General features: G+C 37.5%; 5 protein-coding genes, 1 non-coding gene and 1 pseudogene across 11 annotated transcripts; 4 read left to right on the top strand and 3 right to left on the bottom strand.

Annotated features, from left to right (window-relative positions):
- Positions 1-12,961: 12,961 nt before the first annotated feature.
- Positions 12,962-20,168, bottom strand: LOC140821269 (uncharacterized). The gene is made up of 5 exons (XM_073181704.1): positions 20,070-20,168; positions 15,209-15,404; positions 15,055-15,125; positions 14,005-14,769; positions 12,962-13,921 (listed from the first exon to the last, which is right to left on the bottom strand). The coding sequence occupies exons 1-5, from the start codon at positions 20,166-20,168 to the stop codon at positions 13,088-13,090; spliced, it is 1,965 nt and encodes a 654-aa protein (XP_073037805.1). The 3' UTR covers positions 12,962-13,087.
- A 1,697-nt stretch (positions 20,169-21,865) lies between these two features.
- Positions 21,866-28,187, top strand: LOC140821273 (nuclear poly(A) polymerase 4-like). 5 transcript variants are annotated; one of them, XM_073181712.1, is made up of 12 exons: positions 21,866-22,632; positions 22,737-22,814; positions 23,533-23,640; positions 24,405-24,467; positions 24,549-24,710; positions 25,252-25,365; positions 25,467-25,529; positions 25,614-25,943; positions 26,038-26,202; positions 26,344-27,402; positions 27,593-27,669; positions 27,772-28,187. In XM_073181712.1, exons 1-12 carry the CDS (start codon positions 22,489-22,491, stop codon positions 27,794-27,796), a joined length of 2,388 nt encoding a protein of 795 aa, XP_073037813.1. In that variant the 5' UTR covers positions 21,866-22,488; the 3' UTR covers positions 27,797-28,187. The 5 variants fall into 5 exon arrangements, 3 of the variants coding, with proteins under 3 accessions (XP_073037813.1, XP_073037812.1, XP_073037811.1); XM_073181711.1 differs by having other exon boundaries at positions 27,769-28,187; XR_012115689.1 differs by having other exon boundaries at positions 26,344-27,669.
- Positions 28,188-28,493: 306 nt separating this feature from the next.
- Positions 28,494-31,320, bottom strand: LOC140821275 (auxin-responsive protein IAA26-like). 2 transcript variants are annotated; one of them, XM_073181715.1, is made up of 6 exons: positions 30,719-31,320; positions 30,160-30,597; positions 29,420-29,700; positions 29,065-29,215; positions 28,839-28,903; positions 28,494-28,747 (listed from the first exon to the last, which is right to left on the bottom strand). In XM_073181715.1, the coding sequence occupies exons 2-6, from the start codon at positions 30,579-30,581 to the stop codon at positions 28,695-28,697; spliced, it is 972 nt and encodes a 323-aa protein (XP_073037816.1). In that variant the 5' UTR covers positions 30,582-30,597; positions 30,719-31,320; the 3' UTR covers positions 28,494-28,694. The 2 variants fall into 2 exon arrangements, with proteins under 2 accessions (XP_073037816.1, XP_073037814.1); XM_073181713.1 differs by having other exon boundaries at positions 28,496-28,747; positions 30,160-31,316.
- A 2,430-nt stretch (positions 31,321-33,750) lies between these two features.
- On the top strand, positions 33,751-36,704 carry LOC140821274 (uncharacterized; annotated as a pseudogene).
- Positions 36,705-37,699: 995 nt separating this feature from the next.
- On the bottom strand, positions 37,700-43,137 carry LOC140821271 (NADP-dependent malic enzyme, chloroplastic-like). The gene is made up of 20 exons (XM_073181706.1): positions 42,977-43,137; positions 42,322-42,626; positions 41,417-41,537; positions 41,235-41,309; positions 40,869-41,020; positions 40,690-40,795; positions 40,490-40,555; positions 40,127-40,222; positions 39,975-40,046; positions 39,798-39,881; positions 39,587-39,685; positions 39,350-39,397; positions 39,215-39,268; positions 39,024-39,122; positions 38,855-38,944; positions 38,688-38,765; positions 38,530-38,604; positions 38,352-38,442; positions 38,065-38,193; positions 37,700-37,970 (listed from the first exon to the last, which is right to left on the bottom strand). Exons 1-20 carry the CDS (start codon positions 43,004-43,006, stop codon positions 37,882-37,884), a joined length of 1,959 nt encoding a protein of 652 aa, XP_073037807.1. The 5' UTR covers positions 43,007-43,137; the 3' UTR covers positions 37,700-37,881.
- Positions 43,138-44,461: 1,324 nt separating this feature from the next.
- LOC140821272 (protein SAWADEE HOMEODOMAIN HOMOLOG 1-like) lies at positions 44,462-48,408 on the top strand. The gene is made up of 9 exons (XM_073181709.1): positions 44,462-44,664; positions 46,135-46,220; positions 46,398-46,443; positions 46,531-46,642; positions 46,943-47,024; positions 47,221-47,272; positions 47,526-47,669; positions 47,748-47,867; positions 48,163-48,408. The coding sequence occupies exons 1-9, from the start codon at positions 44,596-44,598 to the stop codon at positions 48,250-48,252; spliced, it is 801 nt and encodes a 266-aa protein (XP_073037810.1). The 5' UTR covers positions 44,462-44,595; the 3' UTR covers positions 48,253-48,408.
- Positions 48,409-49,203: 795 nt separating this feature from the next.
- On the top strand, positions 49,204-49,276 carry TRNAK-CUU (transfer RNA lysine (anticodon CUU)). Its single transcript has one exon. It is a non-coding gene; the product is annotated as a tRNA-Lys (tRNA).
- The last annotated feature ends 21,612 nt before the right edge of the window (positions 49,277-70,888 follow it).

Below are 70,888 nucleotides of genomic sequence, written 5' to 3'. Positions count from 1 at the left end.
TCCACTCCTCCGCGTCGCGTCGTCGTTGTTTTATTCGTTTTTTCGTTCGAAACGAACCAGGCATGTATATACTTTTTCCTAAGCCTCAATCAAGTCATATTATCATTATTTTTAACATCACATGATCATCTTTATATGCAAAAACCGAAATACATCTAGGATTTTCAGAAAAATGCAACATGCAGATTTTTCGGCCCTTCATTACATGCTTCACGGGTTTGCTCTTGTTTTGATGTTTCAGGTGGATGGCTCGACTCCAGGCTCACTAGGCTACTTCTAGACACATACTAGGGTGTGTCAAGACCATGATGGTCCATTCAAACAAGCCCCATGCATGATAGAAATCGGAAATGACAGCAGCTTTCTTTCTTGTCATTTGAGTTTCGAAAATTCTGTTGTGGGCTGTCAAGGGGGTGGATCTGATCTGGGCTGCCACAAGGCATATAGCCATGGTTAGATCCCTCCCCTAGCATGTCTAAGACGTGACTAAGTCGCCCTTTTGGTGGCTTGGTCGGTGGTGCATCGGTTTTAAAATAAAATGCAAGAACAGCCCCTCCCCTCTCGGCCTTCAGTTTTTGACAGCAAGTGTGTTCGTTTTGTTGAGGCGTGGTGTGAATCTTGGTTGGCCTAGGGCCCTTAGCCACGGTTTACACCTTGCCCCTAGATGTCTAGATCGTGCCATGGTCAATGAAATGGCCATTGGAACGACACGAGACAACAAGCGAAGCCAAACTCCCTACGCGCGCAGAATTTCCTTCTCGGCTAGGCGTGTAATCTCGTTTCTGGTGTGGTGCGAATTGTGGCTGGTCTTGTGCCCTTAGCCATGGTTCAAATCATTCCATGGGATGTTGGTAAGAGTCTCTGGTCGGTGGTTCACGCCCCTAATGGCCGATAGTCTCGAAACCAACACAAGTCTTGTAGTTGTACAGCTGCTGTATTTTTAAAGCAAGTTGCTGTGTCGGTTCGGAGGCTCGTTCGAGTTCTCGGTCGGCTTTTAGCCTATGGCCTTGGACTGGACAGTGCTGCATTGAGTTAGGAAGGTCATTTTTTCGACCGTTCGTGATTCGGATCATTTTTGAGGTCGTACGAGAATTTAGGGTGCGAAGTGCCAAATTGACTCTCGAAAGAGCGTTTCACGTTTTGGTCTCCATTCACCTAGATTTCGACCCTCATCACTTTAGGAGCATAAGTTCATAATTTTAAGCGTATTTTAATCATGACTTTATGTCGGTTCAGTGTCGGTTCAGGTTGGTTTGGATTCATGATTAAATACGAAGTCATTAGGCGTCATAGTCGCATCTTTTGGACGTAAATTGCATAGTTGGTCAAGTTTAATCCATTGCATATTTTTCATGACACAGTTAGGCTGCAGCGAGCCTGGGGACGATCCAATCCAATCCAGTTGGTAAAATATACAGGAATTTTCATTATACCAGTTAATTATTTTACGTGCATTAAATAGAAAATGATTATTTTTGAGATTTATGCGATATGGCTTGTGGTTCATTCACTATGTGGGAGTATTATTTTATACGGTCGCCAGTGACCGCTCAGTTCAGTTTGGTACCACCCGGTCGCCAGTGACCGGCCAGCTCAGTTCAGTTTCAGACTCCCCGGTAGCCAGTTACCGATCAGTTCAGCTTAGTGCAGGGGCCACAGGCGTAGACCATAATCTCAACAGAAAATTTTACCAGTTATTTTCAGTGCAGGGCTCCAAGGAGCAAATATTTTTACTGTGATTTTCAGTTCAGTTATGCACGTAATATAATTGCTCAGTACAGATTATTTTCAGCATGCCTCATGACATGATATTTTATCCCATGCATATTTTACTTCAGATTTTACTCGTTACCTGCGATATTTGCATGCTGAGTCTTTAGGCTCACTAGACTTGATTGTTGTAGGTACTGATGAGGCTAGGGCCGAGGGCGGGGACCAGTGAGCCAGCTTGGGTCGGCAGTAGTGGCACCCGAGGACCTCAGTGCAGCAGTTGTTATTTTATTCCGCAAACATTTTATCAGTCGTTGGATATTTTTAAATTGTGATTTTGGCAAAATTTATTTTCTTCCGCTGCGATATTTTAAACTTTGAACTGGATTTATCAGTTGATTTTATGAATGAAGCCATTTAAGTTCTTTTAAAAAAAGAAAATTTTTAATTTTCCGCAAATTTTCAATTAAGGATTTTCGGGCCTTTCACAGATAATGATAGAGAATTTGATAAGATTCTCATAAAATTTGAATTTCTTCAACTGAGGAAAACTGGTGTCAAGTTCATTCACCTCTAACTAAATCGAAGCACATGTAGCTATCCATGTGAGAACCCGAATTTCCAGCAAAAGCATTTCAGTAAGCAATGCAAAATTTCCAGCAGAAGATAATATTCAGAAGCTGGTATTTTTCCAGCAAACATGTATTTTCCAGCAGCAGCAGTAGAAGAACGAAAAAATCAGCAGCAGCAGAAGAGCGAGAAAGAAGCAGCAGTCAGTTACTGATTCAGCTCAGACTTGTAACTGAAGCATTAACATGGAATAAAGGCTGTTAATGTCAGATTATGGCCATTAATTGGAAACGTAACAGTCAGATTGTGGCCTATAAATAACACCCTCAAGTCTCTGAAATCGGTTACACAAGCTTTGAGATTATCACTTAAATTTCGAGTTAAGAAAGAGTGCCTTTGTCAAGCAGCAAAATCCAGTAGCGAGAACAGCCAAATTCCAGTAGACTTCAACCGAAACTTTAAGCAAATTACGGTAAGTGGGCTTATATGTAAATATCTTGAAATCCGTTTGATAATTCTGTTTTAAAGTTCAGTTTCTGTATGATTTCTGTAATATGATTTTGAAGCACTGAAACTCCCTAGTGAACTAATGGTAGGAATATATATTCTGAACATTTCTGATTTCTGATTCTGATTCTGATTCTGATTCTGGCCTCACCCCTTAGAGGAGAGAACATATAGGGGACTGATATCAGTTTAGCCATGAAATTCACTAACGTGCTCAGTGCTTACTAATTCTGAATTTTGTTCTGTAATTCCTGAATTCTGATTACTGTTCTGAAAACAAGAGTTCTCTGTATATTATTGTATTTGTGTTTCTGTTGAAAACGATTTCGAAAACTGGGAGTTATTCCCGCCCCTGCTTACTGAGTGACAATCATATCACTCACCCACCAAACCCATCTCAGATAAGAACGAGGAAGAGTTGATAGAAGAAGAGGAGCAACGTCAGTTTTGGGGCTGGTGATGAAGATCGTTGTTCTTAGTTCTGATTTAGGTTTTATTTTCCGCTGCACATGTTCAGACAATGTAATTTTATGGTTTTACATTTCCGCTGTAAAACATTTGTCATTGAGTTGTAACAGACAATGATTATTATGAATAAAAGACGGGTTTCTGAAATTCTGTACTTCTGAGGCTTGTTGTTTTCGAATGAATATTTGAGAGCAACACCGGTGTCAACCAACCCCCGTCCCGGGGCGTGACATTGAAGTGGTATCAGAGCAAAATCGGGTTTCATAATCTGGGGAGGAGGAACTAGAAATAATAAGTTCTTATAGACTTCTGAGAATAAGTTCTGAAGGTTACTGAAATAGACTACTGAAAATAAGCTACTGTAATAGACTACTGAAACGAGTAAAAAATAAAAATAAAAATAAAAATAAAAATAAAAATAAAAAATAAAAAAAAAATTCAGTAGGCCAAAACCAGTAGACGAAACCAGAACCAGTAGATGGAAACCAGTAGCCGAACCCAGAACCAGTAGAAGGAAACCAGTAGGTCTGAATGCAGGAGACTGAGTCAGTAGACTCAGAATGTAGCAGACAATGCTGGAAAAGCAGCAGACTGATTGCATAAGCATCAGAATTGCAGTAGACAGTGTATTCCAGCAAGCAAATGCAGTAGACCTCGCAAAATGGCATAGAATTTGAGGTGTTTTTCGCGCAAACTTCAAACGGCCATAACTTTTGATCCAGGAGGAATTTTTACCATTAAAAGTAGGCATTGGAAAGCTCTCGACGAGGAGAACCTAACCTAGAACTATTCATCGTTCTAGCACCACCGACGAAGCCTAAAATCCATCGTTTAGATAGGGATATAATCATTTCCGTAAAATTTTCCAAAAATTTTAAACTTTGAGGAATTTTCATTTTCAAATGGCTTAGTATTTTTACACCAAACTTGGTACCATTCATGTTCTTGATGTCAAGGATTTTCAGTAAATTTTTCAGACCATTCTGAGACCGAAAATTTTGGAGCTATTTTCTACTATTGAATGTTATAGGCTTACTGATTCTATTCATTCCAGTACTTGACTATAACTTAATCCATATTCTTGATATCAATTCTGAACATTTACCCTCATGTGTTGGATGTAGGATATGGCTGACAAAAGTAGCTACGTTAAGAGCCTAGAAAGGAAGCTAGAGAAACTCAAGCAACATAACTATTGTCTAGAGTTGGACAAAGATGAATTGGAGCGTCGAGCAGAACACTTAGAGGGTGATGTTCAACGTTATGCTCACTATCTGTATGAAGCAGAAGAGAGACATAGGAAGACTCAAGAAGAGTTCGAGACCTCCCAAGAGACTGTGGTCGAATTCATCGAGTTACATGACACACTACTTGACAAGATCCAAATACTCAAGGATCAGAATCACCAACTCGTACACCAACATAATCAGTATAGAGAACATACTGATGCTCAGATTCAAGAGTTGCAAGATACTGTTGAAGTTCTTAGCGACCAGAATGCGGTTCTGCATGGGCATATTGAACATCTCGAAGCAGTGATAGCCAACCATGAAGATGAACCCGAGGAGGATCCCGAAGAAGAAGAAGAGGAAGTTGAAGAGGATCATATGGATTTAGATTTGGGAGAAGTGATAGATTAGAACATTATTAGTAGTCCTGTGATACTTGTTCCCTTTACATTTCTATTTCATTTTCAAAGTTCAATTTGTAATTGCACCTTCTTGAGGAATCAATAAAAGATTATTTTTATCCATTGGTTCATATTTAATTTTTGGAGCAATTACTCAATCCTTGTGATTCTTTTGTTTAGTCTCTATTCTGTTATCAACCTTAGAACTCTCTTAATTGTAGGAAATGGACGGACGCCCAGTTAGAAACAACCGCAATCCTCGTTACAACAACCGTAACAACAACCGCAACGATGAGAATGAACAACAACAACAGCCACCAGCAGTTGGCCTCAGCCAAGTGGATTTAATGGCGATAGCCACGATTGTGGCAACCACGTTACAAGGGTTGGTGAACCCCAATGCTAACCAGCCACCACCACCACCTCCAGCTCAAAATGGGACTAAGCAACATTATGAGGCTCTCCGAAGAGCAAGAGTCCCTAACTTCGATGGAAGCACCGATCCAGAGGTCGGACAGAATTGGATGAAAGAGGTGGAAAACCATCTTCGACTACTTGAGGTTCCCCAAAGGGTCAGAGTAGAGGTTATTACACCCTTCCTTGTGGATAAAGCTGCCAAATGGTGGGAAGGAGTCTCACCAGCTATGATAGAGACGGGACCTATCACTTGGCAAAGGTTCCGAGAGGCATTCCTGAGGCAGTACTTTCCGACAGCAGTTCGAGTGCAAAAGCTGTCAGAATTTGAAAGCTTGGTTCAAGAACCAAACATGACAGTGGTGGAGTATTCATCCAAGTTCCACTCATTGGGAACTTACTCCCCAACCATAATGGGAGACGAGGCCTTGAAGATGCATCGCTTCGAGAAGGGATTGAACAGCCGTATTCAATCTGCCCTTGCCGTTATCGAGCCCAATAGTTTTGATGAATTGATGGGAGCCGCCATCAGGGCTGAGAATGACATCAAGAGGCGTGAAGGTGAGAACAAACTCAAACGTCCTCAGCCAAGCCAGTACCAATCGGGCCAGCAATTCAAGAGGCCTAAGTTTTCGAGCAACCAATTTACCAGTACTCCATCCAAAGGAACCACTTCTTCTCAATCAAACAAAGAAGGAGTCAAGTGCCAAACTTGCGGATTCACACACACTGGTGAATGTCGTAGGAATTCTGGAGCTTGTTTCCGTTGTGGAAAGATGGACCATCGCATTGCTCAATGTCCTCTTCCAGATCCAAGGAACGGACCAACAGGAGGAACACCTCCAAACAAAACTAGGGAGAACAAGCCAAATGCTCGAGTCTATGCTATCACTCAAGAAGAGGCGGACAACTCAAATGATGTCGTAGCCGGTACCATTCTGATCAATAATATACCTGCCTATGTGTTATTTGATTGTGGTGCTACGCATTCATTCATGTCTAAAAGATTTGCCAAAAGGTTAGGAGCTAAACCTGATAACTTAGAAGAACCATATAGAGTAGCCACTCCTGCAAATCGAATTTTAGAAACTCGCACTCTATATCGGGATATTAATGTTCTCATAGAAGATCAGAAATTCAAGGCAAACCTGATTCAACTAAACATGGTGGAATTCGACGTAATTCTTGGAATGGATTGGTTAGCCAAGAATCATGCCTTAGTAGACTGTCATGGAAAGACGGTAACCATCCAAGCTCCACACCAAGAGAAAATTTTATTCCATGGCAAGACCAAAGAACGAAAGACTCTTCTTTCTGCTTCTCAAACTTGGAAAGCCATGAAAAGTGGAGAAGAAGTTTACCTAGCTATGTTAAGCGAGGTAAAGAAAGAAACCGCACTTACGCTAGAAGAGATTCCAGTTGTACAAGAATTCCCGGATGTCTTTCCTGAAGAACTCCCGGGCGAACTTCCCGATCGCGAAGTGGAATTTGAGATTAACTTAATGCCCAATGCTACACCAATCTCAAAAGCACCATACCGAATGGCCCCAGCAGAGTTGAAAGAACTCAAAGAGCAACTTCAAGAGTTGTTGGATAAGAAGCAGATTCGACCAAGCGCGTCTCCGTGGGGAGCTCCTGTCCTATTTGTAAAGAAGAAGGACGAAAGCATGAGGATGTGTATCGACTACCGAGAGCTGAACAAGATCACAATCAAAAACAAGTATCCGCTTCCAAGGATAGATGACTTGTTTGACCAACTCAAAGGAGCTTCAGTCTTTTCCAAGCTCGACTTAAGGTCAGGCTATCACCAACTCAAGGTCAAGACAGACGACATTCCGAAGACAGCCTTTAGAACAAGGTATGGACACTATGAGTTCACAGTGATGCCGTTTGGATTAACAAACGCTCCGGCAGTATTCATGGATCTCATGAACAGAGTGTTTAAACCATTTCTAGACAAGTTTGTTGTGGTATTCATCGACGATATTCTAGTATATTCGTCAAGTGAAGAAGACCACAAAGAACATCTTCATCTCACCCTACAAAAGGAACTATACGCCAAGTTCAAGAAATGCGAATTCTGGCTAGAGAGTGTCGCATTCTTGGGACACATAATATCAGCAGCAGGAGTATCTGTGGACCCTAAGAAAGTGGAGGCAATTTCGGATTGGCCTAGACCAAAGAATGTGACAGAGGTACGAAGCTTCTTGGGACTAGCAGGCTATTACCGAAAATTTGTTGAAGGATTTTCCTCAATATCCATACTTCTCACCAAGCTCACACAGAAGAACTCTAAGTTTCAATGGAGTGAAAAATGTGAGCAAAGCTTCGAGACTTTGAAGAAGAAGCTTACATCCACACCAGTGCTAGTATTACCTATGGAAGGTAAGGACTACACCGTCTATAGTGATGCATCCAAAGAAGGTTTAGGATGTGTACTCATGCAAGAGGGAAGGGTGATTGCATACGCGTCAAGACAGTTGAAGCCGTATGAACAGAATTACCCAACACATGACCTTGAATTAGCTGCAGTGGTGTTCGCACTAAAGATTTGGAGACACTATCTTTATGGAGCCAAGTATGAGATTTTCACCGATCACCAAAGTCTCAAATATTTGTTCACTCAAAAGGAACTAAATATGAGACAAAGACGATGGATCGAACTCATGAAGGATTACGACTTGACAATAAGCTACCATTCAGGCAAAGCCAACAAAGTAGCAGATGCTTTAAGTCGAAAAAATATGAGTAAGGTGATCCTGGCATCACTTTCAGCACAACCATGTCTTCGAGAGACAATCAAGATGAGTCAAGATAGAGACCCCGCTTTGGTGAAACTAAAAGAGCAAGTTAAAGAAGGGAAATCACCAGATTTCGAGACGGATAACAAAGGAACCTTGTGGATGAAAGGACGATTGTGCGTACCAGACATCGATAATCTTCGACAAGAAGTAATGTCTGAGGCACATAAGTCAAAATTTTCAGTCCATCCGGGCAGTACCAAGATGTACAGAGATTTGAAGAAAAATTTTTGGTGGAGTGGAATGAAGAAAGACGTGGCACTATTTGTTTCCAAGTGTCACGTGTGCCAGCAAGTCAAGGCAGAGCACCAAAGACCTGGTGGACTTCTTCAACCATTAGAAATCCCGGAATGGAAATGGGAACATATTTCCATGGATTTTGTAGTTGGTTTACCAAAGTCGAGACAAAGTCATGACGGAATATGGGTAATCGTGGATAGACTCACAAAATCTGCACATTTCTTACCTATCCGCATGAATTATAGTTTGGACAAGCTAGCCACATTGTACATGAATGAGATCGTACGATTGCATGGAGTTCCAGCTAGCATACTGTCGGACAGAGATCCGAGGTTTACATCCCGCTTTTGGAAGAGCTTTCAACATGCTATGGGGACCAAAATTACTCTTAGCACGGCCTATCATCCTCACACCGATGGCCAAACAGAGCGGACAATTCAAACTCTAGAAGATATGCTGAGAGCATGTGCCTTGGACTTCAGTGGTAATTGGAGCGAACATCTGCCCTTAATTGAGTTCGCATACAACAATAGTTATCACAGCAGCATTGGAATGGCACCATACGAAGCTTTGTATGGACGAAAATGTCGATCACCACTGTATTGGGATGAAGTAGGGAAAAAATCCATCGTCGGACCCGAACTGATCCAAGAAACAGTGGATAAAGTTGCTGTGATCAAGGAGAGACTAAAATCTGCACAAGATCGACAGAAAAGCTGGGCGGACATGAAAAGAAGGCCCGTGGAATTTGAAGCTGGAGAGAAGGCATATGTGAAAGTGTCACCCATTAAGGGTGTAATCCGATTCAACAAGGCTGAGAAACTAAATCCCAGATACGTCGGACCATTTGAAATTCTTGAGAAAGTGGGAACACTTGCTTATAGATTAGCACTTCCACCCGACATGTCAAGAATTCACAATGTATTCCATGTATCGCAGCTGAGGAGATATATTCCTGATCCAAGTCACATACTGGAAGCTGGACCATTTCTGGTTGAGAGCAATCTAAATGAAGAGCTGAAGTATGAAGAAATTCCGATTCGAATTGTGGATAGCAAAGACCAAGTACTGAGGCGACGAACTATTCCATATGTCAAGGTACAATGGTCCAACCACACCGAAAGAGAAGCTACTTGGGAGTTGGAAGAAAAGATGCGAACACAATATCCCTATCTCTTTGAAGATCAAGTATAGCCAAGTTTCGAGGACGAAACTTTTCATAAGGACGGAGGGATGTGAGAACCCGAATTTCCAGCAAAAGCATTTCAGTAAGCAATGCAAAATTTCCAGCAGAAGATAATATTCAGAAGCTGGTATTTTTCCAGCAAACATGTATTTTCCAGCAGCAGCAGTAGAAGAACGAAAAAATCAGCAGCAGCAGAAGAGCGAGAAAGAAGCAGCAGTCAGTTACTGATTCAGCTCAGACTTGTAACTGAAGCATTAACATGGAATAAAGGCTGTTAATGTCAGATTATGGCCATTAATTGGAAACGTAACAGTCAGATTGTGGCCTATAAATAACACCCTCAAGTCTCTGAAATGGGTTACACAAGCTTTGAGATTATCACTTAAATTTCGAGTTAAGAAAGAGTGCCTTTGTCAAGCAGCAAAATCCAGTAGCGAGAACAGCCAAATTCCAGTAGACTTCAACCGAAACTTTAAGCAAATTACGGTAAGTGGGCTTATATGTAAATATCTTGAAATCCGTTTGATAATTCTGTTTTAAAGTTCAGTTTCTGTATGATTTCTGATATATGATTTTGAAGCACTGAAACTCCCTAGTGAACTAATGGTAGAAATATATATTCTGAACATTTCTGATTTCTGATTCTGATTCTGATTCTGGCCTCACCCCTTAGAGGAGAGAACATATAGGGGACTGATATCAGTTTAGCCATGAAATTCACTAACGTGCTCAGTGCTTACTAATTCTGAATTCTGTTCTGTAATTCCTGAATTCTGATTACTGTTCTGAAAACAAGAGTTCTCTGTATATTATTGTATTTGTGTTTCTGTTGAAAACGATTTCGAAAACTGGGAGTTATTCCCGCCCCTGCTTACTGAGTGACAATCATATCACTCACCCACCAAACCCATCTCAGATAAGAACGAGGAAGAGTTGATAGAAGAAGAGGAGCAACGTCAGTTTTGGGGCTGGTGATGAAGATCGTTGTTCTTAGTTCTGATTTAGGTTTTATTTTCCGCTGCACATGTTCAGACAATGTAATTTTATGGTTTTACATTTCCGCTGTAAAACATTTGTCATTGAGTTGTAACAGACAATGATTATTATGAATAAAAGACGGGTTTCTGAAATTCTGTACTTCTGAGGCTTGTTGTTTTCGAATGAATATTTGAGAGCAACGCCGGTGTCAACCAACCCCCGTCCCGGGGCGTGACAATCCAAATGTAATCAATGTCAGCAAGTGATGGCAATGCTGTTTCAGCTATAAGATTTATGGGGTAAATCTTCTCTTTAAAGGCCAAAGGAATGTAGTAGGGTTGACCTGTCTCACATATAAAAATTCGAGACCGTCTCATAAGAGACCTACTCTTTTGAAAATTAGAAGCAGTTGTGTATTTGGTTAGAATTTTTTTAAAGAATCCCCGGGGTAGCATTTCATGTGCATACCGAGATGATTCCGGATCTGCATCATTTTTATCAGTACAAGTGATTGTTACAGATGAGATAGTATGCAACATTCCACAAAAAGACGTAATAGCTAGAGAGATTGCAACTAAAGAAAAAGAGAGAACATGATGTAATGGCCAGATCAGGCTTTTGAAAATATTCTCCGAAGTTCTCATCGATTTTGTTGAGATCCACTTAAGAAAAATGCTGGCATTACTACGTGCATCTTATATTGGCTTGATCAACAATCTCAAAACCAAACATGCGTCTCACCCTAAGAGTATGGAAAAGCGATTGGTAAAAGCAGCGGTAGCCTGTCTAATCATCAAATCAAACAATAAAGGGAAAGTTTACCTATTTGCAAGGTTAGAGACCAATAAATAATTCCAGTTCCACAGAAGAGATCCAAAACTACTTCTGTGTTCAACTGCATACCTGCTGTGTATTTGTCTGGAAGGAAGAGTTGGCTGAAATTGTGAAAAATCAGTCCTCTTAAGCACTTTGTAATCGTGGATTTACCAAGGAGTGTGTGCTCCTCCTCTCCAACAGATGTGTGGCTCACAGAAGTATTTACATTGTTCACGATACTTGCCTATAATCCAAATTTTATATATGACACAAACTACGACCCATTAAAAAAATTCTTTACACGGTAAACAAAAGATGGCTTAAAATGCGTCTATCAAGCTTAAGCAACTCATTAGGAACCGTGGAATCTTATGTTGCATAGATAATCAGCAAAAAACAATTTCATATCAAAAAGTATCAAATTCAAGTTTGGTAAAAATGTGAAACAGCATTGCTCAATTATCGCGCCAGGGTTGCTAACATCGGCCCCTTGTTACTTCTTCATCCTAGCTAACTTTGATGGTTGGTCTGGGCTGGTGTAGGGAAGCTAATGAAATGGAACCGGCCAGGTCATTTCCTGTTGATTTTTTCCTCGTACTTTCACTTCTTGGTATACCCACTTAACCCCAAATGTACGCATTTTTGACTGACTTATAAACATTGAATTTAGCCACGAGTTCTTTGCGGGGAAGACCAAGTATTTTCATGCCAACTAACTTTATAATCAAGTTATTGAATGCATATTATAAGTACACGACAATTGTCAATTAAAATTCGCATAAAAATTTAATCTAAAGAGTTGCTTAATTATATATGCATCCTAAAAATTTAATCTAAAGAAATTCATATATAGACAAAGGTTTCATGACTTATTCAGGTCTAATCTTTTAAGAAAGAAAATTTTATAAATGGTTACGATCACCATATTTGAGAATAATATGAATCTTAATGGAAAATACATCCGAGAACTTCTCCATGTTCATGATTTCCGAGAACTGGAATCCGTGTCAGGTCTACATCATGCTTCAGACGGACTTTTTCCTTAAAGAAGTACATATAGCATTGAGACAAGATTCATCGGGTTTTCGTGTTGAGTTTTTGTAATTAAAATATATTCAATTATCACAAATCGATTATGATTTTCGATATCGGCCTTTCGACCTCAAGAATTTGCCACACTGGTATATTTAACTCTCAAGGCATAAATTACATAACCATCTTACTAAATATTAGTTTCGATCACGAATACATAACTCATTATTTATTAATCAACATTTTCGATTATCATCTATCAAAGGATTTTCAACTTGGATAGCAATTCCATAATTAATATCACCTAAACATACATATCAATCAATCATAATCGAAGTTCGATTATCTATCATATATCATCGTTGCAATAACTCATTATAAGCAGTAATGATATAAAAAAAATATTGTTCTTTCCTTGAAAATGTAATATGTAATAAGGTATCAACTGATCGATTAAAATAACCTTCCCATTTAAAAGACAGTGGGTGGTTATTTAAATTCCTGGGATCAAACTAAAACAAGACAAAATTGTCATTTTGTTCCCCGCCGCACGATATTCTTGTAACTGATAAGAGAAGAAATCTTTGATAAAATCTATCATATTCAACTTCAAAAATATTCATAACCAACATAGGAAAATAGAGTAATCATGTGTATATGTATTATAAATTTGAAACTGACATACTGTCTATCTATATACTAACATTTTTTGACACAAGATGGATCCATAGAATGTCAAAAGGAATTAAACGGGGGTGCTGATCTACGATGAAATGATGATTTCATGTGCGAGTTCTTCAAAGCTTCGGCATATTTTATCAGTTTTTTTTTGGTTGCGTTTTGAGCATCCTGATTCTCTAGAGAAAAGTCGTTGATATCTTCTGTTATCAAGTTGATTTGTCTGAATATACTCAAGGAGCTATCCTCACTGGTTCTTCGAGAAGAGTCGTGGCTTTCCCCGGTAACAATACTATTTTCACCTCGTGAATAGGATCTTTGTAGCTCTAGTGAAAGGCGAGAAGACTCCTCCCATGGAGTCTGCAACATCTTTGAGAATCCATCGGAAATGACTGAATGAGAGTCACTAGAGTATCTATCTAAAACATAATCTACAGGTATAGATGTCTGACTATGATGATCACCGTCTTTTCCTCGCAATACTTTCATCAACTTGGCAAAAAATTTCATTTTGCTCAAAGGGGTTGTCGTTTTTGCTGACATAGAATCATTGTGCTCCCCAGAATCTGTAAGTGAAGCATGGAAAGTTGACCACTGCTCAGGATCGAACTCAGACAAATCAGAACATTCATTACTTGCATATTCAAGAATGAGCTGTTTGGCTTTCTCTTCTGATTTCGGGCTCAATGTTTTGCTGAGATCCCTTGCAACTGTTTTACCTGGGAAAGGCCGGTAATTTCTCAATTCATAGCGCAAGCAAGCATTTATCCATCTGAGATAGACAAGCTCTTCGATGTCTGTGCATCGATCAGCTCTCACATGCTCGATTTCCTCAGACAAACTTTTATTTCGTTTTTGTAGACGCTGGTTCTCTTCTTTAAGCTCTTGTGCCTGATACAACAAAGATCCCATAATTCTTGCACAAAATACTCATAATCCATTTTTTATGAAAAGAATAATATATGTAGATTTACCTCTTCATTGTCTAATGCAGATGTGGCAAGCATTTGCAAGTACTCCAATTTTCGAGCCAATTCGGAATTTGCCATCTTCAAATCGTGATTGGACATCTTCACCGCCTCTAACTCCTCCGATTCATTCTCTTTCTGCCGATGCATTTCCATATCATTACAATTTTCAATGGCCCTTTTTTCCTCATCCTGAAGTTTCATCACTCTTTCTCGAAGGGATAAAATTTGCTCCTTATTCTGTTCGGCTTCAAATCTAAGTTTCTTCCTTAGAATCTGTATCTTAGTTTTTGCAGCTTCAAGCTCAGTTACCACTTTAGCATAATCAGCCACCTGCGCTTCTAATCTTCTGTTATCTGATAGCAAAGACTCGATCTTCATATTATTAAGTTTAGCCTCCATGTTGCTTACTCTTAGCTGGTTTTGGAGCTCCACGACAACAGTTTCTTGCTCTTTAAGACCGTAATACTCGAGCAACTGAATCTCCAAGTATCTCTCTCTTTCCTCAAGAATTTCAACCTGGTTCCTTAGACTATTAATCTCACTATTGTGTTCATCAGGTTCAGAACATTTGAATTCCTGAGGCGATTCTACATCAAGAACTTGAGTTCCAAGATTTTTCTCTGGAGGAATCGAACAGGCTGTGACATCTAAATCACATTCTGTAACAAGTTTGGTAAACTCTGGCAAGAGAAAGCCATATCTATCTCCACTGTATTCAACGCTCGGAGATAGATCGGTCAAAAAATTAATCTCCGCGACAGACGACTCCTGAAAGAAAAAAATAAATCAATTTGGTCCACTAGTATGAAAACATTTTACTCCGTGAATGAAAATTCATATGTGTTCCATCATCTCGGCTCTGCACGTTCATGCAAAAATTTAGAAGTTCATCACTAACCGGGAAAGCTATCACTGTAGTTGTCTTTCAAAAGTACACTGATTTTATTGACAAGTTTTGAGTAAGCACTAACAAAACCCACCGATCAAACCAATTTCTTTTCCTCAATGGAAAAAAATCTATACTACCAATCAAAGTTACTTGAAAATGAATACCCTTTCCAAAGCACAATCATCGGCACCGAACCCCTCGCTTTCCCTAATTGAATCAGACAGAATGATCTTATCTGCAAATCAAATTAATATGCCCCATGAAGAAAGAATAAAATCAGGAAACGAAACAAAAACAGAAATTTGAAGAAAATCTAACCTGGAGAAGGCAGTGGAGGTTTTAATTTAGAAGGCTTGATTCCTCTACTTCTAAAAAGGTATAAAGAATCCCACCAAGCGAAATAGCAAGACCCACTCCAAATTTCACAAGTACGGGTCTCAGAGCAAAGTCCCTTTTCTCCCCCGCCGCCATTTTCAGCGAAAAAAATCAATCTTTTCTCTTCATCATCGCCACCCTACAACTACAAAAAGAAAAAATACCTGAGAAAACCCATTTGCGTAAGCAAGAAATCTCGATTCTTGAACAGATATAGGACTTACAACAGTAAAGGGAATCGTTCTTCATACGGTGAATTTGCAGCAATAATCCATAAGCCAGAGAAGAAAACGAATCGGGAATGTATTTGAGTTTGAAATTGATAATAGCTGTAGCTTCACATTCAAATCAGCTGGACTGGATTTCTAAATAGTTGCGTATGAGCAATCTTCATATTTGCTTTAACATGGGTGGACCGACTATTTGCTTTTGAATACATATTTTTGCCACTTGTCAATGTTGTCATATTAAGCTTCATTTCCACGATTACAACATGTGCAATTTGACAATATAATTTTAAATTTATTTTCTCATCATTTTCTACTTCTTCAAATATTTGTTTGAGGTGTTTGAGCTTCCTACTCATTTCAATTTTACGAAAATATCATCAATATTTATAATTATTTTATGTACTTAAATACATATAACCCAAATATATGCAACTACACAAAGTTTACAGCTTATATATCATGTTTCAGATGATTTTTATATGACTCATCATGTTTTACTCTAATATATTGAACATTTTACTTTTTTGATCAGAGTGTAGCCGGGTTGTATCTGTCGGTTTTAGAGATTGCTCATCACAGCTCAACTACACGGTCACAACAACACTTAGCACAACATTGTTTGATTTCTTACCTCAGAGTGTATAGTAAAGTGGTTCAATTTGAAAATAATACATGAGAGGGGCAGCAAGACTTGGTCTTTTTATTCAAACATACAATTTATTAATACATAGTAACCTCATGTATAGGATTATTTAGAGGATGTGGAACTTGTTTAGCTAGCTATAGTAGCCAGAATTTGAACACACATATAATAAAGAAAACTATTGCAAATGTTTATTTAGAGGAAAAAAATGAAAATGTTGAATGATGTATTCATTTTCCTTGTGCCTTGGTATTTATAGAAGTCTTATAGATTTGAAATCTGATATCAAATCTTGTAAATTATTCTGCTAGTTGTGGCTGACGGAATCTTGTGAGTGGTGGTCCATTCAACCACATGTTAGTGGCTTTTCTTTATGGTTGTTGAGTGGTCCATATTCACTAATTGATAGAGTCATCTTTTAGTTGTGGTCCATCCTCCGCTAATGGAGTGGTTGGATCACATGCTTGCTATATATGTATAGAGGAATATTTTTCTTTTGTATGGTCCTCCAGAAATTTTTTTTAAGTGATCTCTCACCATTTGGTCATGTCTCTGCAATATGCTTTCGGTCTGTTCTTGGTCGAAAGCCTTTATCAGTTCTGGCTCTTTTTGGTTCGATCATTCTGGACAGATGTTTTCTGACTATCTTCTCATATGAGCCATGTTGCAGAATTTCTAATTATTTTCTTTGCTGCCCGGCAGCTTACTATTCTACGTACCGAAGATTTCTTTTCTTTTCAAATAGGTCATCTGCAAAACTTGTTGTTTTTTTTCCTGTCATAGTGTTTAACAGAAAAGATTCAGTTATAGAATTCTGATAGAGCTTAAATGGAAACATGACTTTGTTCATCTCGGTTAAAAAGACTCATAGACCTCATTCTCTTTCTGATAGAGATGTCATCTTCAATTAATGAAATAATAAGGGTTGTTTCTTCTAATGGATGATCTTTGATGAATTTCTGATATTTGTATCCAACTTCCTTAATTTGATAAAATGAAATGCTTCGTCACCTATTTTGTGCTGGTTCTGGTGTTGTACTGAAGAAGTATAACTTCAAAATATCTCATCTGAACAAATAAACATTGTGTGTCAATGTCTCATGTACTACTTTTTGAATCCATTAAGGTAATCATGATATTTCTAGGAAGCTGAGTGATATAGTATGAACTGAAGAAAGAGTGCCACTATTAATCAGATTTCATGTAATTCAAGGCTATACAGAGCTTGAGTATATTTATTTTTCTTCTTTGTGTCTTGGCTGTTAAAATAATATACCCCTATAAATTGTGTTTTAAATAAGGTATTCATTATTCTGACTATCTCACTGAGAGATTCTCTGGCCATGAGCAACTCTTTGGTTTCTACCAAAGTCATGTCCCATGCAATTTTAACATATCTCATAAGACTCATTTCTAAAAATTTAACGAATCATTATATGTTGAGATCAAGTGTTCCTACTACTATTCTATAACCGATGTCCAATCATCTATGTGATCTTCTCTGTTTTTGAAGTTTAGTACATCAAGGTTAAGAATAACCCCAAAAGGATGTATATGTTTTAAAACCGATTTCTCATAGGTTGTTTGATGCAAGGGAATTTGACTTCTCTTTGACCTGGTTTCCGCTATGTGTGCTTCTCCACCAACATGAAAATCTGTTTGGGGTCATCTCGTATTTGTATTATGAGATCTCATACTCTCCCTTCGTGGTTCATGAGAAGATGCCATGTCATTGCGGGTGGTCCACTCCCAATTGTATTCATCTTTAGATCTACGACCTGATATTTGCAAAAATTCTGCAAGGTTTTGGAAATCATCGAGACTTATACTTTCTAAAGTTTTCACAATATTAATATCTTTTTTGAGACATTTTAATTAGATTGATCGTTTCTCTTTGTGGGTTAAAGGTTTTGACATTACCTTGGCCGTCCTTTTTTAGTGTAAAAAGATCGCGCCTGCTTATTGAAGTCCTTTTAATAGAATTTTCTTGTTGTTCTAGAGTTTGGATTTTTGTTTGAATATCTTTTAGTGTTACACGAATTTCTTTTTGATCTATATGACAAGATGAAACACGATGAACCGACACCAGATATTTTTACTTACAACGTCAAGATTTCTAGCTTTGGTAGGTATGGAAAAGTCGATGAAGCGCTTAGAATATTTGAAGATCTTGAGACCAGTGATTACAAGCTTGATATTGTCACCAACAATCTTTCATTAATTGCCTCACAAAGAATGGAGATCTTGATGAAGCCCACATGAGATTCAAATAAATGCAAGAAAGGGGACTAAATCCTGATGTAGTCACGTATAGTATATTAATAGAATGTTTTGGTAAGTTTGATAAAGTTGAGATGACATATAGCATGTTGAACAAAATGCTTGCTGAAGGTTGTTGTCCAGATATTGTGACCTACAATATCTTACTTGATTGTCTTGAAAAGAGTGGGAGAACAGCAGAAGCGGTTAATATTTATGCAACGATCAAGGAACATGGTTTGACTCCAGATTCGATCACATATGCGATTCTTGAAAGATTGGAGAGTGGCTCACATAGAGTACATAGAATTCGAAGACAAAATGCGATTGCTGGTTGGGTTGTTATCCATTAAGGTGAGGAATGCATCTGACATTCAATGCAAGAAAAGAAGATCGTAGGTTGTTCAACTTCATTAGCTGAAAATGAATACTTGATTCATCTTTGTAGATGCTAGAGCCTGATAACTCCGCCATATTTGGGTGATATTGGATCTCATCACTTTGTTAGCATAAGGGCAGATTGAGATTATCTATCTGTTTTTGTAGAGGATCAGAATAGTAAGACTTGCTCCATCTTTGGTGAGCAGAATTGCTTTTACCAATACTAAATGACATTCCAAATATTGTTATTTACATAAAATTGTGGAACCGTACGAAAATAATTAGTTTACAGGACCTTTTAAACTATAAAATATAATATACACATATACATGCACATAATCTATGTTATATATTTATATTTAATCTTTTAATAGGAGAAAAGATTCTGCTTATATCAAATATGTAATGACAAAAATTATTGAATATTTTTTAAAATACATAGTTTATATATATAGATATATATATATATATATAAAGTATATTATATATCACATCTTTTATTTGCATATGATAGCTTAGTGATCTTCATAGCTACGACAGAAGATTGCAAAAAGATAAGCCACTGCTTAAAAACTGAGGTCACAATATCGGTGGTTCAGGATCATGAAGTGTACTTGGGCTTCCAACTTTTTCTTTGTGGAGTAAAAGGGTTCAGTTTAGCTGTTTGACAGAGAAAGTGGTTGAAAAATTAAAAGTTGGGAGAATAATTTTTTCTTTGAAGGTGGGAATGAGTTTCTCATAAAATCAATTCTCCAAGTGATCCCGGTGTATGCTATGTCATGTTTGCAAATACCAAGGTTATATCATGCGATGAAATAAAGAATGAGTGTGTTGACTTTTGGTGGGGAGTTGAGAATGACAGAAACGAATTCATTTGAAAAAATGGGATGAATTGTGCAAACCGAAATGCATGGGGAAGCATGGGCTTTAGGAAGCTTGAAATTTTCAACAAAACTTTGCTTGCAAAGCAAATATGGTGTGTCTGTGTGATAACCAATCTGAATTCTCTAAGTGCGTACGTGAGTCCTCAAATCAAGATATTCCAGACATAACGATTTTATGGAGACTACGTACATTGGGTCATAATTCATCCTATATATGGAGATCACGATTGTGGAGTAGGAAACTATTGAAAGAAGGGGCTTACTTAGAAGATTGGGAACAAAAGTTTGGTAAATATATATGTGTACCAAGTCTCCAAATCAATCTTGGAAAAATACTCTCCCATGAAGTTGATCAAACTTTGGTACATGCTTTAATTTCGAATAGGATCGAGTTGGGATATAAGCACCATAAATGACAATTTTCCACCCTTTGTGTCATCTGAAATCCTAGCGATTCCTTTACCACAGCATGAGCTTGGGAGAACAGTATTCGAGAAGGTGGCCATTTGCACTTGGGCAATATGGAAAAAAAGAAACAATTATGCCCACTCTGATTATGACAGAAGCTACAACACTGATATTGAATGGTGCAGAGTCTTTCTTGAAGAATTCCAGATGACTAACAATTTAAATTGAAGTGCAAAGGCTGGAATGCAGTAGTGATGGGGCGGTTTCCATATGGCATCCAAACCACGCGTATGGACGTAGATGCCTCTGTCAACCAACATTTGAATTTACATGTCATTGGAGGTGCTCTATGGGACCATCAAGGAAAACTGATTCTAGCTTTTCTCAGTGACACATGGAGAACTACTAGCTCTATGGGAAGGACTACAGATTTTGATTGAAAAGGGATTTCAAAATGTCCAAGCAACAACATATTGCAGACAATCACATCGCCACACGATGATTCGTGATGTATCTGCGGTTTGAAGAACTTTCAAGGAGTCTGACAATTACGACGTTTTTCATACCAAGAGATCAGCTAATGAAATCGCACATGCTCTTTCACTTTTTTTTTGTGTATGGGAAGTACACGAGGATTTGAATTCTTAATAAAATTTATAATTTTTCCTTTAAAAAAATATTTTAACAATATTGAAACATATTTCCCTGCATTAAATTTCTCGACACACGTATATATAAAGATTAAAGTACTGCATATAAATAGGTGTAATATGCTACAACTTAACATGTTGTATTTGGTACTAATAGGTGTAATATGCTACAACTTAACATGTTGTAATAGATGACCATGTCAACCAGTATGTAAAAACCAATCAAAGAACCCGCGAGTCGTCAGTTGACCCACTAAATAATTATTACATCATGAATAAATAAATAACTTTAAATTTTTAGCACTCTAAATGATAGAATTAAGAATAAAAAATTTAAACATCAATTATTACAACTCAATATCCCACACATATGATAACTTACATTAAACTATTAGGCAAACATGTAGGATGAATTTCTTTATCTTACTCCATATCATGTAAAAGATTACATTAAAATTTAAAACTAAAATAAATTGTGAGTTTTTTCTTATATAATAAAAATAGAGTTTTGATATAATAAACATTCATCAGATATTCAGATATCAATGCGTAGCCTTATAAATCTAATTTATAGATGTCATATTAACAATACTCAAATAAATGTACACAATGTGTGCTCACAAAATCAAATTTCTAAAAATATATTAATGTTTTTATGATAAGAGTGTAAAATGATATGATCATTTTGTAATTTAAAAAAATTAAGAATCACTTAAAATAAGTTTTTGTAAATGCTATCTAATTTTATGTGTTACGTGATGATATTGAGATATAATTATATAAGGCAAAATTTTGTGTGAGACGGTCTCGTGGGTCGTCCCTTATGAGACATATTCTTATTTGGGTTATCCATGAAAAATTATTACTTTTTATACTAAGAGTATTATTTTTTATTATGAATATCGGTAGGAAGGATTGACCCGTCTCATAGATAAATATTCGTGAAAACGTCTTATAAGAGACTTGTTCATTATATTATAATGCAAAATTTTATGTAATAAACATGGAAATAAAAAAAATACATTTTTTAAATAATAAACTTTCCCGTGTGAAATCGAACGCAACAAACGCGTTTCTCAATTTAAATTCAAACATAATTATAAGATAAATATAAATGTATAAAAACATTTATATAAAAAAATATCTAGTCTCACATCGCTGCCTAACATTCTTCATCTCCTTTAAACCACCGTCCCACTTCCCCCGAAAATCTCCTCCTCTCTCCCTCTCTCGCCTGTCCGGATTGGAGAATTCTAGGATTTTGTCGATCGTAGATCGTTAAATTCAGTATCTTGATTTCTCTTTTTAGGTTTAATTTGTTCGATTTTTTTAGGGTTTCTGCTATTGGTTTCGTACTCGGTCGATTTTAAAGTCTATAGATTTCGGGTTGAATCCCCGTGTCATTAGATCTAGAAACTTCAATTACTTGATTTTCCTGGTTCGATATCTCGGGTGTTTTCTCTTATATCGTACGCGATCGACTCTGAATTCTCTTACTCCGGGTTGTGATGTTACCTTGGCGGTCATTCTTTTTCTTCCTGCGTGGACTGTGAGTTTTGATTCTTTTAAGCGGCTCGAGTTTGAGCAAGTGTTTTATTTTTTTGGTGGAAGAATATAGTGGTTTCTTGGATTTTGTTTCCCTTGTTAGGTTTCAGTTTTTAATCTCCTTGCTTTAGTGTGTCCTTTTTATGTTTCTTCTTTTTCTCGACTTAGATTCGGGATAGAATTATATAAGGTTGAGGGTTAGTCTTAGTTAGAGTTTAGAGATATGGTTGGATCATATGGTTTAAACGATTCACCACCTGCGTTGCTGGAGCAAAAGCAGCCGCCTAAACAATGGGGAGTGACGAGACCTTTGTCTCACGCGGGACCGATCGAAGCTGATATTCAGAGAAACAGGGGGTTGGAGAAGGTTTGGTAGTTGATGCAGTTGCTTCAATCTTTTGTATCGAAAGCTCGAGTATATGTTTGTTTTCCTGGAATTTTCTGTTAATTTTCTCTATTTGTGGGCTTCAGTTTTTGGTGGATTCGGGACTGTTTGAGAGTGCAGAAGAAGCTTCCAAGAGGGAAATAGTTCTTGGTCGGCTTAAACAGGTATCCAGAGGTCCTTTTTTTTTTTTCCTTGGGCCTTAATTTTGGGTTTTGTTCATGGAGTTGTGTCCTGATACTGAGCAGGTAGACTTTACTCAAATGCTATGTACTAATAAATTATCTGAGAGAGTGACCACCTCCGCTTCATCCCCTAGATTTTAGTCTTCAAAGAAATTTTACTGAAAGGAGGAAATAGGGTAGTTGGAGGCATTGCTTTTTTTTTTTCCTTTCTTTTTTTGGTTTTGTTTTCCATCAGTGGCTTGTTCTTTATGTAAGTCTGTGAACGAAAGGCAAACTTGTATGTATGAGTGAGATGAGTCCTAATTTATTAACCTATCATCAGATTACTCAGATCCATGAGTGGGCACAGAATGTGAAAAATTTATTTGTGAGTGGCAGCCATCCATTTGTTTTGTTTGGAGACTATCTGAAATTGTTGTAACTATTTGTATAGCTATTGATAACTTTTTGAAATGTCAATATAGAATCTTAGAGGTGATTTTTTAAAGTTGCAATGAAATTAGATATTTATGCATTTTGTTATAGAATTGTGGAATAGTATATAACTGGTGTTCTGTTTTTGTGAATGCATATTTTGGTGATGATGAATGCATGTTTTCTTGCATGCTTGACAATAATGTATATCATTCTATAGTTTTATGTAATATTCATGGATTTTTTTTGTCAAACTGATACCCTTTTGCTCTTGATTCTCATACAGATTGTGAAAGACTGGGTGAAAGAACTTACTCGCTTGAGAGGATACACGGATCAAATGGTGGAAGATGCCAATGCTTTAATTTTTACTTTTGGTTCTTACAGACTCGGGGTGAGGAGTTTTATTTCCCTATTTTGACATTCCTCATCGATTTCGGGGTAAATTGAACTATAATTTCATCTGATGCGAGCTTTTTTTGGTTGGGTTCATGTCAAGAAATGCTCCGATAGTATGCTCATTTATAGAAAACAAATTATACGCGAGGGTTGGATTATTTTAATTTTTTTGTTGAATTTGCAGTTTTTTATCCCAGTATGAAGTTAAACATGTGGGTGCATTGATTTTGAGAGAATTTCTTCCAACACTGCTTCAATAGAACATATGAGAGACGAATATTTGCATTGTTATTTAATTTTTTTTTGTAAGAATCAAGCGTACCTTCGTGCTTTGTTTTCATCAATGTTATGTGACGGTTGTCTCAGAGGCTTTGTGAGTGTTCTTAGAGTTGGAAGATAGTATTCGTTGGATTCTTGTGCATGTTTTCCACTGTTTGTTTGTTGAATACTGCGGGTTATGCCTGCTGGAAGACGCTTCTCATGTTGTGAATAGGACAGCTGTTTTGCTATAAGAATATGCTATTTCAATTTGGGTCATGCCTTAGTTGAAGACTAGCGTGGACTCCGCTTCCTGCAGCTCATATCAGTCATATATCCGATGCTTTTCTCAGCTTTTAATTATTTTATACCTTTCACAGTTTTTTGGTGTGCTGCTTTCTTTTCAATTTTTTTAGTTCAGTCTACAGTTCTCTTTCTTTATTTTCGTTTTGAAGCTTTTAGTTTATGATAACTCATGTTTGGCCTATGTTGTTTCTGCAGGTGCATGGCCCTGGAGCTGACATCGATACTTTGTGTGTGGGGCCATCCTATGTTACTCGCGAGGTACGTATTTAATTCACACTTTATATTCTGGACCTGGTCTGTGTGGTTTAAATCTCTACTAATGGATTGTTGGCTTCCCAGGAGGATTTCTTTTACATACTCCATAACATTTTAGCTGACATGGAAGAGGTTACTGAACTTCAACCAGTACCCGATGCTCACGTCCCGGTTATGAAGTTCAAGTTTGATGGAATATCAATTGATCTTCTCTACGCAAGCATTTCTCTCTTGGTTGTTCCAGAGGTTACTGTCTTCAGAAATTAGCAACCCCAACCTTGTCAACTTCTTTTCTTGTCTATGTTATTTGCTGTTGATACAATTCTATCCGACCCGTTGCTCGTGTTTATCTGTTTTCTTGACAGTATTCAACTACTGGGTGTGATCAACTCTAATAACCTCCCTGCAACTTTTTATTCCCCGATCTATTTAGGAAGGCTTTTTCCGTCTTTCAAGTTTCAACTGATTAGTATGTATGTCAAGTGTTCATAAGTGACTTCTTGTTCTTAAGACTGAAAACAAAGGCATAGAAATATAATGAATCTGCGATTAAAATTAGTTGGGATGGTGTTGTGAACTTATGCACATGGAACGGCATTATCTCTGCACAACCTTAATAGTTTCCTTCTTTTTTCTGATTTGGTGTGCATGTGTTTGTTGCATAGAATGCCTAATGCTTTGTTAGACTTTGGATGTCCTTCACTTCATGCCATGCTCACAGGTCCCACTTATAATAGATTTGATATTTTAAGCAACATTTTTCGTACTTGACTATAATCTTCTACAGGATTTAGATATCTCAAATATATCTGTATTGCACAACATAGATGAACCCACTGTACGGAGTCTCAATGGCTGCCGTGTAGCAGATCAAATACTCAAGCTTGTTCCAAACATAGAGGTACTTACTTCTAGCATAATGACAGCCCTTTTACCCATTTGTGTATGTGTTCTGTTGTTTCTTATTGGCTTATATGATACCCATTATCTTGTACTTTTTAGAACTTCCGGACTACACTGCGGTGCCTTAAGTTCTGGGCTAAGAGGCGTGGTGTTTATTCAAATGTGAGTGGATTATTTGATTATTATCGATTTAATTCTATCCAGTATTTTTTTTGTGGATTACTTGGTTGAACTTTGGTTTTTCAGGTGACGGGGTTTCTAGGTGGCGTAAACTGGGCCCTACTTGTTGCTCGTTTGTGTCAATTTTACCCCAAAGCAAATCCCAGTATGCTCGTCTCTCGTTTTTTCAGAGTATATACACAGTGGCGTTGGCCGAATCCTGTACTGCTTTGTGAAATTGATGATGACGAACTTGGATTTTCTGTATGGGATCCTCGAAGGAATCATTGGGATCGAAATCATCTAATGCCTATTATAACCCCAGCATACCCTTGCATGAATTCTAGTTATAATGTTTCAGCTAGTACTCTCCGGGTTATGAATGAACAGTTCCAGTTTGGTAAAAAGATTTGTGAGGTAGATAGTGTTCAACCTGTTTAGTCATCCTTTTTAACAGCTTTTTGACAAGCATGACTGCTGGTTAAATATTTGCCGTTGATGGCAATTACAGGATATTGAGCTGAATAAATCACAATGGAGTACTTTATTTGAGCCATATTTATTCTTTGAAAGCTATAAGAACTACCTTCAGGTTGATATTGTGGCTGCTGATCTTGATGACTTACGTGCTTGGAGGGGCTGGGTAGAATCCCGTCTGAGACAGCTGACTTTAATGGTAATCTGTCTTTGGCAAAATGTTTTATATTACTGATTGAATTGATAATAATTTACTGTTTACTAGCTACACTTAGGGAGGTCTATGGGTGATCCTTGGCGTTACCCTCTTTATCTTATGGTTTTAACTTAACATGTGCAGATTGAGCGGGACACCTCTGGGAAATTACAATGCCATCCTTATCCACATGATTATGTGGATTCTTCTAAGCCATGTGCTCATTGTGCCTTTTTTACGGGTTTACAAAGAAAACAAGGAGAGGTGGTTCAAGAAGGTCAACAGTTTGATATTCGCAAGACTGTTGATGATTTTAGACATCAAATAAATTCTTACTTGTACTGGAAGCCCGGAATGGAAATATACGTTTCTCATATTCGTAGAAAGCAGATTCCCTCCTATGTGTTTACAGAGGGTTACAAAAGAAACCGACATATGAGACCCATGAGTCAGCAACAGGTTTGTAAGGTTTCATCTGAAGGTGATGAATCTTGCCAATCTCGATCTGCTGAAGGAGTCCTAAAACAGAAAAGGGAGTTTGATGAGTCAGATTTAGATGAGAATCGAAAGAAAAGATGCTCGATTAGCCCACAGAATAGAGAGTCAGTGTCTCCTGAACTTATTTGTACAAAAAGTGTGGGAACTCTGAAACAGCAGCCTTTGAGTCAGCAACAGGTTGGTGAGATATCATACGAAGGTTGTGAATCTTGCATGTCTGGATTTGCTGAAAGAGTCCTAAAACAGAATATAGAGGTTGACGAGTCCGAGTTGGAGGATAGTCTAAAGAAAAGACGGTCAATTTACTCTCAGAATCGAGGTTCGATGTCTCGAGAAATTAGTTTGAAAAGCACTGGTGCTTTGAATGAGAGAACCTCTGCAGAAGATAACCCAATAATTTCAAGGGCGACATGCTCTGGGTTAAATGGGAAGCAGCTTCAGTCTAATTATGAAGATGAAGAAGTTGATGCAAGCACGATAAAATCAAACCAGGGGATTTGCTGTGCTGAAAATTCTGAGGATGCATTCGTTTCCGTTTCCAGTACCTCTCACTCTGCATGTAGCGTTGATGGTAACTCAGAGACCAATAATCAAGGACCTTCAATGGATGCTTCGGACGAGGATAAGCGACGACTGATTCTGGATAATGGGCGTGAAGTTGGTGGTGCTTGTGTTTTGGGTGATGGAGTGCAGGAGGAGTTAGAGGTTTTGGATTTAAGTTCACTTTTCCCCACTTTCTATTCACATATATTGCACACCTTTCATTTTCTCTGTTTTTGTCATTACTTCCTGTGGCATGGGCTGAGCGATGTCCACAGCTTTATGAAGTATATATCTTGTTTATAGTTCACCTCACACTATTTAATGTTTTCCATTGCTTTTTGTTTTTGTGAAGCCTACTACCACCCTTGGAATGGTGCTCAAATCCGGAGATGGTGTTGTACCAGAACCGGTTCAGAAGAATGTGATGAGGCACGTCCAAAAAATTTCTTTGCTCTTGCCTCTTAATAGTCATTATCACCTTATTTGCTTTATTCTGCTTTGTCTTGGTTCCTTTTGCCATATTTGCAGCAGGCTAAGTCTAACTTCAACTGCCTGAATCGGCAACGTATCTTCGTAGGACTGAATGGCAGCAACTCAGGTAAGTGTATGGCATTCTATGCTGGCTTTCATAACAAAGTCGGCTAACTTAAGCAGCCAGCAATCTGTGTATAGTTTGAAGCTTCTAAAGCATGCTGTGGTGTGCAAGTTGTCTCTCTTCTATTCTCTGCTCTCGAAAGATTTTAATGAAACTAACCTTGTTAATCTCGGTTCGGGCTTGTGTTCATCAAGAAATGAGAAATGTTGGTCTGAAGTTTTGAACAAAGGTTCTTAATGTATCTTTTTATCAGACTCCAACTATGTATCTTTTTATCAGACTCCAACTTGAAACTTGTATAATACTATTATTACAGCCATCTTACCATTTATTTTATTTCTCGTTACTTTGATTGCCATAAATTATCAGTCCAAAAGAAGCGAAACCATTATCTCCATTAATGCATCTCGCCATAATAAGTAGACTGATGATTATAGTGAAATTAATTGTCGCGTACAATTATATATTAGAGGTCATAAATACAATAATTTAAAACACACGTTCTTAAGTACAAAGAATTCAGTTTCGATTATGTGGTCGTGGCATCCTTTCATTCTCTCTTATCTGCAGATCTAGCTATATAATAGTAATTGCATTGAAGTTTAGTTTTTCGAAGGACGGATTTAACAAAAAGAAAATAACAAAAAAATTAAACCACACTCGTGAGATTATACGATATAAAATGATTTTAAGAAAGCCCAATATATATGGCATTTATATTGTTTCTAATTTCTATAGCATCAAGAAAGCCCAATTTAACACAGTTCACTGAGCTCTTTTGGAGAGTTAGGCAAACTGACTACTTTCCTCCGTCCGAAACCATATAATTCACACAACACAGTCCCTCCATACCATTCCATTAAGCCGATGCGCCATGCGCCGAGTTCAACTTACACACTTTGTTTCCTCCACCTGCAAAGAACCAAAGATTAGTTGATAGACCAGGATTATTACTTATAAAAAGATTGATAAAGATCAATTTAAGATGTTAGGAGGAACTCACTAAAAAGGGTAGGGAGTTCAGAACTTTTCAAGACGCGCAGCCTCCTCACAGTTGATACTAACATGCTGCCAACATTTAAGAGACATCAAATTATCATAAAATTATTAAAATATTTAAGAAAATTGTTTAGCAGTTTCTGTGGACTTGTTACAGAGCACGAATGCAAAGAAGTCAAAATCAATAGAACTGGTAAAGTATAAGTGCTCGAAGGAGGTAAGTTGCTTACTGCCAAGGAACATCACCAACGAGCATCCTGTCACCTTCATTATCTTCGTAAACAAGAGTATATTCACCACTTCCATCCAATAAACCTCCGATAGCCCCTTTCCCTTCGTTTTCCTTGTTCTTGATTCCACCAGCACAAGTACCTCTTTGAACTACAAAGATGAATCAAGATCTTATTCACAGGGTAAGTTGCCCACGCACAGACCAATTACACTCTATAAGATATGTATAATCAAGAAAGCACAGGTTTAACAAGTCTGACTCAAGAACAAGTAATAGAGCAAACTAAGCAGAGATGTAGCTTCGAATACAACACCGGTTTCTCCCCCACAATTCTCGATGACAACATGAATTACCTGCCAGAAGACCTCTAAAGAGTTCATCGACTGCTATGGCAAGCTTTTCATAACTATCATATGCTTTTAAGTCCACTTTTCGTCCAATGGGAACACCGTCCATGTTGATCTTCACAAACGGGCTTTTCGGGCAATTTTTCATGTGTTTCTGGTCACTAAGTTTGGTTAAGCCAGCGGTTGGAGACTCGGCAGCTGGTTTGGAAGAACTGCCACTCACAAGATTCTTTCGAAATGATCGCAAAGGAGGCCATCCCACCACTGGAGCAGGTGCAGGAGCTGTCCTGAATTTGAAAACAAATTATATCAGGATGAAAAAAGACAATCTTAGCAAGTAAAACGGGTGGAGTGAAGTGTGCACCAAATTAACAAGCAGGCTCAATAGTTTTGCATAATTAGAGGGAATTTTCCGAAAATTTACCAAAAGAATTGCACCATCTAGCAAGTATGCAAAATAAAGGATCTCCTAATCAGGTTCAAATTTAGTTTAATGGAATATTAAATGTAACCACACCATAAATTGTCAAATCTTATATATGCATAATATAGTCCATTTTATTAATCTAAGTGAATGCAAATATCTTTCAAGGATTAGACCAAAGAGGCACGTTAAAAACACTTTTTCCAATAAAGAAATTAAAAAAAAATAAGAAACAGAGAAAAGAAGTAAAAACATCGTCCAGACAGCCATCGAGAAAGAAAACCATACGATGTTAAAATAGGAAAGAAACAAAGCTGGGAACCTTTTCTGAGCACTGTTGCTGTTATGAACAGCAGTATTTGCTGATGAAAATGCCTTCTGTTCTGCAAACTGCAAATCCACTGCTGCTCTAATGCCACAAGGCTGTGAGGATTCCTTCATGACAGTAACCGGGCCTTGAGAAGCTGATTGAAGATGAAGAAAAGAAGCCATATTTTGATGGTTCCATGGAGATTTCAAGACTGGATTTTGAGTAGACGGGTTATTTGCAAATTGACCAAAACACATATGGTCTCTTTCTTTGGAGTCTCCACTTGGTGGCCAAAGCCTTAACTCAAGCCTTTTCTCCTCTGAAAGTTCATGTTTCGTTTCTACCGCACTTTTCACAATCAACTCCTTCCCTTCGGGAACCATCAAATCCAGTAGCTGAGGACAACCCACGTCTTTTTTAGAAAACCCCTCCATATATTTTCAAGAAACACTGGGTAATGAAACTTTTCTCCGCCACAAGCGAGTATTTAACCAGAAATTTATTTTTATGAAAAAACCATTAAAAAGGTACACTTTAAGAAAAAGCTGCTAGATGTATGATGAGCAAGAACCTTAAAGACTACGTGTATAATAACAAGAAAGGTTGCACACATGAAATGCTATGAAAGCCCACACTTTTACAGTCATACACGCAGAATCAAAAGGACTTGGTAACCAACAAAGAACCCAGTAATCTTGAAGTTTAGGGAAGAATGATCATCTAGCGAAGCGCACAAGAAGACTGAAACTTTGTAACGCAGATATATACATAACCCTTTCCAAATAAACCCCAACAATCACAAAGGCAAATAGAGAGGGTGCTGTGCTATCTTGCTTTTAAAGGCTTTATTTGTTTGTCACGCCTATGTTGGCGCAGCGGGTTGTTCCTGTCTCCTTCCACCCTTGCATCTTTCTCTCTCACAACATATATAGTCACACTGAGACACACTTTCCCTTTAGCTTAAACATGGAGAGTAGATTTTTCCGTGTGTGTAGAAAATGATTAATCGATCATTTTTATTGTACCATAAAATATTAATAGATCTCATATTTTTAATAAGAACAGGAAAATGCAGGCAACCTACCCCGGTGAATACTTCAAGCTGTTTTTAATATGGGTTTGTTTGTTTGACGAAGCAAAGTCTACTGACCCGAACGTAATCTTCAATAGGATAGGACTCTCCGTCCATTCAAGAATATTGATTAACCTTAACTGATCAACTTTAAATTAACTATATACTAATTAGGTTAAGGCTACCAAAACCACCTTACCAAAAAAAAAATCTGAATATATTCTTATAAAAAATATTGACAAAATATTGACAAAATATATGAAAAAGAATATGATATTGTATTGTTGACCGCCTGCTGCTTTTTGCTTTGTCTTGCCGTCCACAAACCATTTATTCTCCCAAATGTCCAAACAAAGATACGAACACGACAGTAAAAGTCAAAACACTTTAGATCAACTCATCCAACGGTTGGTAAGGAGCCACGAGTTCATCTTTGACATTCATGTTAAATACGTTTTGTACGCCAAGAAAAGAATGACAACCTGACAAATTTTGTCTATATTACAAGGGAATGTTTGTTTTTGGTATGTTTACCTACTTTCCAAATTTTTATGAACTTCACATTTTTTTATTAAAAAAAATTGATAAAGATGAAAATTAGTTGTGAGTTTTGAGGTGACCTGGATTTCTCATTGACAAACGCTACTCTTTCCGATGAGATGTTGGACGTGTAATTTTTTTTTATATTTTATCATATTTAATAGATGAGTGATATTTTATCCACAATAGACAGATTCCATCAAATGTTTTGAGAAAATATTGCAGCCCACGCGTAATACGACAAACAACGATGTATCAGTAAAATTGTTAAACCTAGTCGGTCGACTCTTTCAACATTGGGGGTCACGTCACATGGATTTGGATCCTCTGCTCTGTTGAAAATATAACATCAAGTGTTGTGCACTTTTTACACGAAATGATCACATGATCAACTCGTATAAAAAATGCACATCACCAAATACTGCATTTTGAACACAACAGAATATCCAAATACACATGTATCTACCATCCAAATGGGGTGATAAATTCCTTGGAGAATCCAGACGGTCACGGATGGCTTCAGAGACACGAGCATCGTATCAAAAGAGCAATTTGGAAGGACGCGTCGATGTAATGATGCGACTTTAGACAATTTTGGATTGGTGAAAGTTAGATACATGGTTCGCCGGAACGACCGTGTTGCGACCGGAACGGCCGTTATAAAGTTCCGGGGTGGGTGGGTAGATGTCTTGTAGCGGCGTTTCGTATACCGAAAACAGCGATATAACGTTGGAAAACAGAGATGCAACGGTGGAACGGAACCGGAACGAAATTCGCGACCGTTTTGTCTTGTAGCGACGGTTTAATGTATGTAGCGACGGTTTAATGTAACCGTCGCCGATTTGATCGACGACGGTTTTAATAAAACCGTCGCTAATATAGAAACCATAGGGTGGAGATCAATTTTCTCAACTGAATCCCGAAGAAGAATATTTGTTTTCATCATCTATATGGCATGGTGTTGGACGTCATGGTCCCAAGTATAGATCTTCAAGTACAGCTGATAGTTCTACTGTGTATCGTGGATTCGAATACTATAATCGTCGTGACGAAACACTATTACAAAATCAGTCATCACATTCTAATGATCTTTCGTCATCTCAATCTAATCAATATCTCTATGGACAATCACGTCAATATCCAAATGTTCGAAATCAATTTAATCTACGAGATAGTGATGAAGAATATAACAATGATTTCGCTCGTCCGCGTCACTCTTCATGGTATTAGCTTTGGTATGTTATAATTTTTAGTGTGTATTTTTTATTGTGCTATTATTGTAAAATAGTTTTGTATTGATATATTAATTTGTAATAATTTCATATATTTTATTTTTTTAGTATGATGTAATTTATATTTAAATTTTTTTACCAATTTTTTGAATTTATTAATTTTTTTATACAACCGTTCCACAACAGTTCCGCAACATAACATTAGAACTGGAACGGTAGTTGTCGTTCCAAACACCGCAACCGTTCCGACGAACCATGGTTAGATACACCGCACTAATGTCATGTAAATATACTAAAATCTAATAAACTAAGCGGTTCAGGATCCGACCCACTTATTGAAATAGAATTTGATTCATTTGATTCGACCATGGCTCTTGCTATTGGATGTCACTTTCTACTTGGAAATTTATGAGTTTCTCGTACTTTTATTTTTCGATACAATATAGTAGGATTATATGTTCATATCAGTCGCTGTCTCTGAAGTCTGTAGAGCTTGGAAGGTTAGTATAGCATGGAATTATACAAAAGTTCATAGCTTTTTCTCACCCCATTTCTTCAATAACAAAGATAAAACGGAAGTAAGTAAATTCAAATTTTGTTAATATATTTGAGAGTTAACATCGATGAGCTTCTCGAGGTCATCAGCCTCTCATTATGGTGATTAGGGCCTATTTTGTATATGGGTATAGTAGGTTCAATTTTCAGCAATAGAGTCGACTATTCTCACACATAAAAAATTCGTGAGATGTAGTCTCAAAATTCTTTTTATGTGCTGTATGGAGTGAGAAATTGAGGTGGTGATAATTGAGTGCATTCAGTTTCCACTTGGGTAAATTTCCGGAATTATTTTCCAGGAAGTTTGGAAAACATGGATGGGTGCAGGCCGAATTCCGTGCAAGAAAGTTCTCAGACTCCCAACTCACAGGCTTTCCCTGAAGAAATGGGTTAGATGTTTTGATTCCTTGGTTAATCCTCAGTTTTCTCCTCTGCTGTCATTTATACTTTGTATGATGCCCTTCAAAGGGCACTCATTGAAACTTGTGTGCATGTATCTGATCCCAGAAAGAAAAGCTCGCATAGATGCTATTTGGCAGCAAATCAATAAAGGAGTTTCTGCAAAATCGATCAAGTCCATGATGGAAATGCATAGCTCAACCGTAAATAAGAGTTCTCGATACAATTCCTCCCAGACTTCATCAGCTGTAAGTAACTCCTGTAAACCTCCGTATCTTTCCATAAAGTGTGTGTTGTATGCTTAAATTTTTTACTTGCGACTGAAAGGTATGTAAAATGGATTTACTTTAAGGTTTAATGAGTTATCTAGGATTGGGATCAAAGAAAACACCATCCCCTGGCCAAGGAATCCCAGACAAGCCACGCAGCATCACTCAAAATGGTACCAGTGAGGATGCCAAAAGACACGCTGCGGCTGCTCTTGCAGCAGTTAAGGATGCTGCTGGGTTATCCACTGCTGGAAGGGGCAAAGTTGAGGTGTGTTTGTTTTTTAATTGTGAAAGGCTGTTTTTTCCACGAAATTTTCTATTGTTCTTTTATTGCTTTTTGTGTATACACTTGTATCTTAGTTTTCACTGTTCTATGATTCATTTCATTATTTTTATCTATAAATGAAAGGTAGGATTCCATGTCAAAACCAACAATTGTGGGGAAGAACTTAATTTTCAAGGAAAAGTTATGGAAAACAGAGAAAATAAATGTTTCCCTTCTGGTCGTGCTGTGGGAACTTGTAGGAGTAAAGAATTTTGTTTGTAAAGCTATTTGTTCAATTGCCCTTTCATTTTTCTAATCTTGAGCTAATCCAATGAGAACCTAAACTGAGCCTTTTTAATTCATAACTTTTTGGCGTACACCCTTTGTTGTGGTTTGTTCTATCAATACCCGAACCTTGAAATTGAAAATTCAGATGATGTTATGTTATTGTATTATTTTATTGAAAGGAATTCAGATTTTATTGTACTTGCTGTGGATTAGCTCATTTTCAAAAACCTGAAAATTCTTCGTTCCGTTTTTCATTGTCACATTCTCATTTCACATTTTATTAAATTCAGTAGTGTACTTTCAGGCATATACTTGCTCAATTTTATGTTCTCCGAAGGCTACAGAAGTTCGAGACTTTGCCGGTGAGGAAATCGAAGTAAAGAAACTTGTTGATGCTGCCTCAAAAGAGGCAGTTGATAAACGTAAGACTGCAGCAGGTGCTATTTCTGCTGTAGATGCCATTCTAGAACAGATAAAAAAGAAACCTAAACTAAGTGTTCTTGACAAGTCAAAGAAGGTTGGGGTGAGTTCAAGGACGACAATATAGGGATGGAGGACGAGCTAGATGCTTACAAAAAAGTTTGAATCAGTACCTAGACAAGGTTTCTTTCTTGCAGCGTACTGATTACAGAGAATTTGAGCGGGAAAGAGATGCCCGCCTTGCTGCGCAGGCCAAGAGAAAGGTAGGTATGCAGGATGATTGATAAGAGCACTCTGTTTCCAAAAAGTCTGACTGCTTGGTTCCATCAAAAGGGAAATGCAGGTCTGCAAGTGCTTGTTTGCGATGTTGATCCGAAGCATTTTTTTAGTAGGATTGACGGATATGGTAACTCATTGAGCGCAAGGATTCTTGGACACTGTAAAAGCTTTTTGTGGCTATTGTCCCGAAAAGCTTATTTTTGAGAGTTTCTTGAACTGAAAATGAGAGGTTAGGAAATTCACAGGTGTTGGATTTGATTGTTTGAATTAAAAATGCTGTTTGCTCAACCACCACCAACAGCTCCTGTCACATGCAGGTTAGATTATATAAGCTTCGCAAATGTTTGGATTTTAATTTCTTGGTTGTTAAATAGTTGATATTATGTAGCATTTTAGTTTTTCTTTGTTTCATTTTGAATTTGTTTCTTGAATTATTTCTTTTCTTATAGCTGTTAACCACTTAGATTTTACTTGTTTATCTCTTAATTAAGTATTGAATTTGATTGGAGGATAAGAGCTTAGTAGCCATATAATAAATCCCTGTCTCATTAAATATCTGGGTGATGGGAGCAAGAGTTTTTACACGTTATGAATATAATCCTGCAGATTCCTATCCATGGAGGACAAAAATCATTTTCCCTGTTGGATGTCAACTGCAACCATGTGGACAAAATTACCCGTAATTTCTCCAGTGGAGTTCTTGACAGAGCTTCTCCATTGGAATTCTTCAAGAGACGGCCTGCTTTGTGCTTCTACTCTAACTATGCTGCGAACAGCGAACAATGCAGCTCCATGGACATGATTAATAGGCCGGCAAGTCAGATTGGGTTAGGAAGCACAAAATTTTTGAAACATGGCAATTATCAAGTTGGAGCGATTGATGAATCACACATTTTAGGACCAAACAGAATGATATCTGTAGAGAGCTCGAGTAGCTTTGCTGAAGGTGATCAGCTCATGGAATTAACATAAAATGCCACCGTTGGAGGGAAAAAACTTCTTCTGTATTTGTTTAGCTATAAAAATCCAGTTTACTAAGATAGTTTTATATCGGAAACTCTGGTTCGAACAGAAGTTGAAGTGAATTTCAGAGTTCGAACTTCTATTTGCCAATGCAACTGACATATGTGAATTGTGCTGTGGACAGGTCCTTGCCGCTGCAGCTTATTCGTTATTTGGTAATATTTTCTTATTAGTTCTTGTTACTGGAACATACTTTACGAATTTGTATTCTATTATTAGCATAGATGAAGTAAAAATAATTCTACTGCTCTCTTTTTTACTCTTATATCAAACTGCCAGACCATACTCGGGAGAGTTGGTTCTTACCAGGACGCCGAAGACATTAAGGACTTCCGGTAAAAGCTTTACTTCATTACACATCAGTCAAGTCATGAAATAACATTGTGTTGCTGCCATATCTCGTAGGTTTCTGCTAACTCCAGCTAGACTTGGAGGTCAGACCATTTCTTGGGTTGCTGGCAAATTAGAAACGAACCGTAATGGGCTCCCTACATCACCATCATCATCCGACGTCCAAAGCAGGGTGTTGCAAGCTGCTGCAAAGCATGAATCGGGACCTGAAGAAACACAAGACATCTCCGATCACAGCTTCTGGCAACGTGGAGGTTAATGCATCTGAAGCATAGAAGTCAAGATTCACAAATTCATGAAGCTGGAGTGGAGCCCATTTGTGTTCTGCTTGTGTTAAATTATAGATGGTACTTGATGATTCAATATTAACTTTTTTTTGTAGAGTTTGTTCAAGATTATGAGAAAATCATGTAGTCTCATTTATCAATGGAGCTGGGAGAATCCGAAAAATGTTATATCTTTTCTTTGTATTAATTGTAACGACAATTAAATGTAAATTGCTTCTTTGGGCTCTTTGCCGCTGTTTGCTATGTTTTTAGTTCAAGAATGCCGAAAGTTGTCGTAAGAACTTAGATGGGAGCTCTCTCAGTGGGAGGAATATGGGTAGATATTAAATTTTTATTTTTATAGAAAACTTATAGGATTAATTTAAAAAAGAGACCTGGTCAAAATTTTTTTAAAAAAAATAACCCACGTGGGTTATTTTTTTAAAAAAAATTGTGGGTTATTTTTTTTTAAAAAAATTTTGACCAAGCTCATAAAACAAAACAACCCTAACTTATACTATAAATATAAAATTTATTAGTTTAAGACAGCATATTCCCGGAATAATCTTCGTTTTCACATGGAACCAGATCAGTGAAACACAAACATTCTGCATTCTATATGCTACATTTATTCACGTTTAATTCTAGCATCTGTTACTGATTACAAACATGCACGCGGAAAAAAACATGTCAAAAAAATAAAGAAAACAACGGCAAATGCATGAAAAAAGACTACTAATCTTTGATAAAAAAGCACAAGGGTACTGCCGCGGTTTCAGCGGTATTTACGATAGTTGGGGCAGTACATAAAGCTTTCAGCATATGCCACGAGGTTCTCTGGTTGCGGGAGACGAGTAGCCAAACCTTAATGGCAAAAAAAAAAAATTTAAACGTAACAGATGACACAACTATAGTATTATTTCATGTTTTCGTATATGAGATTAAGATGTCGCCCTACCAAGTTCGTATGCTTTTGCAGCTACTTTGGCTGCAATCTGGGCTGAAATCTTTCTGATGTTTGCAAATGGTGGATACACAAGTCCTTTATCTAAGTTCTCTTGGCTGACTTGCGAAGCTAATGCTTCCGCTGTTTCAAGAAAACAAGTCGACAGGAAAGATGAAAAATGATCAGAAAGAAATGTCAGATCCAAGCCCTTGTGTTGTATTCTTTGCAAGTTGTTCGTTTCCTTACAATGCCGCGGTTTGCCTTCTTTATTGACAAAGTTTAACATTAAATAAACTTACAAGCTACCAAGAGCATGTCATCATGAACTCGTATAGCGCCAGAAATTATCAAACCCAAACCGAATCCAGGGAAGATGTATGCATTATTTGCCTAAAAGATGTTAAATTCATGCTTAAGTCGGTTAAAAAAATGGGAGCCGAAACAAATGAACTCTGGTGGAAGTTAATAAGACTGAACCTGGCCAGATGCATAAGAAGTCCCGTTATATTCAACAGTAGCGAATGGGCTGCCACTGGCGAAAATGGCTCTGCCCTGAAGATACCAAAATGAACAATGATTAAACTGATGGCATCAGAGGTATGTTGGTAAAGATGAGAGCTGGCCCGTAAAAGTACCTCACTCCATCTATAAGCTTCTTCAGCTGTACATTCGGACTGCGAAGTCGGGTTGGAGAGAGCAAGAATAATGGGTTTCTGAACGTAAAAATACGGTCTTTGAGCATGTGTGAGCGCAAGTTTTATGCGAGGACAACAAATAAATAAATTCACTTAAGATAACGTACCTCATTGAAGGATGCCATTGCCTGGATCACTTCTTTTGTGAACGTTCTTCCTGCTCCAGAAGATCCAATTAAAACTGTTGGTTTAATGACCTGTGCAAAGGAGATAGGTAAGATTGGCACGTCCACCCAGCTCATTTTTTTGCATTCAATTACAACATCAAGTTCACACCTTTACAGCATCTAACAAGCTTTCAACAGGTTCATGTTCGTGAGCCCAGGGCCTCTTAAAATGTTGAAGCAACTCCAAACGAGACTTAACGATCAACCCCTTGAAAAGAACAGAAAATTAGGGATCTGATATTCAGAGATGGAAGAAATAATTAGATCTGCTTGTTGACAAAGACCATGAAATTAGATTACTTTTGAGTCTACAAGCCAAATCTTCTTGCGAGTCTCTTCCAGTGGGGCACCAGTCTGCATAGAAATGAGAGAACAATAATCACAAGACTTCTCATGATTTAGCTCGAAAAATGCAGATGCTTATCGTCCTTTAACCTGTTTCGACATTTCAAGAGCAATGAGTTCTGCAATACCAGTGCCAGCCTGCAATTAGGGCGCATCAAAAGACAGAGGATCATGCATATTTCACTGGATATATAAAAAGACTATGCAGTGATAAAAGTATAAGCGGAAGAAACATATTACACGTAGTATCAATCCACGTACTACATTTCATACTACTCAAGCACAAGAAGACAACATAAAATAGAGAAAAATGATGACAAAAGGCACCTCTCCAGCTCCGAGGAACAAGAAAGTATGTTCAGCTAAAGTGCGCCCAACTAATTTCAACGAAGCAATAAGACCGGCAAGGACCACAGATGCAGTACCCTGACACAAATAAAACCGTATGAGCTAAGCAATGGATGACAGCAATACTTGAACTAAGGCCAAAACATATTCTCAGAAGAGATGTAAAGACTAATTAGTACAGTAAAGTTACCTGAATATCATCATTAAAAACGAGATGGGTACTTCTATACTTCGCAAGGAGATCAAAGGCGTTGTGATTCGCAAAGTCTTCAAACTAAATGGTTTCCAACACGGAAAACATGGTTAAGAATCAGAATCGCAGAACAAACTGGCAAACACCAAACCCTTGGGGCAAAAAATGACTAACTTGTATAAGGACTTTTTCTCCGTAATTTTGCTTCACCGCAATCATAAACTCATGCAGAAGTTCGGAATATTCCTGAAAATGCCAATAATTATAGTTTAAAGATCTTTAGAGGAAAAATATGACTTCTTTTGGATTAGTGATAGGTATTTAACCTGTCCAGTTGCTCTTCTCCGTCTGAGTCCAATATAAAATTCATCATTTAACAACTCCTCGTTGTTTGTCCCCACGTCAATGGTCACAGGCAGGCACTGGGATGAATAACAATTATGAACAACTTTAGCTTTGGCAACTTTAGCTTTGGCATAAGCAAAATAGCTACAGCCAATAAGACATCGAATTTATGGATCAATGATGAATCATAAGTTGGTTAAGATGTTCCATTTTTCGAGAAACAATTAATTTATTAGCAACTAATAAGGTAAAATATTAGAAAGGCTAATGATGGCATAGATTAAACATGATGTTATGAAACAGAGATTTAGGAAAATAGAAAAGCTAGTCACGGAAAAACTTACAGCGGACGGACGGATGCCACCGAGAGCTGAATATAAAGAAAGCTTTCCCACAGGTATGCCCATTCCCTGGCAAGAAAATTTGATTCTAAAAAACATTAAAAACCATTCTTGATTATTTCATGCAAGATAGAAAACACCAAGGTAAACAATTCTAAAACTTTTCTTGGGAATACCATAAAAGAAACAAAATATACATGTACCTGGCAGCCAAGGTCTCCGAGTCCCAAAATCCTCTCACCATCTGTCAGCACAATGACTTGAATTTTCTTCTGCGGCCAATTTCTCAATACCTCAAGAATTCTTCCCCTGAAAAGTACTACTAATCATCAGTTTAATAGGTGATAAACAAAACGTGTAGTGTCACTGGAATGAAACGTACTTTTCTTTGAGACTAATAAAGAGGCCCTGAGGTTGCCTGAATATGCACCCATACTTTTGGCATGCTTCGCCTACAGTTGGAGTATAGACGACTGGGAGCAACTCTTCGACATTGTCAATGAGAAGTTTGTAGAACAGTTTTTCATTTCTCTCCTGAAGATGAACACAAATACAAATATAAGTATATTGATGCTACATGGTAAAAATAACAACGCTCATCATGGTTCTTAAAACAAAGACTTTAATTGGTTTTTAATATGTTGGAAGTTTCGTAGATGCAGCTAATAACAATTTTGATGACCATAGAGTCGCAATGAGAACTAAGCTAAAAGAGAAATTTTAATAAAATAACAGGGTAATTGTTTACCTGGAGATCCATCATTGCCATGTACCTCTGTAGTGGTACCTGGTACTGACGCATGTTGTGCATCATTTTTTTCACCTATTCAGTACAATATCAAAAAATTTAACAAAACCCCATGAAGTAAATGATTAAAAACTATATCATCTGATTGAAAATTCAGAAATTGAGGAGTCAATTGCAGTAACCTGAAGGTCTTGGCTGATGACAACTGGAGGAAGAAGACCACGTAAAAAGTGGGCATCCCTCTCTTTCTCGGTGAATGCAAGACCCTTGTTATGGTGGGGGTCACGCAACAATTGATAACCACTGAGAAAGAGAAATAGATATACTACTATTGGATGAAGAAAGAAGATTTGAGACCGCATATCAATTAAACATAGATAATTAATTTAGTATCTCAGATGATACGGCAAAACACAAGATTAATCAAGCATCAAAATTCTTGCCACCAAAACTAATTATATTTAAATGCAAATCGCCTTTTAAATATATTGCCTAACCTTTACAAAGCTTAGCAAATACTTTGATCCTTGGTTCAGGAAGCATTAAAGACACCGTTGTATTACAGAATGTGATACTAAACCTGGACATACGTCATCTCACAATGCATGAGATTTAAATATGATCAAGTACTAGAACCCTTCGAAATCGATAATCATCACACGACTGACTGCCTATGCAGTCTTATTTGACATTTTGTTGGTCAGTTTCTACACAAATAGGCAAGCATCCCCGGCAATAGACCTCGACCAGTACAGCAATGCGTGACAGTAATAACATCATAACATTTTCCAGAAAGAATTGAACTACATCTAGATGATCAAACACTACACGGAAGGGGAGACGTGTTTTTCATAATTTCCGTAAAATTGCAAGCAAGAAAATACAGCAACTTCCCAATCAACTCCAGAGCCACTAGCCGACAAGATAAGTAAAGGAACACAAACCACACGATTCCAAGATATAAAATAAATTAACATTGTATATTAAAAGTAAAATATATAAGCTGGAAAACAAATCAAAATCTATCCATAAACAGGAACACAAAAGTATAACGCCTGAAAGGAACGTGTGCGAATAGTTTTTTTACCTGGCAACAGTGACAGTCCAGGGGGTGATGTACTGATCCTCGGTGGCGCTATCCTCACCGTAGACATCTTCAACTCCGCCACCGACGGTGGTACTCGTTTCTTCCTCAATCACTGATAACTGTGACTCTACCGTTGGTGAAGGAGGAGCATTCTCCCGGATCTCCTTCTCCAACAAAACGCTCAGGTTTCGATCACCCGGAGAGCCATTTGAGCTCAGAGAAGACACCACCACTGCAGGTGGAGAAAATTTCTTTGTTTGTGTGGACTGTACCAAGCTTTTCGACACCCCAGAAAGAGGATTGTTCTGCATAACACCAAGATAATAAGCAACAGACTAAACAAACTAAGAATAAAAATGGGGTCTTTATCAAAAAAAAATATATGTTTAGGAATTGAACGTGGATTTCCTGAAAACACAGAAAGATTTGAGCTTTCCTGAAATTACAAAAAAGATTTGAGCTTTCGTAAATTTTCTTGAAACGGGTAATTTACAATCTGATATTTATAGAAAGGCTGTGCTTATTCTACCAATCTGGGATCAAAATCAAGAATTGAAGTAGTGTGAAGCATGAAACATGGGATATTAAAACTGAACGCACGCACATTAAAAAGGAAAACAATATCCGTCAAGATTGACAAAAACTAAGAAAATACCAGAAAAGCGCTTCCATTCAACGAGAACATGTTGTCCAAGATTCACGAAAGAGAGAAAGATAGAGAAAAGAGGAAAAAGAAAGAAGAAAAATGAAAAGAGTGTGCTCAAGAATTCCTTTCCTTTCTCCTCTCTCTCTCTCTCTCTCTCATTAGCTCGAGTCCGCTTTTTAACAGGTAATTACACTATCAAGTTTCAATCAGGACACAACTCGGACCCTCGGGGCTAACGTCTCATTTCAATATTTTAGAGAAAAAAATAAAATTTCATATTATTAGCTTAAAATATATGGTGAAGAACATAATTGATTTATCTTACTGACATAATTCATATATTGGTCTGAAAATTTACTCAGTGTACATCAAAGATAGCGACGACAAGTTCATATATTGTTAAAAAAAAAACTAAACTCAAATTCTTATACCATATAATACCAAATTATAATTGCTCTCTCAAAATGACTCCCCAACAATAAGAATATTATTGTTCACATTTCATGGTAAGGTAATATTTATAATACTGATACAATCATTATTTTTCTAAAAAAGTTGGATTTGAGGAATCAGAATTTAAAAGTTTCTCAATTTTTCTCAATCTTGTGGTAATGATCTTTTCTTATATATAAAAAATGACTGATTTTCCTATATCATTGGAATAAAATATTTATAAGTGGATGAGGATGGTATGTTTCAGCATCATCGCCTAAAACGTGTTGCCAACACATGCACATAATATATCCTCAATTTTTTTTTAAAAAAAAAAACCCCCAAGTGCGTAAAAAACTATTTATAATTTTTTTTTATGTTTGACTTATTTTTCAAAAAGGGTTTTAATGTAATAAAAATACTATGTGAGATATGAAAAAGGGTGTCACGTTCAATTATTATCAATTGTGTAGTTTTGTGCAATTATTAGTGCATATAATGGGGCAATAACTATAGCATGAATATTTTTGAAACTTTATAATATGAGGACATAATTCAAAATGGTGGGTTAGTGGATGACTCCCTCTACATTTGGCCCCCATTCATCCACGTCCACTATATGCTAGAATCTATCCCCCTTCAAGTTTTGCATGTTCAAATTCTATCCCCTCAAAAAAAAAAAAAAATTTAAACAAAATAATATTATCTAGGATTGCCACCGGGTCGGGTACAACTTTACCATTTCCCGATTCAACCCGGTCCAATCCTTCAGGTTGTCCGCTAGTTGATGGGACAAGTGGAAGAATCTTTTAACAAGTGTACTTTTGATTCATTTTGTCTGAAGCCCAAATATTTGGCCCAATATTGTATCTCCAAACCTTGTATGTTTTGTAATAACAATTGACCTGCTATCTTTTTTATTTTTTTTTATTTTTATTAGAAAGAATCCCATTTTCTTTGTAAAAATCGTGGTTTTGTTTTTATCTCTAAAATAAAAATAAATGAAAAATAATATTAAATGCGTTTGGTTTCAGAATTAAAAAATTTAACACACTTTTTTATTGTAAAATCTAGGCAACCGTACCGATCTCACTGCAGAGTACCACTCACTTCACTCGTTCTCCTCTCAAAAAGACCAGAAAGAAAAGAAGAGAGAAAAAGAAATCCCATTCCCTGTGTGTAAAGAGGGAGAAAAGATGGAGGTAAATGATGAATTTGAGATAATGGATATGGAAGACGATGAATTTGAGTTTACTTTATCTGAGGTAACTTCAGTCAGAGTTGCTTAATTTTCATTTGCTAATCTGAAAGATTTCATCTTTACACGCCTTTTAGTTAGTGGCTGCAAACCTTTCAGTGGTTTTCCATTTTCATTGATTTCGATGCTAATCCGATTAATAACTCTGTTTCCGTTCTCTGAAATGTTAACAATCTGCATCAATGGCTGATTGAAGAGTTTTTGGTTTGTTTTTTGGTCTATGATTTTGTGGGTTTTAAAGAAAGAAAAAAGGATTCTTGATATCTCATTTGATGGGTATATAAAGCAAGAAAACTACTCGTTCATTGATGATTACTCGAGCAAATCTATTGATTTGCTGATTCTGTGACAAATTTTGTATAGGAATTCTGATTATAAGCTTAGCAGGCGATTTTATTTAAGTTGGCAATAGTCTTACTTTTTTACACGCCGATTGGTTTTGTATATAAACTCGTTGTACAGATTGAATTCAAAATAATACAGAGAAATATTTTCTCCCAGATTATCCTCTCATCTCTTAACATGGTATCAGTAGGAATAACACTTTCCAGCTTTGTCTCCTTGTCAACTCATCGGAGTTGATTAAATTGCCTGATGGCTCAATCACTAAGCCTGATTACTCCGATCTGAATCTGTTGCAATCTTGGATTCGAAATAACAATGTGGTTATTTCTTGGATCGTCAATGCAGTTTCTAAAGAAGTCTTTCTAAGTATCGTGTTTTCCTTGTCCTTTGATTCTGTGTCGTATATTTACCGTAAAGATTTGAATGATTGGTGATTTTTCAGTTTACCGATAAAGATTTGATATTTAATAGGTTTTGGCATGGATAAATTATCAGTTAGTTTTCAGTTTTACTGTTAAAGAATTGATCTTTATTCGGTTTTGGCGGGGTTAAATTACCGTTAAAGATTTGATCTTTACTCCGTTTTGGTGGGGACCAATTATCGGTGATTTTTCAGTATACCGTTAAAGATTTGATCTTTACTCGGTTTTGGCGTGGATAAATTATTGGTGAATTTTCAGTTTTAATCTCTTACCATGTTATAGTCACTTCAAGTAATAGTTTTTGATTTCTGTGAAATGTTAACAAACTACTTCAACGCCTAATTGCCTGTATGAAATAGTTTTTGATGTGTTTTTCTGGTTTATGATTATCTGGTTTTCCGGGATTTTTTTTGTGAAATAAATGTGCTGCATTTTTGTTTTATGTGCCTGAATCCGAATAATTTTTACAATGATACTGGAAATCAATCAGTTGTCGATCGAATACTTTAATTGAGGTGAACGTTAAATATAATCTGGAGTTTACATAATTGCACAAGAAATTTGATTTTTTTATTTGAGAAGGGTGTTCCTGACTTGCTCACCTCCTACTGCATCCCCCCTTAAAACACTGGCACCCTTCACATATCAAATATTTGTTTCTTGTTGTTGAAGTTTCTCAATGATGACGGCTTTTCATTTTCTTGAAATAGATCATGGAAATGGAGAACTTATTTAAAGAAATGTGTGACAAATTTATCAGTCAAAGTTTCTGCCAAGAGCTTGCCACCAAATTTAGGTATGCTTTATTCTTCCGTAATGTCTATTTTATTCTGGATGGTTCACAGTGTATGCCCTGGACATTTTTAGTTAGGTCTTTTGGTTTTAGAAGTTTTTCTTGCACTCCAATTCATCCTAACAACAGTAAGGAGACTGCACACTTGCACTAAATTATGGCGCTGTTCATTTTATGCAGTCATTCAGTTTACCGTTCGGAAAAATTTCCAGTAAAATGGGAGCAGGTGTTTGTTCTAAACTCTTTGTTTATCATTTTTGTTGTTATAATATCTAATCGTTTTGGCTCAGGCTGTTAATATTCTTATATTCAGGTGCGAAGCTGGTTTCGAGATAAACAGAGTACTTTGGCAGTTAAAGCTACTCCGTCCTTTTCTCCGGATAAAACTTTGGCTTCTCCTAGGGCTTTACCAGTTAAAAGAAGAGGTAAAGGTCGCCTTCTTTTACTGCAAAATATATGGTTTGTGATTGTAGAAATGAAAAAAAGAAGAAGTCATTCTATATGATTCGTTACATCCAGAGCTGGAAGATGTACAAGGTGAAGTGTTAGCAAAAAAAGTAAGATACATAACAAAATCGAGTATTTTTAACAGTATTTGGTTAATTTTTTCATTTCAAGTGTTCTGTTAATACAAGAAATGGATGTTATTTAGTGTCAGTGTCGTGCATGTCGATAGTTCACATGTGATTGCTTGGGCTATAATAGCTTATGCAATTTCTTGCCAGTATCAACAATTTCTATCAGTGAAGCAGCTGTGGAGTTACCAAACTTGATGTTTGAAGCTAGATCAGCAAAAGATTATGCTTGGTGAGCATTAATTAAATCCGATTCTGCTTAATCATCCTCTGATCTTTTAATATTCCTTTAAACAACTCAGCATCGTTAAAATATTGTCTTGCTGGTTTTTGTATGATTTGTAGACCTTAATTTTTGTTATTTTGCGACTTTGTTACATCATTATGGTTATGGCAACTTGACGCAGCATCCTTTCCCCGTTTCTTAGGTTCGACGTTGCGTATTTCCTCAATTTCAGAGTTCTCAACTCCGGGGAGCTTGTAAGATCCTTTCACTTTTCTTTCGTATTGTTTTCCATTTACCTGCCATGATTTTCCCTTTGATTTCCGTCATATATTTGAATTCGTCATGGAGGGGATCTGTTCTTGTGAAAACATAGCTTCTTTTTTTTTCTCCTTTTTTCTGATTTCATTGTTTAATTTCTACTTTTTCCTCCACGTTTCTTGGTTTCCATTCCTATGACAAGATTGTTGGTAGTGAAGCTATTCTAAGTATTCCCTGTCAACATGACAGATGGTTCGTGTGAGATTTGCGGGTTTTGACAGAGAGGAAGACGAATGGGTGAGCGCTGACAGGGCAATAAGGGAGCGGTCGATTCCTTTAGTTCCTACCGAATGCGACAGTGTTAATGTCGGGGATCAAGTTCTCTGCTACAGGGTACTGCTCTTCTCTTACCCTTCAAGTTGTGCCTCGAAACAGGCTTTTTAACTTCGGCCTTTTAATGTCGATTCCCAGGTCAACGAATATCATGCACTTTATGTTGACGCTCATGTCACTGGAATCGAAAAGAGATCACATGACGAGAGCTGCTGCACATGCGTCTTTAATGTTCGCTACGAGTATGACAACGTCGAGGTATTAAATCCTTTTTCCCCTTAATATTTCGAATATGGATATTTTTAGTGTTAGAAATTTTTAAGGAATGTTGAAAACCTGAGATTCGCAATTTGTAGTAGTGTGTGTGTGTGTATATATGTATGTATGTATGTATTCATTTTTACTTTGTCTTGCCCAAGTATTATGAAGGATTAGTGTCATACACTATTATCATATCCAATTATGTTGATTTATCGTCTCTATATTTTATATCATACGTCGTCTCATTCATGAGCCAAACGATGTCTGTGATGTTTGCTTGTTTTGTGAATAGGAGAAAGTTGGATGTAATAATCTGTGTCGCAGGCCAACACAATCCTCATCGAAGGAAATCAAGGCGTCGGGCTTCTCCATCTTGTCATGATTTTTGTTCGAGGAAAAAAATAAGGTTTCGGAGGACAGAAATGTCATGTAATAATCTACATCATCTGTACTACATTATTAAACTTGAGACTTATATATTATAAAATTAACAAATTTTGGTGTCTTTTTATTCGATGTCAAATCTATCTTTATTTGATTTAACTTTCATTATTCAAAGAAAAAAGTTTATTATAGTAAATTTATCATCATAATATTATTATTATTATTATAAAAACTAAAATCATATAAAAATAATCTATATAATTTTTTTATTTTAAAACTTTTTCACAAATATCTTGTTTGCACAAGAGACACTAGTTAGAATAGGTTTCTTGTGAGACGGTCTCACGAATTTTTATTTATGAGACAAATCAACCCTACCGATATTCACGATAAAGAGTATTATTTGCATAAAAAGTAATATTTTTTAATAGATGATCCTGTCTGATAAAATATGACCCGTGAGATCGTCTCACACAACTTTTTGTCCACAAGTTATTGTAAAAAGAAAGTAGTTAATTTTCTTATTTGTATCAACTGTACAATGATTAGGCTAGTAAATCAATTTTATTTATTTGTGATTGCAAATGATATGTCGATTAGATCATATACAAGTGTATATATATCCTTACTCTGTAAATCAATAAGAGCAATTTTTGGAGAATCCATTATTGTCAAAAGCTTTGTCAGTTACAGTGATCATTAACTTCAAAAATTTAAACAATTCATGTTGAAAAATGGTTGTTATGGACTGTCATTTTCAAGTTTCTGAATCGTTCTACGGGTCGGGTCAAGACCCACGAACGATTATTGCTAACAACAAAAATGAATATCCCCGTCGATTCATGAACAATGATGTATCTATCGGGTATCGAACGTATTCAAGGCGGCAAACAACTGCAAATCAATATTTTATTGTTTAAATAATTAAATTAAATAACCATGGCAAGAAGCCCGTCTAGCTCAGTTGGTAGAGCGCAAGGCTCTTAACCTTGTGGTCGTGGGTTCGAGCCCCACGGTGGGCGCGTGACTTTTTTTCAACCCTTTATCGTTGCTGGGCTCGAACTAAAGCCCATTTCAATTATGGGCTTTTTCTGGCTGATGTCAGAGTATTGGGCCATGTACAAATCCGGACTCCAGTTTTCTCCCTTGGGCCAAAGTCCTGGAATTTTTTTCATTTTATTTTATTATATATTTTGGCTGAAAATCAATATTAAAATATTGAAATGCTTTTATTACCTTAATTACCTCCAAACGTAGGCAACATTCAGAGGCCACGGGGCATCATGTTGTATATTCTAGACTTTTCATTATGAAAGTGGCAACTATTAATTCTCAGTTTGTGTGGTCCATAATAGAGATTGCTTGTTATCCATATTCACCAACTCTTTTTCAAGTTCTTTTTCTTATCTCCCCCCCATATTGAGCTTTTAACTATTTGAAAGCGAAAATCAATTCTAAACGCGCGGCTTCGATCTTATTTTTAATCAAGATCATCTTATTTGTTTATCATATTTCGTCGATGTTTGAGTGCTTTTAATCTTAGACGGGTTTTTTTTGCATTGCAAAACAATAATTTTGATTTAAAAAGTGATAAATATTTTTTTATATATCATCAAATAAGAGATTCGTCTTGCTCAATAAATATAGACGTTACTCAATTTGGCTCATTGGATCTACACTTTGGGATGCTACTCATTTTCAAAAGCACACACCATGTGTCATGAATCCTATGGTCGGTACAATTCTAAAAAGTGTAGTGTTTTGGAACTGACCATGTCAAAGTATATATTTTTTAATATTCAAAAGTTTAATCGAGAATTATTTCATGTTTCAAAGTTAATAAAAGTGATACTTTTTTTTCAATAATTGAGCCATCCACTCCACCCTTCGCTTTCTTGTTTTTGGAGAGTTCTATTAATGTGTACATACATATATATATTTTTCATTTTACGGTGAAAACCTAGTTTATTTCTGGTCGAGCCATAACATGTCTATGTAATAAGACTACTTTTGATTGGAAGATAAAATTATAAAATGATGATGAGATAAATGATAAAAAAAAAATAATTGAAATAGAAATATAATATATAATGATAAAATAATATTATGTTTGGTATGATTATTAGAATCAGATAATTAAGAATCTTTTAATGAATTGACAAAATTATCCTTCCACTTTTGCGATGGAAGCGGTCGGCCGACCGACAGGAGGAGGGATGGTCGTCCGGCACCTGCGTGGTGGTCGGCGGCGAGGGTAGTCGGCCGGAGGTCGGTGGGCGTGTTAGAGTAGGTGCACGTCGAGTCAAGTGTTGGCCGACTGTTCACAATGAAACTCTTTGTATAAACGATCTTTATTTTAATAATATTTCAATTTATTAATTTGGCGCATCTTTATCTTTATACCCATGCTAGTTGCATAGATAAAGTCCTTGAATATACAAATAGTAGAAAGAATATGAGATGCTCATATGATGAGTATCATGAAACTCATATTTGGAATACTGTATATTCTAAACCGTTCCTAGTCGATTCAGCCGCCACTAAGAAGGATAAAGGCCGCTCGAGTTAGAGACTAGTATCTGCGATGTGAGTACCATGTTTCATTGGTAGGGGACATTGTGATGTCCGAACATGCAGATAGGTGCTCCTTGTAGAGTGCACTGAACAACCCTCCATAAAAGGACTTTCCAAGTGGTTCTCACTTATCGAGTGGAAAAGTCCTGGTTTATGGTTGTACAGAATTAGTCCTTATGACCCGGGACAACATTGAGACTCTATGTGCTAGCGTTTCACTTTGACTTGTTTACCGACTCTTATGGGGTCATTAGGTGGCAAGGTTGGGTGTTACGGCGAAACATATAGGAGTCGATGCATTGTAGTCGGGGATTCACCGCTTACCTACGGGTATGGATATCCTATGTGTTTTTCATGTATATGTGGGTTGAAATCTCTGATCAGAGTATGGTGGTAATTATGAAAGGGGTTTCATAGATTACACCATCGATGCAACCACAACATGACACATAGTATCGATTCATTGACAACTCTCGATAAACCAATAGTTGTCGAATCGGTCGGGATATATGAGTTGAAGGGACCGTACTGTACGCTAACCATAATTGAATGGTTCTTGCAGGCACTATCATGTGATACCTAGGGAATCACGTAAGCGATGCTGCTAGGCGTTTAACGTGATTGGTTGGGTACTATCAGACTTGAGTTCTGACGTTCTTACTATCAAGGAGTTGATAAGTAAGAATGGAGCAATTGGGGTATGCTCGAATAAGGACATGTTTAGTCCGAATCACATTGAGATGTGAACCCACGGCTAGTTGTATCAATGAACCATTGAGGGCCACACAAGTACTTGCTTTGTAAATCCCGAAGAGAAGTAAAATAGTTCAAAGTGTTGAACGGCTTATAAATGTGTTTATAAGCGTTAAGAAAAATAGAAGTATGACTTCTAAGAGAGAAATATAAATTTTAATTTATGGAAGTGTTCCTAAGATTAAAATTTGGCCAAGTAAATAATGTAGTTGAAAATTGTGATTTTCATGAACATTATTGGAGACTAAATTAAATTAATTCAAGTGTTGAATTAATTAAACACTAGTGGACCTAGTAGAGTCTAAATAATTAAATTAATTCAAGTGTTGAATTAATTAAATAATATTGAGTCTAGTAGAGCTCAATTTAAATAATTATTTAACTAGTGAGACTTGAGTGAAATCAAGTAATATTTAATTAATCTCAAATGTGTTTGAGATAATAAAATTTAGTCTATGGTTTTTAATGTGTTAAAAACCATATAATATAAGTGAGACATGCTAGGGTTTGCATGCTTGGGAGGTGAAAGGTTGTTGATTACTTTTTAATAAAAAATTCCAAAAGCATGCAACTTTTGAGAGACAACTTTACACAACAACCTAGGCTAGTCTCCCTCTCACTCTTCAACCTCACTTGGCCGAAATTCTACACCAATTTTTCTCTCATTTTCTCTCAAGTTTTGTTCTTCATTTTGGAGACAAAAATTCTTTCTCTTTGAAAAATCCTCAAACTTTTCTAGTGCAATTTTTGAGGGGGTTTACCTTGTGAGTGGTGGGCCTTATTTTTGAAGAAAAGAAAGGTGTTGGAGGCTTGTAGATCTTCAACCTAGAAGAGTCAAGTTGTTCACAACTTGATTGGAGCCATACATCAACTTTGCTAAGTTGATAGGTATATTTTTCTTACCTCCTATGCATGGTTTTAAGTTTTTGTAAATATTGCACAAATATCTTAAGGGGGCCGAAAATTTGCTCTAAAATTTTAAATTTTCGCTTCCGTTGTGTTTCCGGCCCCCGTAACCGGTCCGCTTTCAAGTGGTATCCGAGCTAAGGTTACGGATTTTGTGCTATATTTACGTTATATTATGTTGAGTATCGATTTCTAACCGCTTGAAATTTTTTGTGCAAAAATTTGTGAAGGCCGAAATTTTTACAAGCAAAACAAAAAAAAAAAATTTCGGGCTGCCCGAATTATTTCGGGCAGCATGTTCGGGCAGCCTACGGGCTGCCCGGAAAATTCGGTTTTAATAAAAAAAAAAATTTTTTTTTGGTGTTGCCGGAATCCGGCGACGGAGCTCCGGCGACGGCGGTGACGACTAGGGTTTCCAAAAGTGTTTTGGATAATCTTAGTGTCATGGGCCTTGAGATGTTGGGCCATTGGATGGCCAACATAATTTGTGAATTTTAAATGGGCCAAAGTATTTTTGGTGAAAAATGAGTTTTGGGCCCTTAAGTTTAAAATTACAAATGTTGCATATATATTTTTCATAAAATAAATAATTGAAGTGGGACTTTAATTATTTATAGTAAATTGTGATTTATAAGAAATTCAATTATAAATAAATTAATTTGAAAGTAGACAAAGGGGTTTGTATACTTTGTTAATTTAATTTATAATTGTGGCGGTTAGTGATTGGTTCAAGATACATAATATTGGATCAATTAATTATAGTGATAATTAATTGATGGTGTATGATATATGATATTGTGCATGAAGGATGATCAAAAGCCCAAGCCCAATTTGCTAGGTGTATGCTAGGATATTTGTGTTGAATGATTGTAATAATTATCAATTTATTAAGTGGGCTTGGTTTATGGCCCGTTCCCACCCCATGAGATGTATCCCTATGTGCCATGGATATTTAATTGTAAATATTAGAATAGGGGAAGATCAAGATTGGAAGATGGTGGCCTTGGTGATTATGAAGATCGAAGACATGTAATATAGGATGCTAATGTAATAGTTTAGTTGCATTGCATCCCTTGCATTTACCCTAGGATTGGACCTAGGCCCGTGTTTGGCTCACACGGGCCATTAGTGTTGGGACAATTGATCATCCTTGTATTGTTTTCTATTTATAATATATGCATGATATGTTATAAATAATGAGTATGTGCGTTATTATTATTATAATAACAAAGTTGCATGAATCCGGCAAACATACGATCAAACATGGCGAGCTTTTAAAATAAAATTAATGATGAGACCTTTCAAAATTAAAAACCCTCATTTTGAATAAGATTCAAAATTAATATCAAGTCCGAAAAGGGGAATTATAAATTTGTTTATAATTTCCTTGTCTTCCATCGACAATGGATGCATGATGAACGCTACCCGTACTCGGGGCTCGGCTCATATTATTGAGGGGGCCCTGGGTGCCGGAAAGCTGTGACATCCATTGACATGGTGATGTGAACTACGTGGAACTCCCATGATTTCGGCTCATATTATTGAGGGAACTCATGGCGACCGTCCATTAAGGTTCAATATCGATGGGTTAGGCTTGACACGTAAAGATGAACGACGTCATATTATTGGGTCCTAATCAAACGTGAGACAAAAGTATACGTAGAGGGTTGCATGGCGATGCAATTGGAAACTACCTTTTGGGAGTTGTGATGGCCGATATTATTCGGGATCACAATTCGCTAATTGGACCTTACGTACCTACTGAGGAAAGTGTTTCCCGTTTTCACTAGAGGGTAGTGAAAATGTCAAAACAGTGGGAGCGATTATTTATAAAGTAAAAGTCCAAACTTTATATCTTATTAAATATTTTAAAATAGTCATTAACATTTATCTGTTTTACTTTTCAGTACAATCTTTGACATGTCATCAATTCGCAACCCGTTTTCGGTCATTCTCGAAAAACACATACTAACCGGACCAAACTATATCACTTGGCTAAGAAACTTAAAGATTGTCTTGAACTCGGAGAAAATCGCATACACACTTACTGAGTCGCCCCCTGATGAGGCTCCGACTGACTGCAGTCCCGAGGAACTGCAGACCTACAAGGATTGGTGCGACCATGACTTGAAGGCCAAGTGTTACATGCAAGCTTCAATGAACGATGAGCTGCAAAGGCGATTCGAGGATGCAAAGAATGCTGCTGACATTCATATGCACCTCAAGGAGCTCTTCGGAGAGCAGACTCGGCCTTTGAGGCATGCCACAGTAAAGGAGCTCATCACTTTACGCATGCGAGATGGGACTTCGGTCCATGAGCATGGCCTAAAGTTGATTGGGCTCGTGGACAAGCTCGTAGGCATGGATTTGGTGTTGCCTTCGGAGTTGACCACTGATGTGTTGCTGCTGTCGCTGCCTAGCTCTTTCGATCCTTTCGTTGTGAACTTCAATATGAACAAGCTCGAGCCCAGCCTTGAAGAGTTGGTGAACATGCTTGTGACCTTTGAGTCCACAATCAAAAAGGAGAAGCAGGTTCTTTATGTGGGCTCTTCATCTGGCACGAAGACCGGTCCACATGGGAAGGGAAAGAAGCGTTCTTTCCAGCGTACCAAGAAGAGCGAGCCCTTGAAGAGGCAGACTTCGAGTCCCGTTGTGGCAGCCGCGCCAGTGAAGGCTGAAAAGACTGTTGACATCTGTCACCACTGCAAGAAGCCTGGACATTGGAGGCGTAACTGCAGGGAATATCTTGCGCAGAAGGGTTCTGCCAAAGGTATGTTCTATATTGAAGTTAACATCTCGATTAACTCTACTTCTTGGGTATTGGATACCGGCTGTGGCTCACATCTCTGTAATGATTTGCAGGTGATGGGAAGAAGTAGGAGGCTCCGAGAGGGTGAGACCTTCTTGAGGATGGGCAATGGGGCAAGAGTTGCTGCCAAGGCCATTGGAGATGTTTATTTAATATTGAACAATGATTTTAAGCTTATTTTGAGAGATGTTTTGTATGTACCAGACTTGGTTAAAAACATTATTTCCATTTCGATGCTTGATATTGATGGATTTTCTTGTTTATTTTGCAAAGGTGTTTGCAATATTTATAAGAATGAATGTTTAGTTGGTACGGGTGAACTTGAAAACAATCTCTATACCTTAAAATTGAAAGATATTCCACTTAACAATGTCCAAGCAATAACAACAACAAATAAGCGCAAACAAGATACTCTTAATTCGGCACAACTATGGCATGCTCGATTAGGTCATATTTCCCTAAGAAGGATGAACAAGCTAGTGGGAGTTGGCATGTTTGATATGTCCGATATTAATGCTCTCACGACTTGTGAATCCTGTCTAAAAGGAAAGATGACCAAAATTCCCTTTAAGGGCCATGCGGAGCGAGCCAAAGGGTTATTGGATTTGATCCATACCGATGTGTGCGGTCCGCTTAGCATCACCACTAAGCATGGACATGCCTACTTCATCACCTTTACCGATGACCATTCGAGGTATGGGTATGTGTATTTGATGAAATACAAGTCTGAAGCCTTTGAAAGGTTCAAAGAATTCAGAAGTGAAGTAGAGAAACAATTGGGACGAAGCATCAAGACACTTCGATCGGATCGAGGTGGTGAGTACTTGAGTGCCGAGTTCCAAGAGTATCTTAGAGAGAATGGGATTCTCTCGCAGTGGACTCCGCCCGCTACACCACAATTGAATGGTGTTTCGGAGCGTCGTAACCGGACTTTGATGGACATGGTTCGGTCTATGATGGGGTTCACGGAGTTGCCGCCATCCTTTTGGGGATATGCGCTTGAAACAGCGGCACTGTTGTTGAACAATGTCCATACAAAGGCAGTTGACAAGACTCCATATGAGATATGGATGGGTAAGCCTCCCAAGTATTCTTATCTAAGAATATGGGGGTGTCCTGCTTATGTGAAGCAGACAGTGGGAGACAAATTGGATAGTCGATCCATTTTATGCTACTTTGTGGGATATCCAAGAAATTCCATTGGATATTATTTCTATCATCCCCAAGAAACAAAAGTGTTTGTTTCTAGGAACGCAACCTTTTTGGAAAAGGAATTTCTATTAGATAGAAAAGGCGAGATGATAGAACTCGAAGAGGTTCGAGAGGCACCCACAGTTGTAGAACCCACACCCAATGAGCTAAGTGAGGAGATACAAGCTCCTAGAAGAACCGAGAGAGTCTCGAGACCACCTGTGAGGTATGGTCTGCTTCTTGAAGAGGGCCATGATGAGCCTAATCTTGGATGTGATCCAAGGACCTTCAAGGAAGCATTATCAGATGCCGATTCATCCAAATGGCTTGAAGCAATGGAATCTGAGATGAATTCCATGCATTCGAACCAAGTGTGGAATCTTGTGGATCCACCTGAGGGAACTGTTCCCATAGGGTGTAAATGGATTTACAAGAGGAAACTTGGGGCGGATGGGAAGGTATTGACCTTCAAGGCGCGATTGGTAGCAAAAGGGTATACTCAAAGACAAGGTGTTGACTATGAGGAAACCTTTTCTCCAGTTGCGATGTTCAAGTCCATTAGGATATTGCTAGCCATAGCTGCATGGTTTGACTATGAGATATGGCAGATGGATGTGAAGACAGCCTTCCTTAATGGGGATATTAAGGAAGAAATTTATATGTCTCAACCTGAAGGGTTTACATCCATCGGAAGTGAGCATATGGTATGCAAACTTCAAAGATCTATTTATGGTCTTAAGCAGGCATCGAGGAGCTGGAACCTCAGATTCGATAGTACAATCAAAGAGTTTGGTTTTACTAAGAATCCTGAGGAACCCTGTGTGTATAAGAAGGTCAGTGGGAGTGCTGTGACATTCCTTGTTCTTTATGTTGATGACATTCTACTCATTGGGAATGATGTAGGAATGTTGCAATCAACAAAGATATGGTTAGCAAGTAAGTTCTCAATGCAGGACTTGGGTGAAGCATCTTTTGTATTGGGAATACAGATCTATCGAGATAGATCAAGAAGATTGCTTGGTCTCACCCAGTCCACATACATTGATACCATCGTGAAGCGGTTCTCGATGGATGAGTCCAAGAGAGGACATCTACCAATGTGTCATGGCGTGTCCCTATCCAAGTCTATGTCTCCCAAGACTGATGCAGAGATAGCGGCGATGACACGAATTCCGTATGCTTCGGCTATTGGTAGTATCATGTATGGGATGATATCTACACGTCCTGACGTGGCATTTGCACTAAGTGTAGTGAGTAGATATCAATCCAACCCTGGTCTTCCACACTGGAAAGCTGTGAAAGACATCCTCAAGTATTTGAGAAGGACCAATAAGTTGTTTTTGGTCTATGGGGGTGGAGAACTAAAATTGGAAGGCTATACCGACTCTAGCTTCCAAAGCGATATTGATGACTCGAAGTCAACCTCCGGATTCATATTCATGCTCAATGGTGGTGCTGTCTCTTGGAAGAGTTCCAAGCAAGACAGTACTGCGGATTCCACCACTGAGGCAGAATACATTGCTGCATCGGCTGCAGCAAAGGAGGCTGTTTGGATTAGGAATTTCGTCCAAGAGTTGGGCGTCATTCCAAATGGAGTTGCTCCTATCCCGGTGATGTGCGACAACACGGGAGCCATAGCTCAGGCGAAGGAGCCAAGGTCTCATCAGAAGTCCAAACACGTATTGAGAAAGTACCACATCCTCAGAGAGATCGTGGAAAGAGGAGATGTCGTGATTGACAAAGTCGGCTCCGCAGATAATGTTGCTGATCCACTAACTAAGCCTTTACCAGGACCATCGTTCGAGAAGCATCGCGAATCAATGGGTCTAAAGTATATAGGTAGTTGGCTCTAGTGCAAGTGGGAGATTGTTAGAGTAGGTGCACGTCGAGCCAAGTGTTGGCCGACTGTTCACAATGAAACTCTTTGTATAAACGATCTTTATTTTAATAATATTTCAATTTATTAATTTGGCGCATCTTTATCTTTATACCCATGCTAGTTGCATAGATAAAGTCCTTGAATATACAAATAGTAGAAAGAATATGAGATGCTCATATGATGAGTATCATGAAACTCATATTTGGAATACTGTATATTCTAAACCGTTCCTAGTCGATTCAGCCGCCACTAAGAAGGATAAAGGCCGCTCGAGTTAGAGACTAGTATCTGCGATGTGAGTACCATGTTTCATTGGTAGGGGACATTGTGATGTCCGAACATGCAGATAGGTGCTCCTTGTAGAGTGCACTGAACAACCCTCCATAAAAGGACTTTCCAAGTGGTTCTCACTTATCGAGTGGAAAAGTCCTGGTTTATGGTTGTACAGAATTAGTCCTTATGACCCGGGACAACATTGAGACTCTATGTGCTAGCGTTTCACTTTGACTTGTTTACCGACTCTTATGGGGTCATTAGGTGGCAAGGTTGGGTGTTACGGCGAAACATATAGGAGTCGATGCATTGTAGTCGGGGATTCACCGCTTACCTACGGGTATGGATATCCTATGTGTTTTTCATGTATATGTGGGTTGAAATCTCTGATCAGAGTATGGTGGTAATTATGAAAGGGGTTTCATAGATTACACCATCGATGCAACCACAACATGACACATAGTATCGATTCATTGACAACTCTCGATAAACCAATAGTTGTCGAATCGGTCGGGATATATGAGTTGAAGGGACCGTACTGTACGCTAACCATAATTGAATGGTTCTTGCAGGCACTATCATGTGATACCTAGGGAATCACGTAAGCGATGCTGCTAGGCGTTTAACGTGATTGGTTGGGTACTATCAGACTTGAGTTCTGACGTTCTTACTATCAAGGAGTTGATAAGTAAGAATGGAGCAATTGGGGTATGCTCGAATAAGGACATGTTTAGTCCGAATCACATTGAGATGTGAACCCACGGCTAGTTGTATCAATGAACCATTGAGGGCCACACAAGTACTTGCTTTGTAAATCCCGAAGAGAAGTAAAATAGTTCAAAGTGTTGAACGGCTTATAAATGTGTTTATAAGCGTTAAGAAAAATAGAAGTATGACTTCTAAGAGAGAAATATAAATTTTAATTTATGGAAGTGTTCCTAAGATTAAAATTTGGCCAAGTAAATAATGTAGTTGAAAATTGTGATTTTCATGAACATTATTGGAGACTAAATTAAATTAATTCAAGTGTTGAATTAATTAAACACTAGTGGACCTAGTAGAGTCTAAATAATTAAATTAATTCAAGTGTTGAATTAATTAAATAATATTGAGTCTAGTAGAGCTCAATTTAAATAATTATTTAACTAGTGGGACTTGAGTGAAATCAAGTAATATTTAATTAATCTCAAATGTGTTTGAGATAATAAAATTTAGTCTATGGTTTTTAATGTGTTAAAAACCATATAATATAAGTGAGACATGCTAGGGTTTGCATGCTTGGGAGGTGAAAGGTTGTTGATTACTTTTTAATAAAAAATTCCAAAAGCATGCAACTTTTGAGAGACAACTTTACACAACAACCTAGGCTAGTCTCCCTCTCACTCTTCAACCTCACTTGGCCGAAATTCTACACCAATTTTTCTCTCATTTTCTCTCAAGTTTTGTTCTTCATTTTGGAGACAAAAATTCTTTCTCTTTGAAAAATCCTCAAACTTTTCTAGTGCAATTTTTGAGGGGGTTTACCTTGTGAGTGGTGGGCCTTATTTTTGAAGAAAAGAAAGGTGTTGGAGGCTTGTAGATCTTCAACCTAGAAGAGTCAAGTTGTTCACAACTTGATTGGAGCCATACATCAACTTTGCTAAGTTGATAGGTATATTTTTCTTACCTCCTATGCATGGTTTTAAGTTTTTGTAAATATTGCACAAATATCTTAAGGGGGCCGAAAATTTGCTCTAAAATTTTAAATTTTCGCTTCCGTTGTGTTTCCGGCCCCCGTAACCGGTCCGCTTTCATTTGCCTAGTACATGTTGTATTATATCTGAATTGATTTCAGCATGTAAATACCAAGCCTGAATCAGAATCGATTCCAGATCAGAGGTATATGTTCAGAAGAGGGCTGAGATAGATTGTATAGATTGCGTACTAATCTGTTTGATATTCAGATATACCGCCTAGGAGAATTCCAGAAAGGGGCAGTACTTCGACTGAACAGATAGATGTATCAGAAACTCCGATAGAAACGCAGATGAAGAGATTTCAGTCGTTTCAACCGCCGATTCTGAAAGGAACTGAGACGTCAGTAGATTGTGAGAATTGGCTTGAGGAGACAGAAATGGTGTTTGAATTCCTTGGTTTCACAGATGAGTGTAGAGTTAACCTGATTGAGCACCAATTGCAAGAGACTGCAAGAAGATGGTGGTTACTAACCAAAGGAGCTTTAGAACAGAACCGTTCAGTGATTTCGTGGAAGATTTTTAAATTTGAATTCTATCAAAGATTCTTCCCTACATCGTACAGACAGGATAGAAGTGCAGAATTTGCAAACCTGAGACAGAATCAGATGAGTATTGATGAGTATTTGGCTCAGTTCTTCACTTTACTACGTTTTGCCCCTCTTGTGGCTAGGAATGATGATGCGATGTCTAGCCAGTTCATTCAGGGATTGAATCCAGAAATACGTACATTGGTGAGTGTGAAGCAATCGAATAGTTTTGCTGATACATTGAACAGAGCCAAAAGAGCAGAAACGGTTCTGATAGGACAACAGGGAGCATCGTTTGATCTTCCAGCACCGAATCCACAACAACTGCCTTCCAGAGTTGAGATTGGCAGTAGCAGTGGTAAAAAGAAAGAACCATTGAAGATCGAAAAGAAACAGTTTAAGAAATTAGGAGGTGGACAGAGTAGTTCATCTAGCTCCAGTGTTTCCAGTCCGAGTTATACTGGAGTATACTGCAGAACTTGCGGAGGAAGACATTCCACAGAACATTGTCAAGGAGTACTTAGTAGATGCAATGTCTGTAAACAGCCGGGACACTTTGCGAGAGTTTGTCCTCAAAGAAGTTCCCGAAGATTTTAGGGAACAGAATTGTTAAAGAATCACGACTGAGAAGTAGCTTCAGAACGCACAACAGGTACTATTCTTTTATGATTATGATGCATATGTATTGATATATATACTAATGCATTTCATATGATTATATTTGATGGGGTAGCATGGAGATATGATGTATCTGTTGGGTTTGTTTGTACTGTAGTATTGATGTCCTTTCTTGTGGAGGAAATGATGATATCAGAAATTTCTGTATATATTGTATACTACAGTGAGATGAGAATGAAATAGAAATAGATTGTGATGTACTTGTGTTTCTGATTTGAACGCATTATTGATATGCATATGCTGAACAAGTACAGACATATTGTAGAATTTTTCCCGAAAATGGTAAGAGTCAGACCAGAGATGACTGATCAGTGGAAATACCACGATAAGGATGTTAGATTTAGAATTCCTTTGATATCTGTATTGTATATGTGACTCAATTAATGCAGAAAGGAGCAGATTGCATCCTTCTGTATTCAGTAGATCTACTGAGATTGAGCCTAGCATTGGCAGATTTGCCAGTGATATACGAGTTGGCTGATGTTTGCCCAGATGAGATTTTGGATTTGTTGTAATCTCAAAAGATAGACTTCAGAAATTGAATGTAGATCAGGTAGTGTGTGTATGTTAAATTCAATACAGAATGATATTTAATATACAGAATAATACATACCGAATTGAAAGAATTGAATATTTGAAGATTGTAGTGAATATTCTGAGAAGTAGGATTATTGTATACAGAAATTATTCAGATAAGAATTCCGCTTGAAACATATTGTATTCAGAGTAAATGAGATCTGATGTTAGTATACAGATTGACTTTGACACAGTTGAGATTGCAATCAGTGACAGATAGGATATCGATATTAGAAAGGTCAGAAATTTCAGAAATGTCAGAATTGTCAGAAATGTATTATGTCTGATTTGACAGATTATCTTATTCGATTATTGCTTTATATCTGCAGTGTATTGTTATTGTTCTAAATCAGTATTCGTGATATCTTGTATTGGTTGGGGAGCATATTATATTGGCAGATGATATATAGCAGTTGATCAGAATGGCATGAAGATTTGATTGATTTGTCAGAATCGATAGTATTGTTAGAACTTACAATCCTATATATTGACTAGATTAGTATAGATTAGTGTTATTCTGAATCAGTATTGATACAGATTTTATGAACCGTTGAGAGTATATACAGTTCAGCTTGTATCAGAGATGAATTCTAGAATTTCAGCAGTTCAGAAACGTGATCAGAGTGGTCAGAACAATATTTCGATAATCAGAGCAGAGTATCGGTCAGAGAAACAGATATGTGATTTTGTGGTCTGTATTAGACTGATTGTGTCATGATATCAGAATGTTTCAGAGTTGTATAACAGAGTTGATATTTATAATCAGATCCGAATACCAGGTAGGTATTCTTCTTTACTTTATGTTATTAACTGATTTGTTTATACCGAGTCTGAAATCACAGATAGTGTCAGAAATGCATTGTAGTGGATTCAGTGTTCATTTTGCTGACTGAGAATGTATGAGATTCGAACAGACAGGTATGATATAGACAGATTAGATCAGTCGTGACAGAATTTGTACAGAAAGGTTGGCAGAAATTGTACTGATACGTCTGAATCGCTAACAGAGAATACAGAAAGAAAGAAATCAGAAGATTTATTACAGACTTAGTATATTTCTGATTCGACATGGGGAGTATATTTCGATGAATTTCGTAATAAGATTATCCAAATATTTTCCAGATTGTGATATAATATGATTATGATTGACAGATTGTTCAATCTATATCTATTAGTTTGTACAAGATGATGTACAAACAGAACCAAATGACACAGATTGATGTCAGAACATAGTCAGAGTGACTAGAATGTAGAAGTAGACTATATCAGATTGTGATTGTGATTAAGTTTGCAATTATGGCAGACCATACCATAATTTATTTTGCAGATTATTCACAGATTGACAGACAGTCAGAGTGTATGATCCAGATATTGGAAGATATCCAGAGAACTGTGATGCTGGATGTTAGCACTAATTGATATGACTTATTATCACTGCGTGACAGTAACTATCAGCTTATCAGATGGGTAATGAGATAGTTATAGGCAAGACAGTATACGGTGAATACTACAGATTTCGTTTGAAGAAAATTCAAAAGAAGATAAAGATAGTTCAGAATGAACAGATTGAAGAAACCAACGTCGGATGATGACGATTGGTATTTGAAGCTGAAGATGGTATATGTCCTTGATTGGGATAAACAGACCGGATAACACTATTGGCATTGGGTTGTTATGAACTGTGATTGGTTTATACGGATGTTGTATAACAAACATGGCAAGATTGATTTTGTCAGAGTTACTTGAAGAAGTATTATGATAGCATACTTCATGAATTCGTATTCCAGATGGGGATCAGGGAGTTGAGTTTTGATTTAAACTCTAGTATACATTTCTTCTCGTATATCTCTAAATTGATTGTTTATGAGTTCGAGGACGAACTCAGATCTAAGAGGGGGAGAAATGTAATGCCCGAGAATTATCGAATTGATAAACCAAGATTATTAATCTTAGTTAACGTGAGACTCGGAAGATATGAGAATGCATGACATGCATTGAGGGAAGAAAAGACAAGATTATAAGGTGTTGCAAAGATCAAAAAATTAGAAATTTAGAAGTTTGCAAGACCGCACCCGCAGTGCCAGCACGACCGCACCCGCGGTGCATGTGAAGAAAATGAAGTGCAATTTCCGTAGCCACACCGCACCCGCAATGTTAGACGCAGCGCACCCGCGCTAAGAACACCGCACCTGCGGTGCAACCAAGACCGCACCCGCGGTCGATGCTCTTGATTTTGGATAGTGCTGCCGAGAGCATGGCGCAACCGCGCTCATTGAGTTACGCACCCGCGGTCTTACGTGCAAAAAGAAAAGCTATGCCACGTTTTATATGGTTGCATGCAGTATATATATGAGAGTTACACGTGTTTTCTCTCAGATTTCATCAAAGGGTCGAAGCTTTGGAGAGGAAAATCCTTACGCCTTTTAGATTTCGAGGATTTCGAAGCATCCGTGCATCAGAATTCGAATCCGAACGCAGTATCGTGTTCCTCTCGACACGAGCTACACAAGGACGTAAGTTTATTACGTTTGAGATGTTTTGGAAATATGATGTTGCTAGAATTGATTTATTCAGATATGATGTTTCTGCTACCGTAGACATTATAGAATTGAAGTCAGATTCAGACTAGACTATTTCTGTGATGGTTTATGAATTGAAAGATTATTGACTGAGATTTTATATCAGAATTGTGTATTACTGATTTGAATTTACCGATATTCAGATTATGTGATTACTTAAGTTTGATATTATACCTGTGATGTTTAGATTGACGGGGTTATCGAGACAGTATTGTTATGCCGTCGAAACATCAGTTAAATTAGATTGTTCAGATTCAGATATGAATTCGATTATATTGTGATATCATTGATATGAGTCAGATTGGATAGTGTTCAGATATTGATCAGATTATGTACGGAATTGAGTATTGATCAGAACAGATTGTGAATTGAGTTAGTCATTGATACTAGGTATTCGATATTGTCTTTTCAGATTGGATATGGACAGATTTGACTTCGAGACTTCGTCTTCGTCAGACCGAGACGACAAAGGTATAATTCATGTGATATCTGGGAAAATATAACTCAAATCAGATCTCATTTGAGTTTCCCAATAAAATCACATACTTGATTATTGTTTATCTTTTGATATAATTGTGATTTGTTTATAGACTTTATATTTAAATCCTTTGAAATGAACATGCTTTGTTTACAGATTGTTATACATTGCATTTGAGATAGGAAAGTTTGACAGATAGTCAGATTTCTAGACGTTCGGTGTATCGTTACATAGGAGCAGACACCCTCCTATTGTAGATTATTCGATACAGATATGACCGAAGTCTAGGAATAAGACGTACGTCACCCCGATTGGGAGGGTAGGTGACAGACAGTGACGTCTTATTCACCCCGGGATCCCTAGAGATATAATTGAGTCGAGTCTAGACATGATTTGACTAGAACTGCATGTGGTTATGAATGTGGTTTCATAGACTATGAAACCCATGTTTATTGCTTTCAGTCATAACAGCATATTTATATGACTTGATTTAAATTGCATGTGTATCTGAATTGGGTTGCATGCTTATTTTGATTTGATTTCATAGATTATGAAATCTATTACTTTTGAATATGTTCATGATAGCATGTTTTATGATTTAGATTGTTTCTGTACATGCTTACCATGTTTTATACTGGGATTTGTTCTCACCGGAGTTATCCGGCTGTTGTCGTGTCTGTATGTGTGCATGGCAACAGGTGGGGCAGGATCTGGGTCTCGAGCTAGATGAGAGATTGATGATAGCGTGGAGATCTCGGGCGTTGAAGATTTCTAGTGTTTGCTTATTAGACTTGTACGACTGATATTTGTAGTTGGTATTTAAACACTAGCGTATGATTGTACTAGACAGACTTGTATGTACATTATGTTGTTTCATTAATATAGAGACATGTTATGCTTTAATTATACATTTGAGTTCATGTTAAAAGCAAAAAATTTGACCCACATTTTCGAGCAAAGATCCAATAAATTCCAAAAGAATTGAGTTAGAGCCCGGGTCCCCACATAAAGAAACGACTGACCAGTGCTCCTGTATTGACTATCCCTTCAGGTACTGGTGATTTCGTTGTATATTGTGATGCATCTCACAGAGGGCTAGGATGTGTTCTGATGCAGCGGGTGCATGTCATTGCTTATGCCTCGAGACAGTTGAAGCCACACGAGACTCGATACCCAATTCATGATCTTGAATTGGCGGCTATTGTATTTGCACTGAAGATATGGCGACACTATCTCTACGGCGAGAAGTTTAAAATCTATTCTGATCACAAGAGCTTGAAGTATTTGTTTTCTCAGTCAGAGTTGAATATGAGGCAACGAAGATGGCTTGATCTGCTGAAAGACTTTGATTGCGAGATCAAGTACTATCCAGAGAAGTCTAATGCAACAGCGGATGTCTGGAGTCGAAAGGTATGTTCTTTATCCTTATCGACGAAAGGTGTGTCGAATTTGATTGAAGATTGCTGTTTTTTCTGGATTAGCATTTAATACAGATAGTAAACCATTGCGACTTGCTCCAATTCAAGTGGAACCAGATTTGATTGTTTGCATTAAAGAAGCACAGAAAAAATGATCTGAATGTTCAGAAGTCGATTGAGATGGTCAGATAAGGACATCATTCAGAGTATCATGTACATGATCATGTTTTGTATGTGAATAACCGTCTTTTAGTGCCAAATGTTTCAGATTTGAAACTACAGATTTTATCATAAGCGCACTGTAGTCGGTTCAGTATTCATCCTGGTGGCAGAAAGATGTACAATGATCTAAAGACCCAGTTTTGGTGGAAAAAGATGAAATCAGACAATGCAGAGTTTGTATCTAAATGTTTGAATTGCCAACAGGTGAAGGCCAAAAGAAAGAAACCCGGAGGTTTACTTCAGAGCTTAGCAATTCTTGAATGGAAATGAGATCACATTTCCATGGATTTTATTACGAAGTTACCACGATCATCCGAGGCTGTGATGCGATTTGGGTTGTGATTGACAGATTAACCAAATCAGCATGATTTATTCCGTACAGAATGACGTACATATATGATCAGATGGCAGAAATCTATGTCCAAGAGGTAGTTCGATTACATGGTGTGCCGAAGTCAATCGTATCAGATCGTGATCCACGATTCACTTCACACCTTTGGCATAGTCTGCCCGCAGGCTCTAGGTTCGACATTGAATCTGAGTACTGCTGATCATCCCCAGACAGACGGAAACTCAAAGCGGACTATCCAGACATTAGAGTATATGCTGAGAGCTGTAGTGCTAGACTTTGGCACTAGTTGGCAAGATTCACTACCACTTTGTGAATTCTCGTACAACAACAGCTATCAGACGAGCATTGAGATGGCACCGTTTGAAGCATTATATGGAAAGAAGTGCAGATCTCCTCTTTATTGGGATGATGTATCTGAGGCACCAGAAGTTGGACCTGATATGATTCGTGAAATGACTAAGAAAATAAGACTGATCCAGAAAAGAATGAAGACGGCGCAGGATAGACAAGCCAAGTATGCGAACATCAGACGTAGACCGTTAGTGTTTGAACAGGGAGACAGAGTGTTCTTGAATATTTCTCAATTTAAAGGCGTTGTCAGATTTGATAAACGTGGAAAGTTGTCTCCTAGATACATCGGTCCATACGAGATTCTTGAGAAGATTGGTGATTGTGCCTATCGACTTGCCATTCCTCCTTCTTTATCCGAGATACATGATGTCTTCCATGTATCGATGCTGCGAAGATATATGCCTGGTGCTTCTCATGTCATTCAGCCTGAGGAAGCCGAGCTTGGCGACATGTTAATTTATATTGAACAGCCAACTCAGATTCTGGATCGGAAAGAAAAACAGCTTAAAACGAAGACTATTCCGCTAGTGAAAGTCCAGTGGAATCGTCATGGCATTGAAGAAGCAAATTGGGAGACAGAATCAGAAATGAACAGAGATATCCAAAGTTATTTCCATGACGTGAGTATTTATTTAGATTTTGATTATATTGCTTCTTTTACATACTTTGATTGATTGTCTGCGAGTTCGAGGACGAACTCATATCTAAGAGGGTGAGAAATGTAATGCCCGAGATTTTAGTTTGATACTCTTGAGTTATCATGTATTATGAATAAGGGAATGGAAGAACAGACATGGAGAAGCGACTTGCAATTGAGTTTGGTGGCAAAGGGACACCGCACCCGTGCCAGAAAAGTACCGCACCCGCGGTGTTGGTATAGTAGAGTCAGCGCACCCGCGGTACAAAATGCAAGCACACCCGCGGTCGTGTCTTCTGAATTTTTGGTAAAAATAAGTTTGTGAATTTAACAGCCGAGTTGTCAAAAAGTTCGTATTTTGTTGAAAAACCAACACCGATAAAATTTACGTCCCGGCGGATAAAAATCACCTCAAAACCCCTTCTTTTCAAAAAAGAAAAACCCACAATCATATTTTAAATAATTAAAAACAATTATTTAATAAAATCATTTTTCTATTTTTCAGCCCTCGTTCTCCGTTCCTCGATCGTAACTCGAATAACCTTTTAAAAATACATTTTAATGCACCATATAGAAAAATATATTTTAAACATGCAAATATGCACAAACATAATTAATTCATGCAATTAAAACATTTAATGAAAATACAAGAGAATTTAATAATTTCATGCATGTGGTTCGCGTGGACCTTTAAATTTTCGGGGCGTTACAATGACATTCTAGTTCGCTCCGGACTTGACCTCGTTTAATCATCGTACTAAACCATGACATGAAAACCCAAAACAAATCCTATATTTTTACATAAATAAATTTTAACCCATCGTACTAAGCCATGATATAGAACCCCGAAGAAAATCCTAAAAAAATTTTTTTTTTTTGAAGAGGGGGTACACGGACCCCTACAAGGGGTCCGTGTACGGGTCGGGGTAGGCTCTGGAAATTCGTATTTTTGAAGGAAAAAAGACACGGACTCCGTGCCGGGGTCCGGGAAGGGGTCCGGGTACCCTCTGTCTTTGCAAATTCACGAAAACTCACTAACTTAATCTTTCACCCTTTCAATCCAAGCGTAAGGACCATGAACCAACACCTCGAGACTCATCCTAGGATGTTATTACATTGATTCAAACCCGTAAAAACGCCCCAAACGTCCCTAAGCATCAACAATTAATTCCAACACAACAAGAACCCGTAATTAGGCATCGTTTCGCTTCCTACGACTTCTATTACATCCCAAGCCAATCCCGACCCAAACGAACCACCAAATAACACCTAAATACATCTCGTAACATATCTAAATGCAGTAGCACAAGCCCGGCGACGTCCAACGAAGCCTGAAACAAATAACTTCAAGAACACAATTTACATAAAAGTCGCAGCTTGAGCAGTCCCACGAAAAACTCCATAACTCGCTCGATTTTCGTCCAAAAGTTTCGATATTACATCTAATCGAAGGTATCGAAACGTTCTACATTTTTTACGTTGAAAGTTTTCTCAAAATCTTGACCGAAAATTCGCAGTAACTCAAAATACAGTGAAAAACGGGATTTCAGATCTAAAAACTTTTTCAAACGCATCGATAAATTTTCTGCTCAAACTACTACACATCATACGTGGATTTTACGCATAAAAACAACACAACACATACTATGACATGATCGAAGCAGAAAAGAGAGATTATATGTGCCTTTTGATATTTAAAAATACCGATACGACGTTACCGAAGCGGAGACGGTGCGAGGCTCGATCCGGGACGATTGTGGTACTAAAATCTTGCAATAAAACCAACGAGAACTTGCTGGAAAATCGAATGGAAGGGGGCGGCTGCTTTCACCTCTTAGAACCCCGTTTTCTCCACTGAAAATAATAAAAATCCGATTTGTGAAAGTGTGTGTGTGTCAAGCGATTTTTAGTGTGTGTAAAAGTGTGTGTGTGTGTGTTAAGGTAGTAATTAGGGAATAAACTTGCTTAACAAAAATTTAACAACTAATTAAAATCCTAACCTTCCTCTAACTTTTAATAATATCTCTAGATTTGAAATAGAATGTACAAGTGGCAAATATTTAAAAGTTACCATCATAAAAATCACCTAATCAAGATATTAGGCTGTTAAAATACTAAAACTCTAGAATTTATTTAAAATGCCCCAACTTCAACATAAAATAAAATACCACATTTAAAATTTGCCAACTCGTCACCGGTCTCTTTTCCTCGGTCCCGCCTCGAATAATCGCCTGAAACGTTAAACTCGAAAAACATTTTAACTTGCATCACATAAACAAAAATTTAAAATAATGCATTCACATAAATCGTGCATGGCTTAAAACTCATTTTTAATATTAATTAAATGATTTAATAATTAAATAAATATGGGTTATGCGTGTGCTAAGTTTGGGTTCTACAATATAGTCCTCTTTCCATTATTTTGTTTTAGGGCATATACATGGAAAATATGATTTTTCTTGCATGGTTCTTGATGTTTATTGATGCACAAAGGGGATGCCATATTAGATCCATAAAAAGAGACGAATTTCAGTAGGTTTAAGGGTCCCTAGATTTCCGTTAAAGGCTGGAAAGAAGAAGGCAAGAGGTTGCACGTTTTCTTGGGTTTTTATGGAAACTAGGGCTCGATTTGGTGTCTAGGAAGGCGCGGCTGCGGGCTACTGTTGGGACTTGTTAAAGGGTACTAGGAGGGCTG

Source organism: Primulina eburnea, unplaced genomic scaffold, assembly GCF_022965805.1.
Source record: "Primulina eburnea isolate SZY01 unplaced genomic scaffold, ASM2296580v1 ctg502_ERROPOS157194, whole genome shotgun sequence".
Lineage (NCBI taxonomy): Eukaryota > Viridiplantae > Streptophyta > Magnoliopsida > Lamiales > Gesneriaceae > Primulina > Primulina eburnea.
The sequence above is the reverse complement of the archived record's forward strand: the minus strand, read 5'-3'. Positions and strand labels throughout refer to the sequence as shown.

Excerpts from the sequence above, each read along its gene's own strand:
- LOC140821273 (XM_073181710.1), top strand. The coding sequence starts at position 22,489 with ATGGTTGGATCATATGGTTTAAACGATTCACCACCTGCGTTGCTGGAG. Across the intron at positions 22,633-22,736 it reads GAAACAGGGGGTTGGAGAAG|TTTTTGGTGGATTCGGGACT; the intron begins GTTTGGTAGTTG and ends TGTGGGCTTCAG. Across the intron at positions 27,403-27,592 it reads GAGTGCAGGAGGAGTTAGAG|CCTACTACCACCCTTGGAAT; the intron begins GTTTTGGATTTA and ends GTTTTTGTGAAG.
- LOC140821275 (XM_073181715.1), bottom strand. The coding sequence starts at position 30,581 with ATGGAGGGGTTTTCTAAAAAAGACGTGGGTTGTCCTCAGCTACTGGAT. Across the intron at positions 29,216-29,419 it reads CTTTAGAGGTCTTCTGGCAG|TTCAAAGAGGTACTTGTGCT; the intron begins GTAATTCATGTT and ends TCATCTTTGTAG. Across the intron at positions 28,904-29,064 it reads GTTGGTGATGTTCCTTGGCA|CATGTTAGTATCAACTGTGA; the intron begins GTAAGCAACTTA and ends AAATGTTGGCAG.
- LOC140821271 (XM_073181706.1), bottom strand. The coding sequence starts at position 43,006 with ATGTTCTCGTTGAATGGAAGCGCTTTTCTG. Across the intron at positions 40,556-40,689 it reads TCGGAGACCTTGGCTGCCAG|GGAATGGGCATACCTGTGGG; the intron begins GTACATGTATAT and ends TTTTCTTGCCAG. Across the intron at positions 38,945-39,023 it reads GCTTGTTAGATGCTGTAAAG|GTCATTAAACCAACAGTTTT; the intron begins GTGTGAACTTGA and ends TCCTTTGCACAG.
- LOC140821269 (XM_073181704.1), bottom strand. The coding sequence starts at position 20,168 with ATGGCCACCTTCTCGAATACTGTTCTCCCAAGCTCATGCTGTGGTAAA. Across the intron at positions 15,405-20,069 it reads GTGGAAAATTGTCATTTATG|GGTGGCGATGATGAAGAGAA; the intron begins GTGCTTATATCC and ends TTGTAGTTGTAG. Across the intron at positions 15,126-15,208 it reads ACCTCCACTGCCTTCTCCAG|ATAAGATCATTCTGTCTGAT; the intron begins GTTAGATTTTCT and ends TTTGATTTGCAG.
- LOC140821272 (XM_073181709.1), top strand. The coding sequence starts at position 44,596 with ATGGAGGTAAATGATGAATTTGAGATAATGGATATGGAAGACGATGAA. Across the intron at positions 46,444-46,530 it reads TTCCAGTAAAATGGGAGCAG|GTGCGAAGCTGGTTTCGAGA; the intron begins GTGTTTGTTCTA and ends TCTTATATTCAG. Across the intron at positions 47,868-48,162 it reads ACGAGTATGACAACGTCGAG|GAGAAAGTTGGATGTAATAA; the intron begins GTATTAAATCCT and ends TTTTGTGAATAG.